This window comes from Triticum urartu, chromosome 4A (genome assembly GCF_056163025.1).
Source record: "Triticum urartu cultivar PI428250 chromosome 4A, HENAU_Tu73, whole genome shotgun sequence".
Lineage (NCBI taxonomy): Eukaryota > Viridiplantae > Streptophyta > Magnoliopsida > Poales > Poaceae > Triticum > Triticum urartu.
In genome coordinates this window covers 88,724,864-88,796,952 of record NC_141876.1, presented here as the reverse complement: position 1 = coordinate 88,796,952, position 72,089 = coordinate 88,724,864, and the positions used below count along the sequence as shown (strand labels likewise).

The 72,089-nt window shown below is 45.3% G+C and overlaps 1 protein-coding gene and 2 pseudogenes across 1 annotated transcript; all 3 read right to left on the bottom strand.

The window, feature by feature from the left end:
* Positions 1 to 32,309: 32,309 nt before the first annotated feature.
* On the bottom strand, positions 32,310 to 33,160 carry LOC147974911 (uncharacterized; annotated as a pseudogene).
* Positions 33,161 to 34,679: 1,519 nt separating this feature from the next.
* Positions 34,680 to 34,748, bottom strand: LOC147974910 (small nucleolar RNA SNORD36; annotated as a pseudogene).
* Positions 34,749 to 35,108: 360 nt separating this feature from the next.
* LOC147974909 (uncharacterized) lies at positions 35,109 to 36,250 on the bottom strand. The gene is made up of 3 exons (XM_087519574.1): positions 36,201 to 36,250; positions 36,016 to 36,106; positions 35,109 to 35,927 (listed from the first exon to the last, which is right to left on the bottom strand). Exons 1-3 carry the CDS (start codon positions 36,248 to 36,250, stop codon positions 35,109 to 35,111), a joined length of 960 nt encoding a protein of 319 aa, XP_087375700.1.
* Positions 36,251 to 72,089: the final 35,839 nt, after the last annotated feature.

The window sequence follows — 72,089 nt, the reverse complement described above, 5'->3', positions numbered from 1 at the left end:
GAAAAACGCATGTCTTTTGCATTCAAAAAATGAAAAACAGTTTTTTTTGTTAAACAAGCTGGAACCTAGCTTTGGCAACATTGTTTGCCATCACAAGACGGAGGCATGCGCCCAATTTGGGCATATTATCAGAAACTATTCAACGGATGCGGCCATTTCATTGCTAGTTTGGCTTGAAAGCCATGAATCTTCGTTCATGGTAGGTCGTTTTTTAGAACACTTTTTCAAGAAAACGCCGGTATTGCAAGTTTAGTATTTTTTCTAGTTGGTAGGCCACATTTGATGATGTGACGCGGAGGTCTCCCATTTTTTGATTTTTTTTTGAATTTTTTACGGTGTTTTCAAAAACCGGCCGATTTCGTCGCGGCGGCCGTCCGTGGCTAGGGTTTGAGCCGTGCAAATCTGTTGTCGATTCTGTGATGAAAAGCCTACCTATGAAGCTAAAAAGCATTTTTATTGAAAATAACGGGCAAGCTATGGAGGACCCGCAGTTCAAATTCCAGCCGGTTCCAGCTGAATCGGCCGAAGGTGGTCCGAATTGCCGGGAGTAGCTACGAGGGTCGAAAATGCATGCTTTTTGGCGACCATCCGTAAAATAGGGTCTACTTTGAGATAGACATGGAATGGCACCGTTTGGGGTGCCCCTCCTTGTAGCCGCTTCACGAAAAACGCATGTCTTTTGCATTCAAAAAATGAAAAACAGTTTTTTTTGTTAAACAAGCTGGAACCTAGCTTTGGCAACATTGTTTGCCATCACAAGACGGAGGCATGCGCCCAATTTGGGCATATTATCAGAAACTATTCAACGGATGCGGCCATTTCATTGCTAGTTTGGCTTGAAAGCCATGAATCTTCGTTCATGGTAGGTCGTTTTTGAGAACACTTTTTCAAGAAAACGCCGGTATTGCAAGTTTAGTATTTTTGCTAATTGGTAGGCCACATTTGATGATGTGACGCGGAGGTCTCCAATTGTTTTTGATTTTTTTTAATTTTTTACGGTGTTTTCAAAAACCGGCCGATTTCGTCGCGGCGGCCGTTCGTGGCTAGGGTTTGAGCCGTGCAAATCTGTTGTTGATTCTGTGATGAAAAGCCTACCTATGAAGCTAAAAAGCATTTTTATTGAAAATAACGGGCAAGCTATGGAGGACCCGCAGTTCAAATTCCAGCCGGTTCCAGCTGAATCGGCCAAAAGTGGTCCTAATTGCCGGGAGTAGCTACGAGGGTCGGAAATGCATGCTTTTTGGCGACCGTCCGTAAAATAGGGTCTACTTTGAGATAGACATGGAATGGCGCCGTTTGGGGTGCCCCTCCTTGTAGCCGCTTCACGAAAAACGCATGTCTTTTGCATTCAAAACATGAAAAACGGTTTTTTTTTGTTAAACAAGTTGGAACCTTGCTTTGGCAACATTGTTTGCCATCACAAGACGGAGGCATGCGCCCAATTTGGGCATATTATCAGAAACTATTCAACGGATGCGGCCATATCATTGCTAGTTTGACTTGAAAGCCATGAATCTTCGTTCATGGTAGGTCGTTTTTGAGAACACTTTTTCAAAAAAACGCCGGTATTACAAGTTTAGTATTTTTGCTAGTTGGTAGGCCACATATGATGATGTGACGCGGAGGTCTCCCATTTTTTTGATTTTTTTTGAATTTTTTACGGTGTTTTCAAAAACCGGCCGATTTCGTCGCGGCGGCCGCCCGTGGCTAGGGTTTGAGCCGTGCAAATCTGTTGTCGATTCTGTGATGAAATGCCTACCTGTGAAGCTAAAAAGCATTTTTAGTGAAAATAACGGGCAAGCTATGGAGGACCCGCAGTTCAAATTCCAGCCGGTTCCAGCTGAATCGGCCGAAGGTGGTCCGAATTGCCGGGAGTAGCTACGAGGGTCGGAAATGCATGCTTTTTGGTAACCGTCCGTAAAATAGGGTCTACTTTGAGATAGACATGGAATGGCACCGTTTGGGGTGCCCCTCCTTGTAGCCGCTTCAAGAAAAACGCATGCCTTTTGCATTCAAAAAATGAAAAACGGTTTTTTTTGTTAAACAAGTTGGAACCTTGCTTTGTCAACATTGTTTGCCATCACAAGACGGAGGCATGCCCCCAATTTGGGCATATTATCAGAAACTATTCAACGAATGCGGCCATATCATTGCTAGTTTGGCTTGAAAGCCATGAATCTTCGTTCATGGTAGGTCGTTTTTGAGAACACTTTTTCAAGAAAACGCCGGTATTGCAAGTTTAGTATTTTTGCTAGTTGGTAGGCCACATTTGATGATGTGACGCGGAGGTCTCCCATTTTTTGATTTTTTTTTGAATTTTTTACGGTGTTTTCAAAAACCGGCCGATTTCGTCGCGGCGGCCGTCCGTGGCTAGGGTTTGAGCCGTGCAAATCTGTTGTCGATTCTGTGATGAAAAGCCTACCTATGAAGCTAAAAAGCATTTTTATTGAAAATAACGGGCAAGCTATGGAGGACCCGCAGTTCAAATTCCAGCCGGTTCCAGCTGAATCGGCCGAAGGTGGTCCGAATTGCCGGGAGTAGCTACGAGGGTCGGAAGTGCATGCTTTTTGTCGACCGTCCGTAAAATAGGGTCTACTTTGAGATAGACATGGAATGGCACCGTTTGGGGTGCCCCTCCTTGTAGCCGCTTCACGAAAAACGCATGTCTTTTGCATTCAAAAAATGAAAAACGGTTTTTTTTGTTAAACAAGTTGGAACCTCGCTTTGGCAACATTGTTTGCCATCACAAGACGGAGGCATGCGCCCAATTTGGGCATATTATCAGAAATTATTCAATGGATGCGGCCATATCATTGCTAGTTTGGCTTGAAAGCCATGAATCTTCGTTCATGGTAGGTCGTTTTTGAGAACACTTTTTCAAGAAAACACCGGTATTGCAAGTTTAGTATTTTTGCTAGTTGTTAGGCCACATTTGATGATGTGACGCGGAGGTCTCCCATTTTTTTCATTTCTTTTGAATTTTTTACGGTGTTTTCAAAAACCGTCCGATTTCGTCGCGGCGGCCATCCGTGGCTAGGGTTTGAGCCGTGCAAATCTGTTGTCGATTCTGTGATGAAAAGCCTACCTGAAAAGCTAAAAAGCATTTTTATTGAAAATAACGGGCAAGCTATGGAGGACCCGCAGTTCAAATTCCAGCCGGTTCCAGCTGAATCGGCCAAAAGTGGTCCTAATTGCCGGGAGTAGCTACGAGGGTCGGAAATGCATGCTTTTTGGCGACCGTCCGTAAAATAGGGTCTACTTTGAGATAGACATGGAATGGCGCCGTTTGGGGTGCCCCTCCTTGTAGCCGCTTCACGAAAAACGCATGTCTTTTGCATTCAAAAAATGAAAAACGGTTTTTTTTTGTTAAACAAGTTGGAACCTTGCTTTGGCAACATTGTTTGCCATCACAAGACGGAGGCATGCGCCCAATTTGGGCATATTATCAGAAACTATTCAACGGATGCGGCCATATCATTGCTAGTTTGGCTTGAAAGCCATGAATCTTCGTTCATGGTAGGTTGTTTTTGAGAACACTTTTTCAAAAAAACGCCGGTATTACAAGTTTAGTATTTTTGCTAGTTGGTAGGCCACATATGATGATGTGACGCGGAGGTCTCCCATTTTTTTGATTTTTTTTGAATTTTTTACGGTGTTTTCAAAAACCGGCCGATTTCGTCGCGGCGGCCGCCCGTGGCTAGGGTTTGAGCCGTGCAAATCTGTTGTCGATTCTGTGATGAAATGCCTACCTGTGAAGCTAAAAAGCATTTTTAGTGAAAATAACGGGCAAGCTATGGAGGACCCGCAGTTCAAATTCCAGCCGGTTCCAGCTGAATCGGCCGAAGGTGGTCCGAATTGCCGGGAGTAGCTACGAGGGTCGGAAATGCATGCTTTTTGGTAACCGTCCGTAAAATAGGGTCTACTTTGAGATAGACATGGAATGGCACCGTTTGGGGTGCCCCTCCTTGTAGCCGCTTCAAGAAAAACGCATGCCTTTTGCATTCAAAAAATGAAAAACGGTTTTTTTTGTTAAACAAGTTGGAACCTTGCTTTGTCAACATTGTTTGCCATCACAAGACGGAGGCATGCCCCCAATTTGGGCATATTATCAGAAACTATTCAACGAATGCGGCCATATCATTGCTAGTTTGGCTTGAAAGCCATGAATCTTCGTTCATGGTAGGTCGTTTTTGAGAACACTTTTTCAAGAAAACGCCGGTATTGCAAGTTTAGTATTTTTGCTAGTTGGTAGGCCACATTTGATGATGTGACGCGGAGGTCTCCCATTTTTTGATTTTTTTTTGAATTTTTTACGGTGTTTTCAAAAACCGGCCGATTTCGTCGCGGCGGCCGTCCGTGGCTAGGGTTTGAGCCGTGCAAATCTGTTGTCGATTCTGTGATGAAAAGCCTACCTATGAAGCTAAAAAGCATTTTTATTGAAAATAACGGGCAAGCTATGGAGGACCCGCAGTTCAAATTCCAGCCGGTTCCAGCTGAATCGGCCGAAGGTGGTCCGAATTGCCGGGAGTAGCTACGAGGGTCGAAAATGCATGCTTTTTGGCGACCATCCGTAAAATAGGGTCTACTTTGAGATAGACATGGAATGGCACCGTTTGGGGTGCCCCTCCTTGTAGCCGCTTCACGAAAAACGCATGTCTTTTGCATTCAAAAAATGAAAAACAGTTTTTTTTGTTAAACAAGCTGGAACCTAGCTTTGGCAACATTGTTTGCCATCACAAGACGGAGGCATGCGCCCAATTTGGGCATATTATCAGAAACTATTCAACGGATGCGGCCATTTCATTGCTAGTTTGGCTTGAAAGCCATGAATCTTCGTTCATGGTAGGTCGTTTTTGAGAACACTTTTTCAAGAAAACGCCGGTATTGCAAGTTTAGTATTTTTTCTAGTTGGTAGGCCACATTTGATGATGTGACGCGGAGGTCTCCCATTTTTTGATTTTTTTTTGAATTTTTTACGGTGTTTTCAAAAACCGGCCGATTTCGTCGCGGCGGCCGTCCGTGGCTAGGGTTTGAGCCGTGCAAATCTGTTGTCGATTCTGTGATGAAAAGCCTACCTATGAAGCTAAAAAGCATTTTTATTGAAAATAACGGGCAAGCTATGGAGGACCCGCAGTTCAAATTCCAGCCGGTTCCAGCTGAATCGGCCGAAGGTGGTCCGAATTGCCGGGAGTAGCTACGAGGGTCGAAAATGCATGCTTTTTGGCGACCATCCGTAAAATAGGGTCTACTTTGAGATAGACATGGAATGGCACCGTTTGGGGTGCCCCTCCTTGTAGCCGCTTCACGAAAAACGCATGTCTTTTGCATTCAAAAAATGAAAAACAGTTTTTTTTGTTAAACAAGCTGGAACCTAGCTTTGGCAACATTGTTTGCCATCACAAGACGGAGGCATGCGCCCAATTTGGGCATATTATCAGAAACTATTCAACGGATGCGGCCATTTCATTGCTAGTTTGGCTTGAAAGCCATGAATCTTCGTTCATGGTAGGTCGTTTTTGAGAACACTTTTTCAAAAAAACGCCGGTATTACAAGTTTAGTATTTTTGCTAGTTGGTAGGCCACATATGATGATGTGACGCGGAGGTCTCCCATTTTTTTGATTTTTTTTGAATTTTTTACGGTGTTTTCAAAAACCGGCCGATTTCGTCGCGGCGGCCGCCCGTGGCTAGGGTTTGAGCCGTGCAAATCTGTTGTCGATTCTGTGATGAAATGCCTACCTGTGAAGCTAAAAAGCATTTTTAGTGAAAATAACGGGCAAGCTATGGAGGACCCGCAGTTCAAATTCCAGCCGGTTCCAGCTGAATCGGCCGAAGGTGGTCCGAATTGCCGGGAGTAGCTACGAGGGTCGGAAATGCATGCTTTTTGGTAACCGTCCGTAAAATAGGGTCTACTTTGAGATAGACATGGAATGGCACCGTTTGGGGTGCCCCTCCTTGTAGCCGCTTCAAGAAAAACGCATGCCTTTTGCATTCAAAAAATGAAAAACGGTTTTTTTTGTTAAACAAGTTGGAACCTTGCTTTGTCAACATTGTTTGCCATCACAAGACGGAGGCATGCCCCCAATTTGGGCATATTATCAGAAACTATTCAACGAATGCGGCCATATCATTGCTAGTTTGGCTTGAAAGCCATGAATCTTCGTTCATGGTAGGTCGTTTTTGAGAACACTTTTTCAAGAAAACGCCGGTATTGCAAGTTTAGTATTTTTGCTAGTTGGTAGGCCACATTTGATGATGTGACGCGGAGGTCTCCCATTTTTTGATTCTTTTTTGAATTTTTTACGGTGTTTTCAAAAACCGGCCGATTTCGTCGCGGCGGCCGTCCGTGGCTAGGGTTTGAGCCGTGCAAATCTGTTGTCGATTCTGTGATGAAAAGCCTACCTATGAAGCTAAAAAGCATTTTTATTGAAAATAACGGGCAAGCTATGGAGGACCCGCAGTTCAAATTCCAGCCGGTTCCAGCTGAATCGGCCGAAGGTGGTCCGAATTGCCGGGAGTAGCTACGAGGGTCGAAAATGCATGCTTTTTGGCGACCATCCGTAAAATAGGGTCTACTTTGAGATAGACATGGAATGGCACCGTTTGGGGTGCCCCTCCTTGTAGCCGCTTCACGAAAAACGCATGTCTTTTGCATTCAAAAAATGAAAAACAGTTTTTTTTGTTAAACAAGCTGGAACCTAGCTTTGGCAACAATGTTTGCCATCACAAGACGGAGGCATGCGCCCAATTTGGGCATATTATCAGAAACTATTCAACGGATGCGGCCATTTCATTGCTAGTTTGGCTTGAAAGCCATGAATCTTCGTTCATGGTAGGTCGTTTTTGAGAACACTTTTTCAAGAAAATGCCGGTATTGCAAGTTTAGTATTTTTTCTAGTTGGTAGGCCACATTTGATGATGTGACGCGGAGGTCTCCCATTTTTTGATTTTTTTTTGAATTTTTTACGGTTTTTTCAAAAACCGGCCGATTTCGTCGCGGCGGCCGTCCGTGGCTAGGGTTTGAGCCGTGCAAATCTGTTGTCGATTCTGTGATGAAAAGCCTACCTATGAAGCTAAAAAGCATTTTTATTGAAAATAACGGGCAAGCTATGGAGGACCCGCAGTTCAAATTCCAGCCGGTTCCAGCTGAATCGGCCGAAGGTGGTCCGAATTGCCGGGAGTAGCTACGAGGGTCGAAAATGCATGCTTTTTGGCGACCATCCGTAAAATAGGGTCTACTTTGAGATAGACATGGAATGGCACCGTTTGGGGTGCCCCTCCTTGTAGCCGCTTCACGAAAAACGCATGTCTTTTGCATTCAAAAAATGAAAAACAGTTTTTTTTGTTAAACAAGCTGGAACCTAGCTTTGGCAACATTGTTTTCCATCACAAGACGGAGGCATGCGCCCAATTTGGGCATATTATCAGAAACTATTCAACGGATGCGGCCATTTCATTGCTAGTTTGGCTTGAAAGCCATGAATCTTCGTTCATGGTAGGTCGTTTTTGAGAACACTTTTTCAAGAAAACGCCGGTATTGCAAGTTTAGTATTTTTGCTAATTGGTAGGCCACATTTGATGATGTGACGCGGAGGTCTCCAATTTTTTTGATTTTTTTTTAATTTTTTACGGTGTTTTCAAAAACCGGCCGATTTCGTCGCGGCGGCCGTTCGTGGCTAGGGTTTGAGCCGTGCAAATCTGTTGTTGATTCTGTGATGAAAAGCCTACCTATGAAGCTAAAAAGCATTTTTATTGAAAATAACGGGCAAGCTATGGAGGACCCGCAGTTCAAATTCCAGCCGGTTCCAGCTGAATCGGCCGAAGGTGGTCCGAATTGCCGGGAGTAGCTACGAGGGTCGGAAATGCATGCTTTTTGGTGACCGTCCGTAAAATAGGGTCTACTTTGAGATAGACATGGAATGGCACCGTTCGGGGTGCCCCTCCTTGTAGCCGCTTCAAGAAAAACGCATGTCTTTTGCATTCAAAAAATGAAAAACGGTTTTTTTTGTTAAACAAGTTGGAACCTTGCTTTGTCAACATTGTTTGCCATCACAAGACGGAGGCATGCGCCCAATTTGGGCATATTATCAGAAACTATTCAACGAATGCGGCCATATCATTGCTAGTTTGGCTTGAAAGCCGTGAATCTTCGTTCATCGTAGGTCGTTTTTGAGAACACTTTTTCAAGAAAACGCCGGTATTGCAAGTTTAGTATTTTTGCTAGTTGGTAGGCCACATTTGATGATGTGACGCGGAGGTCTCCCATTTTTTGATTTTTTTTTGAATTTTTTACGGTGTTTTCAAAAACCGGCCGATTTCGTCGCAGCGGCCGTCCGTGGCTAGGGTTTGAGCCGTGCAAATCTGTTGTCGAGTCTGTGATGAAAAGCCTACCTATGAAGCTAAAAAGCATTTTTATTGAAAATAACGGGCAAGCTATGGAGGACCCGCAGTTCAAATTCCAGCCGGTTCCAGCTGAATCGGCCGAAGGTGGTCCGAATTGCCGGGAGTAGCTACGAGGGTCAAAAATGCATGCTTTTTGGCGACCGTCCGTAAAATAGGGTCTACTTTGAGATAGACATGGAATGGCACCGTTTGGGGTGCCTCCATGTAGCCGCTTCCCGAAAAACGCATGTCTTTTGCATTCAAAAGATGAAAAACAGTTTTTTTTTGTTAAACAAGCTGGAACCTAGCTTTGGCAACATTGTTTGCCATCACAAGACGGAGGCATGCGCCCAATTTGGGCATATTATCAGAAACTATTCAACGGATGCGGCCATATCATTGCTAGTTTGCCTTGAAAGCCATGAATCTTCGTTCATGGTAGGTCGTTTTTGAGAACACTTTTTCAAGAAAACGCCGGTATTGCAAGTTTAGTATTTTTGCTAGTTGGTAGGCCACATTTGATGATGTGACGCGGAGGTCTCCAATTTTTTTGATTTTTTTTAATTTTTTACGGTGTTTTCAAAAACCGGCCGATTTCGTCGCTGCGGCCGTCCGTGGCTAGGGTTTGAGCCGTGCAAATCTGTTGTCGATTCTGTGATGAAAAGCCTACCTATGAAGCTAAAAAGCATTTTTATTGAAACTAACGGGCAAGCTATGGAGGACCCGCAGTTCAAATTCCAGCCGGTTCCAGCTGAATCGGCCGAAGGTGGTCCGAATTGCCGGGAGTAGCTACGAGGGTCGGAAATGCATGCTTTTTGGTGACCGTCCGTGAAATAGGGTCTACTTTGAGATAGACATGGAATGGCACCGTTTGGGGTGCCCCTCCTTGTAGCCGCTTCACGAAAAACGCATGTCTTTTGCATTCAGAAAATGAAAAACGGTTTTTTTTGTTAAACAAGTTGGAACCTTGCTTTGGCAACATTGTTTGCCATCACAAGACGGAGGCATGCGCCCAATTTGGGCATATTATCATAAACTATTCAACGGATGCGGCCATATCATTGCTAGTTTGGCTTGAAAGCCATGAATCTTCGCTCATGGTAGGTCGTTTTTGAGAACACTTTTTCAAGAAAATGCCGGTATTGCAAATTTAGTATTTTTGCTAGTTGGTAGGCCACATTTGATGATGTGACGCGGAGGTCTCCAATTTTTTGATTTTTTTTTAATTTTTTACGGTGTTTTCAAAAACCGGCCGATTTCGTCGCGGCGGCCGTTCGTGGCTAGGGTTTGAGCCGTGCAAATCTGTTGTCGATTCTGTGATGAAAAGCCTACCTATGAAGCTAAAAAGCATTTTTAGTGAAAATAACGGGCAAGCTATGGAGGACCCGCAGTTCAAATTCCAGCCGGTTCCAGCTGAATCGGCCGAAGGTGGTCCGAATTGCCGGGAGTAGCTACGAGGGTCGAAAATGCATGCTTTTTGGCGACCATCCGTAAAATAGGGTCTACTTTGAGATAGACATGGAATGGCACCGTTTGGGGTGCCCCTCCTTGTAGCCGCTTCACGAAAAACGCATGTCTTTTGCATTCAAAAAATGAAAAACGGTTTTTTTTGTTAAACAAGTTGGAACCTCGCTTTGGCAACATTGTTTGCCATCACAAGACCGAGGCATGCGCCCAATTTGGGCATATTATCAGAAACTATTCAACGAATGCGGCCATATCATTGCTAATTTGGCTTGAAAGCCATGAATCTTCGTTCATGGTAGGTCGTTTTTGAGAACACTTTTTCAAGAAAGTGCCGGTATTGCAAGTTTAGTATTTTTGCTAGTTGGTAGGCCACATTTGATGATGTGACGCGGAGGTCTCCCATTTTTTAATTTTTTTTTGAATTTTTTACGGTGTTTTCGAAAACCGGCCGATTTCGTCGCGGCGGCCGTCCGTGGCTAGGGTTTGAGCCGTGCAAATCTGTTGTCGATTCTGTGATGAAAAGCCTACCTATGAAGCTAAAAAGCATTTTTATTGAAAATAACGGGCAAGCTATGGAGGACCCGCAGTTCAAATTCCAGCCGGTTCCAACTGAATCGGCCGAAGGTGGTCCGAATTGCCGGGAGTAGCTACGAGGGTCGGAAATGCATGCTTTTTGGCGACCATCCGTAAAATAGGGTCTACTTTGAGATAGACATGGAATGGCACCGTTTGGGGTGCCCCTCCTTGTAGCCGCTTCACGAAAAACGCATGTCTTTTGCATTCAAAAAATGAAAAACGGTTTTTTTTGTTAAACAAGTTGGAACCTCGCTTTGGCAACATTGTTTACCATCACAAGACGGAGGCATGCGCCCAATTTGGGCATATTATCAGAAACTATTCAACGGATGCGGCCATATCATTGCTAGTTTGGCTTGAAAGCCATGAATCTTCATTCATGGTATGTCATTTTTGAGAACGCTTTTACAAGAAAACGCCGGTATTGCAAGTTTAGTATTTTTGCTAGTTGGTTGGCCACATTTGATGATGTGACGCGGAGGTCTCCCATTTTTTCATTTTTTTTTGAATTTTTTACGGTGATTTCAAAAAACCATCCGATTTCGTCGCGGCGGCCGTCCGTGGCTAGGGTTTGAGCCGTGCAAATCTGTTGTCGATTCTATGATGAAATGCCTACCTGTGAAGCTAAAAAGCATTTTTATTGAAAATAAGGGCAAGCTATGGAGGACCCGTAGTTCAAATTCCAGCCGGTTCCAGCTGAATCGGCCGAAAGTGGTCCGAATTGCCGGGAGTAGCTACGAGGGTCGGAAATGCATGCTTTTTGGCGACCGTCCATAAAATAGGGTCTACTTTGAGATAGACATGGAATGGCGCCGTTTGGGGTGCCCCTCCTTGTAGCTGCTTCACGAAAAACGCATGTCTTTTGCATTCAAAAAATGAAAAACGGTTTTTTTTGTTAAACAAGTTGGAACCTCGCTTTGGCAACATTGTTTGCCATCACAAGACGGAGGCATGCGCCCAATTTGGGCATATTATCAGAAACTATTCAACGGATGCGGCCATATCATTGCTAGTTTGGCCTGAAAGCCATGAATCTTCGTTCAAGGTAGGTCATCTTTGAGAACGCTTTTACAAGAAAACGCCGGTATTGCAAGTTTAGTATTTTTGCTAGTTGGTTGGCCACATTTGATGATGTGACGCGGAGGTCTCCCATTTTTTCATTTTTTTTTGAATTTTTTACGGTGATTTCAAAAAACCATCCGATTTCGTCGCGGCGGCCGTCCGTGGCTAGGGTTTGAGCCGTGCAAATCTGTTGTCGATTCTATGATGAAATGCCTACCTGTGAAGCTAAAAAGCATTTTTATTGAAAATAAGGGCAAGCTATGGAGGACCCGTAGTTCAAATTCCAGCCGGTTCCAGCTGAATCGGCCGAAAGTGGTCCGAATTGCCGGGAGTAGCTACGAGGGTCGGAAATGCATGCTTTTTGGCGACCGTCCATAAAATAGGGTCTACTTTGAGATAGACATGGAATGGCGCCGTTTGGGGTGCCCCTCCTTGTAGCTGCTTCACGAAAAACGCATGTCTTTTGCATTCAAAAAATGAAAAACGGTTTTTTTTGTTAAACAAGTTGGAACCTCGCTTTGGCAACATTGTTTGCCATCACAAGACGGAGGCATGCGCCCAATTTGGGCATATTATCAGAAACTATTCAACGGATGCGGCCATATCATTGCTAGTTTGGCCTGAAAGCCATGAATCTTCGTTCAAGGTAGGTCATCTTTGAGAACGCTTTTACAAGAAAACGCCGGTATTGCAAGTTTAGTATTTTTGCTAGTTGGTTGGCCACATTTGATGATGTGACGCGGAGGTCTCCCATTTTTTCATTTTTTTTTGAATTTTTTACGGTGATTTCAAAAAACCGTCCGATTTCGTCGCGGCGGCCGTCCGTGGCTAGGGTTTGAGCCGTGCAAATCTGTTGTCGATTCTATGATGAAATGCCTACCTGTGAAGCTAAAAAGCATTTTTATTGAAAATAAGGGCAAGCTATGGAGGACCCGCAGTTCAAATTCCAGCCGGTTCCAGCTGAATCGGCCGAAAGTGGTCCGAATTGCCGGGAGTAGCTACGAGGGTCGGAAATGCATGCTTTTTGGCGACCGTCCATAAAATAGGGTCTACTTTGAGATAGACATGGAATGCCGCCGTTTGGGGTGCCCCTCCTTGTAGCCGCTTCACGAAAAACGCATGTCTTTTGCATTCAAAAAATGAAAAACGGTTTTTTTTGTTAAACAAGTTAGAACCTCACTTTGGCAACATTGTTCCATCACAAGACGGAGGCATGCGCCCAATTTGGGCATATTATCAGAAACTATTCAACGAATGCGGCCATATCATTGCTAGTTTGGCTTGAAAGCCATGAATCTTCGTTCATGGTAGGTCGTTTTTGAGAACACTTTTTCAAGAAAGTGCCGGTGTTGCAAGTTTAGTATTTTTGCTAGTTGGTAGGCCACATTTGATGATGTGACGCGGAGGTCTCCCATTTTTTGATTTTTTTTTGAATTTTTTACGGTGTTTTCAAAAACCGGCAGATTTCGTCGCGGCGGCCGTCCGTGGCTAGGGTTTGAGCCGTGCAAATCTGTTGTCGATTCTGTGATGAAAAGCCTACCTATGAAGCTAAAAAGCATTTTTATTGAAAATAACGGGCAAGCTATGGAGGACCCGCAGTTCAAATTCCAGCCGGTTCCAACTGAATCGGCCGAAGGTGGTCCGAATTGCCGGGAGTAGCTACGAGGGTCGGAAATGCATGCTTTTTGGCGACCATCCGTAAAATAGGGTCTACTTTGAGATAGACATGGAATGGCACCGTTTGGGGTGCCCCTCCTTGTAGCCGCTTCACGAAAAACGCATGTCTTTCTCATTCAAAAAATGAAAAACGTTTTTTTTTGTTAAACAAGTTGGAACCTCGCTTTGGCAACATTGTTTGCCATCACAAGACGGAGGCATGCGCCCAATTTGGGCATATTATCAGAAACTATTCAACGGATGCGGCCATATCATTGCTAGTTTGGCTTGAAAGCCATGAATCTTCGTTCATGGTAGGTCATTTTTGAGAACACTTTTACAAGAAAACGCCGGTATTGCAAGTTTAGTATTTTTGCTAGTTGGTTGGCCACATTTGATGATGTGACGCGGAGGTATCCCATTTTTTGATTTTTTTTTTGAATTTTTTACGGTGATTTCAAAAAACCGTCCGATTTCATCACGGCGGCCGTCCGTGGCTAGGGTTTGAGCCGTGCAAATCTGTTGTCGATTCTATGATGAAATGCCTACCTGTGAAGCTAAAAAGCATTTTTATTGAAAATAAGGGCAAGCTATGGAGGACCCGCAGTTCAAATTCCAGCCGGTTCCAGCTGAATCGGCCGAAAGTGGTCCGAATTGCCGGGAGTAGCTACGAGGGTCGGAAATGCATGCTTTTTGGCGACCGTCCATAAAATAGGGTCTACTTTGAGATAGACATGGAATGGCGCCGTTTGGGGTGCCCCTCCTTGTAGCCGCTTCACGAAAAACGCATGTCTTTTGCATTCAAAAAATGAAAAACGGTTTTTTTTTGGTTAAACAAGTTGGAACCTCGCTTTGGCAACATTGTTTGCCATCACAAGACGGAGGCATGCGCCCAATTTGGGCATATTATCAGAAACTATTCAACGGATGCGGCCATATCATTTCTAGTTTGGCTTGAAAGCCATGAATCTTCATTCATGGTATGTCGTTTTTGAGAACACTTTTTCAAAAAAACGCCGGTATTGCAAGTTTAGTACTTTTGCTAGTTGGTAGGCCACATTTGATGATGTGACGCGGAGGTCTCCCATTTTTTTGATTTTTTTTGAATTTTTTACGGTGTTTTCAAAAACCGGCCGATTTCGTCGCGGCGGCCGTCCGTGGCTAGGGTTTGAGCCATGCAAATCTGTTGTCGATTCTGTGACGAAAAGCCTACCTATGAAGCTAAAAAGCATTTTTATTGAAAATAACGGGCAAGCTATGGAGGACCCGCAGTTCAAATTCCAGCCGGTTCCAACTGAATCGGCCGAAGGTAGTACGAATTGCCGGGAGTAGCTACGAGGGTCGGAAATGCAAGCTTTTTGGCGACCGTCCATAAAATAGGGTCTACTTTGAGATAGACATGGAATGGCGCCGTTTGGGGTGCCCCTCCTTGTAGCCGCTTCACGAAAAACGCATGTCTTTTGCATTCAAAAAATGAAAAACGGTTTTTTTTGTTAAACAAGTTGGAACCTCGCTTTGGCAACATTGTTTGCCATCACAAGACGGAGGCATGCGCCCAATTTGGGCATATTATCAGAAACTATTCAACGAATGCGGCCATATCATTGCTAGTTTGGTTTGAAAGCCATGAATCTTCGTTCATGGTAGGTCATTTTTGAGAACACTTTTTCAAGAAAACGCCGGTATTGCAAGTTTAGTATTTTTGCTAGTTGGTAGGCCACAGTTGATGATGTGACGCGGAGGTCTCCCATTTTTTGATTTTTTTTGAATTTTTTACGGTGTTTTCAAAAACCGGCCAATTTCATCGCGGCGGCCGTCCGTGGCTAGGGTTTGAGCCGTCAAATCTGTTGTCGATTCTGTGATGAAAAGCCTACCTATGAAGCTAAAAAGCATTTTTATTGAAAATAACAGGCAAGCTATGGAGGACCCGCAGTTCAAATTCCAGCCGGTTCCAGCTGAATCGGCCGAAGGTGGTCCGAATTGCCGGGAGTAGCTACGAGGGTCGGAAGTGCATGCTTTTTGTCGACCGTCCGTAAAATAGGGTCTACTTTGAGATAGACATGGAATGGCAGCGTTTGGGGTGCCCCTCCTTGTAGCCGCTTCACGAAAAACGCATGTCTTTTGCATTCAAAAAATGAAAAATGGTTTTTTTTGTTAAACAAGGTGGAACCTCGCTTTGGCAACATTGTTTGCCATCACAAGACGGAGGCATGCGCCCAATTTGGGCATATTATCAGAAACTATTCAACGGATGCGGCCATATCATTGCTAGTTTGGCTTGAAAGCCATGAATCTTCGTTCATGGTAGGTCGTTTTTGAGAACACTTTTTCAAGAAAACGCCGGTATTGCAAGTTTAGTATTTTTGCTAGTTGGTAGGCCACATTTGATGATGTGACGCGGAGGTCTCCCATTTTTTTCATTTCTTTTGAATTTTTTACGGTGTTTTCAAAAACCGTCCGATTTCGTCGCGGCGGCCGTCCGTGGCTAGGGTTTGAGCCGTGCAAATCTGTTGTCGATTCTGTGATGAAAAGCCTACCTGTGAAGCTAAAAAGCATTTTTATTGAAAATAACGGGCAAGCTATGGAGGACCCGCAGTTCAAATTCCAGCCGGTTCCAGCTGAATCGGCCAAAAGTGGTCCTAATTGCCGGGAGTAGCTACGAGGGTCGGAAATGCATGCTTTTTGGCGACCGTCCGTAAAATAGGGTCTACTTTGAGATAGACATGGAATGGCGCCGTTTGGGGTGCCCCTCCTTGTAGCCGCTTCACGAAAAACGCATGTCTTTTGCATTCAAAAAATGAAAAACGGTTTTTTTTGTTAAACAAGTTGGAACCTTGCTTTGGCAACATTGTTTGCCATCACAAGACGGAGGCATGCGCCCAATTTGGGCATATTATCAGAAACTATTCAACGGATGCGGCCATATCATTGCTAGTTTGGCTTGAAAGCCATGAATCTTCGTTCATGGTAGGTCGTTTTTGAGAACACTTTTTCAAAAAAACGTCGGTATTACAAGTTTAGTATTTTTTCTAGTTGGTAGGCCACATATGATGATGTGACGCGGAGGTCTTCCATTTTTTTGATTTTTTTTTGAATTTTTTACGGTGTTTTCAAAAACCGGCCGATTTCGTCGCGGCGGCCGTCCGTGGCTAGGGTTTGAGCCGTGCAAATCTGTTGTCGATTCTGTGATGAAATGCCTACCTGTGAAGCTAAAAAGCATTTTTAGTGAAAATAACGGGCAAGCTATGGAGGACCCGCAGTTCAAATTCCAGCCGGTTCCAGCTGAATCGGCCGAAGGTGGTCCGAATTGCCGGGACTAGCTACGAGGGTCGGAAATGCATGCTTTTTGGTGACCGTCCGTAAAATAGGGTCTACTTTGAGATAGACATGGAATGGCACCGTTTGGGGTGCCCCTCCTTGTAGCCGCTTCAAGAAAAACGCATGTCTTTTGCATTCAAAAAATGAAAAACGGTTTTTTTTGTTAAACAAGTTGGAACCTTGCTTTGTCAACATTGTTTGCCATCACAAGACGGAGGCATGCGCCCAATTTGGGCATATTATCAGAAACTATTCAACGGATGCGGCCATATCATTGCTAGTTTGGCTTGAAAGCCATGAATCTTCGTTCATGGTAGGTCGTTTTTGAGAACACTTTTTCAAGAAAACGCTAGTATTGCAAGTTTAGTATTTTTGCTAGTTGGTAGGCCACATTTGATGATGTGACGCGGAGGTCTCCAATTTTTTTGATTTTTTTTAATTTTTTACGGTGTTTTCAAAAACCGGCCGATTTCGTCGCGGCGGCCGTCCGTGGCTAGGGTTTGAGCCGTGCAAATCTGTTGTCGATTCTGTGATGAAAAGCCTACCTATGAAGCTAAAAAGCATTTTTATTGAAAATAACGGGCAAGCTATGGAGGACCCGCAGTTCAAATTCCAGCCGGTTCCAGCTGAATCGGCCGAAGGTGGTCCGAATTGCCGGGAGTAGCTACGAGGGTCGGAAATGCATGCTTTTTGGTGACCGTCCGTAAAATAGGGTCTACTTTGAGATAGACATGGAATGGCACCGTTTGGGGTGCCCCTCCTTGTAGCCGCTTCACGAAAAACGCATGTCTTTTGCATTCAGAAAATGAAAAACGGTTTTTTTTGTTAAACAAGTTCGAACCTTGCTTTGGCAACATTGTTTGCCATCACAAGACGGAGGCATGCGCCCAATTTGGGCATATTATCAGAAACTATTCAACGGATGCGGCCATATCATTGCTAGTGTGGCTTGAAAGCCATGAATCTTCGTTCATGGTAGGTCGTTTTTGAGAACACTTTTTCAAGAAAACGCCGGTATTGCAAGTTTAGTATTTTTGCTAGTTGGTAGGCCACATTTGATGATGTGACGCGGAGGTCTCCAATTTTTTTGATTTTTTTTTAATTTTTTACGGTGTTTTCAAAAACCGGCCGATTTCGTCGCGGCGGCCGTCCGTGGCTAGGGTTTGAGCCGTGCAAATCTGTTGTCGATTCTGTGATGAAAAGCCTACCTATGAAGCTAAAAAGCATTTTTATTGAAAATAACGGGCAAGCTATGGAGGACCCGCAGTTCAAATTCCAGCCGATTCCAGCTGAATCGGCCGAAGGTGGTCCGAATTGCCGGGAGTAGCTACGAGGGTCAGAAATGCATGCTTTTTGGCGACCGTCCGTAAAATAGGGTCTACTTTGAGATAGACATGGAATGGCACCGTTTGGGGTGCCCCTCCTTGTAGCCGCTTCACGAAAAACGCATGTCTTTTGCATTCAAAAAATGAAAAACGTTTTTTTGTTAAACAAGCTGGAACCTCGCTTTGGCAACATTGTTTGCCATCACAAGACGGAGGCATGCGCCCAATTTGGGCATATTATCAGAAACTATTCAACGGATGCGGCCATATCATTGCTAGTTTGGCTTGAAAGCCATGAATCTTCGTTCATGGTAGGTCGTTTTTGAGAACACTTTTTCAAGAAAACGCCGGTATTACAAGTTTAGTATTTTTGCTAGTTGGTAGGCCACATTTGATGATGTGACGCGGAGGTCTCCAATTTTTTTGATTTTTTTTGAATTTTTTACGGTGTTTTCAAAAACCGGCCGATTTCATCGCGGCGGCCGTCCGTGGCTAGGGTTTGAGCCGTGCAAATCTGTTGTCGATTCTGTGATGAAAAGCCTACCTATGAAGCTAAAAAGCATTTTTATTGAAAATAACGGGCAAGCTATGGAGGACCCGCAGTTCAAATTCCAGCCGGTTCCAGCTGAATCGGCCGAAGGTGGTCCGAATTGCCGGGAGTAGCTACGAGGGTCGGAAATGCATGCTTTTTGGTGACCGTCCGTGAAATAGGGTCTACTTTGAGATAGACATTGAATGGCACCGTTTGGGGTGCCCCTCCTTGTAGCCGCTTCACGAAAAACGCATGTCTTTTGCATTCAGAAAATGAAAAACGATTTTTTTGTTAAACAAGTTGGAACCTCGCTTTGGCAACATTGTTTGCCATCACAAGACGGAGGCATGCGCCCAATTTGGGCATATTATCAGAAACTATTCAACGGATGCGGCCATATCATTGCTAGTTTGGCTTGAAAGCCATGAATCTTCGCTCATGGTAGGTCGTTTTTGAGAACACTTTTTCAAGAAAACGCCGGTATTGCAAGTTTAGTATTTTTGCTAGTTGGTAGGCCACATTTGATGATGTGACGCGGAGGTCTCCAATTTTTTGATTTTTTTTTAATTTTTTACGGTGTTTTCAAAAACCGGCCGATTTCGTCGCGGCGGCCGTTCGTGGCTAGGGTTTGAGCCGTGCAAATCTGTTGTCGATTCTGTGATGAAAAGCCTACCTATGAAGCTAAAAAGCATTTTTAGTGAAAATAACGGGCAAGCTATGGAGGACCCGCAGTTCAAATTCCAGCCGGTTCCAGCTGAATCGGCCGAAGGTGGTCCGAATTGCCGGGAGTAGCTACGAGGGTCGAAAATGCATGCTTTTTGGTGACCGTCCGTAAAATAGGGTCTACTTTGAGATAGACATGGAATGGCACCATTTGGGGTGCCCCTCCTTGTAGCCGCTTCACGAAAAACGCATGTCTTTTGCATTCAGAAAATGAAAAACGGTTTTTTTTTGTTAAACAAGTTCGAACCTTGCTTTGGCAACATTGTTTGCCATCACAAGACGGAGGCATGCGCCCAATTTGGGCATATTATCAGAAACTATTCAACGGATGCGGCCATATCATTGCTAGTGTGGCTTGAAAGCCATGAATCTTCGTTCATGGTAGGTCGTTTTTGAGAACACTTTTTCAAGAAAACGCCGGTATTGCAAGTTTAGTATTTTTGCTAGTTGGTAGGCCACATTTGATGATGTGACGCGGAGGTCTCCAATTTTTTTGATTTTTTTTAATTTTTTACGGTGTTTTCAAAAACCGGCCGATTTCGTCGCGGCGGCCGTCCGTGGCTAGGGTTTGAGCCGTGCAAATCTGTTGTCGATTCTGTGATGAAAAGCCTACCTATGAAGCTAAAAAGCATTTTTATTGAAAATAACGGGCAAGCTATGGAGGACCCGCAGTTCAAATTCCAGCCGGTTCCAGCTGAATCGGCCGAAAGTGGTCCGAATTGCCGGGAGTAGCTACGAGGGTCGGAAATGCATGCTTTTTTGTGACCGTCCGTAAAATAGGGTCTACTTTGAGATAGACATGGAATGGCACCATTTGGGGTGCCCCTCCTTGTAGCCGCTTCACGAAAAACGCATGTCTTTTGCATTCAAAAAATGAAAAACGATTTTTTTGTTAAACAAGTTGGAACCTCGCTTTGGCAACATTGTTTGCCATCACAAGACGGAGGCATGCGCCCAATTTGGGCATATTATCAGAAACTATTCAACGAATGCGGTCATATCATTGCTAGTTTGGTTTGAAAGCCATGAATCTTCGTTCATGGTAGGTAGTTTTTTAGAACACTTTTTCAAGAAAACGCCGGTATTGCAAGTTTAATATTTTTGCTAGTTGGTAGGCCACATTTGATGATGTGACGCGGAGGTCTCCCATTTTTTGATTTTTTTTGAATTTTTTACGGTGTTTTCAAAAACCGGCCGATTTCCTCGCGGCGGCCGTCCGTGGCTAGGGTTTGAGCCGTCAAATCTGTTGTCGATTCTGTGATGAAAAGCCTACCTATGAAGCTAAAAAGCATTTTTATTGAAAATAACGGGCAAGCTATGGAGGACCCGCAGTTCAAATTCCAGCCGATTCCAGCTGAATCGGCCGAAGGTGGTCCGAATTGCCGGGAGTAGCTACGAGGGTCAGAAATGCATGCTTTTTGGCGACCGTCCGTAAAATAGGGTCTACTTTGAGATAGACATGGAATGGCACCGTTTGGGGTGCCCCTCCTTGTAGCCGCTTCACGAAAAACGCATGTCTTTTGCATTCAAAAAATGAAAAACGTTTTTTTTGTTAAACAAGCTGGAACCTCGCTTTGGCAACATTGTTTGCCATCACAAGACGGAGGCATGCGCCCAATTTGGGCATATTATCAGAAACTATTCAACGGATGCGGCCATATCATTGCTAGTTTGGCTTGAAAGCCATGAATCTTCGTTCATGGTAGGTCGTTTTTGAGAACACTTTTTCAAGAAAACGCCGGTATTACAAGTTTAGTATTTTTGCTAGTTGGTAGGCCACATTTGATGATGTGACGCGGAGGTCTCCAATTTTTTTGATTTTTTTTGAATTTTTTACGGTGTTTTCAAAAACCGGCCGATTTCATCGCGGCGGCCGTCCGTGGCTAGCGTTTGAGCCGTGCAAATCTGTTGTCGATTCTGTGATGAAAAGCCTACCTATGAAGCTAAAAAGCATTTTTATTGAAAATAACGGGCAAGCTATGGAGGACCCGCAGTTCAAATTCCAGCCGGTTCCAGCTGAATCGGCCGAAGGAGGTCCGAATTGCCGGGAGTAGCTACGAGGGTCGGAAATGCATGCTTTTTGGTGACCGTCCGTAAAATAGGGTCTACTTTGAGATAGACATTGAATGGCACCGTTTGGGGTGCCCCTCCTTGTAGCCGCTTCACGAAAAACGCATGTCTTTTGCATTCAAAAAATGAAAAACGATTTTTTTGTTAAACAAGTTGGAACCTCGCTTTGGCAACATTGTTTGCCATCACAAGACGGAGGCATGCGCCCAATTTGGGCATATTATCAGAAACTATTCAACGAATGCGGCCATATCATTGCTAGTTTGGTTTGAAAGCCATGAATCTTCGTTCATGGTAGGTCGTTTTTGAGAACACTTTTTCAAGAAAACGCCGGTATTGCAAGTTTAGTATTTTTGCTAGTTGGTAGGCCACATTTGATGATGTGACGCGGAGGTCTCCCATTTTTTTTGATTTTTTTTTGAATTTTTTACGGTGTTTTCAAAAACCGTCCGATTTCGTCGCGCCGGCCGTCCGTGGCTAGGGTTTGAGCCGTGCAAATCTGTTGTCGATTCTGTGATGAAAAGCCTACCTGTGAAGCTAAAAGGCATTTTTATTGAAAATAACGGGCAAGCTATGGAGGACCCGCAGTTCAAATTCCAGCCGGTTCCAGCTGAATCGGCCAAAAGTGGTCCTAATTGCAAGGAGTAGCAAAGAGGGTCGGAAATGCATGCTTTTTGGCGACCGTCCGTAAAATAGGGTCTACTTTGAGATAGACATGGAATGGCGCCATTTGGGTGCCCCTCCTTGTAGCCGCTTCACAAAAAACGCATGTCTTTTGCATTCAAAAAATGAAAAACGGTTTTTTTTGTTAAACAAGTTGGAACCTTGCTTTGGCAACATTGTTTGCCATCACAAGACGAAGGCATGCGCCCAATTTGGGCATATTATCAGAAACTATTCAATGGATGCGGCCATATCATTGCTAGTTTGGCTTGAAAGCCATGAATCTTCGTTCATGGTAGGTCGTTTTTGAGAACACTTTTTCAAAAAAACGCCGGTATTACAAGTTTAGTATTTTTGCTAGTTGGTAGGCCACATTTGATGATGTGACGCGGAGGTCTCCCATTTTTTTGACTTTTTTTGAATTTTTTACGGTGTTTTCAAAAAACGGCCGATTTCATCGCGGCGGCCGTCCGTGGCTAGGGTTTGAGCCGTGCAAATCTGTTGTCGATTCTGTGATGAAATGCCTACCTGTGAAGCTAAAAAGAATTTTTAGTGAAAATAACGGGCAAGCTATGGAGGACCCGCAGTTCAAATTCCAGCCGGTTCCAACTGAATCGGCCGAAGGTGGTCCGAATTGCCAGGAGTAGCTACGAGGGTCGGAAATGCATGCTTTTTGGTGACCGTCCGTAAAATAAGGTCTACTTTGAGATAGACATGGAATGGCACCGTTTGGGGTGCCCCTCCTTGTAGCCGCTTCACGAAAAACGCATGTCTTTTGCATTCAAAAAATGAAAAATGGTTTTTTTTGTTAAACAAGTTGGAACATTGCTTTGTCAACATTGTTTTCCATCACAAGACGGAGGCATGCGCCCAATTTGGGCATATTATCAGAAACTATTCAACGAATGCGGCCATAACATTGCTAGTTTGGCTTGAAAGCCATGAATCTTCGTTCATGGTAGGTCGTTTTTTAGAACACTTTTTCAACAAAACGCCGGTATTGCAAGTTTAGTATTTTTGCTAGTTGGTAGGCCACATTTGATGATGTGACGCGGAGGTCTCCCATTTTTTGATTTTTTTTGAATTTTTTACGGTGTTTTCAAAAACCGGCCGATTTCGTCACGGCGGCCGTCCGTGGCTAGGGTTTGAGCCGTGCAAATCTGTTGTCGATTCTGTGATGAAAAGCCTACCTATGAAGCTAAAAAGCATTTTTATTGAAACTAACGGGCAAGCTATGGAGGACCCGCAGTTCAAATTCCAGCCGGTTCCAGCTGAATCGGCCGAAGGTGGTCCGAATTGCCGGGAGTAGCTACGAGGGTCGGAAATGCATGCTTTTTGGCGACCGTCCATAAAATAGGGTCCACTTTGAGATAGACATGGAATGGCACCGTTTGGGGTGCCCCTCCTTGTAGCCGCTTCACGAAAAACGCATGTCTTTTGCATTGAAAAAATGAAAAACGGTTTTTTTTGTTAAACAAGTTGGAACCTCGCTTTGGCAACATTGTTTTCCATCACAAGACGGAGGCATGCGCCCAATTTGGGCATATTATCAGAAACTATTCAACGGATGCGGCCATATCATTGCTAGTTTGGCTTGAAAGCCATGAATCTTCGTTCATGGTAGGTCATTTTTGAGAACACTTTTTCAAGAAAACCCCGGTATTGAAAGTTTAGTATTTTTGCTAGTTGGTAGGCCACATTTGATGATGTGACGCGGAGGTCTCCAATTTTTTGATTTTTTTTTTAATTTTTTACGGTGTATTCAAACACCGGCCGATTTCGTCGCGGCGGCCGTCCGTGGCTAGGGTTTGAGCCGTGCAAATCTGTTGTCGATTCTGTGATGAAAAGCCTACCTATGAAGCTAAAAAGCATTTTTATTGAAAATAATGGGCAAGCTATGGACGACCCGCTGTTCAAATTCTAGCCGGTTCCAGCTGAATCGGCCGAAAGTGGTCCGAATTGCCGGGAGTAGCTACGAGGGTCGGAAATGCATGCTTTTTGCGACCGTCCGTAAAATAGGGTCTACTTTGAGATAGAGATGGAATGGCACCGTTTGGGGTGCCCCTCCATGTAGCCGCTTCACGAAAAACGCATGTCTTTTGCATTCAAAAAATGAAAAACAGTTTTTTTTTGTTAAACAAGTTGGAACCTCGCTTTGGCAACATTGTTTGCCATCACAAGACGGAGGCATGTGCCCAATTTGGGCATATTATCAGAAACTATTCAACGGATGCGGCCATATCATTGCTAGTTTGGCTTGAAAGCCATGAATCTTCGTTCATGGTAGGTCATTTTTGAGAACACTTTTTCAAGAAAACGCCGGTATTGCAATTTTAGTATTTTTGCTAGTTGGTAGGCCACATTTGATGATGTGACGCGGAGGTCTCCAATTTTTTTGATTTTTTTTGAATTTTTTACGGTGTTTTCAAAAACCGGCCGATTTCGTCGCGGCGGCCGTCCGTGGCTAGGTTTTGAGCCGTGCAAATCTGTTGTCGATTCTGTGATGAAAAGCCTACCTATGAAGCTAAAAAGCATTTTTATTGAAAATAACGGGCAAGCTATGGACGACCCGCAGTTCAAATTCCAGCCGGTTCCAGCTGAATCGGCCGAAGGTGGTCCGAATTGCCGGGAGTAGCTACGAGGGTCGGAAATGCATGCTTTTTAGCGACCGTCCGTAAAATAGGGTCTACTTTGAGATAGACATGGAATGGCACCGTTTGGGGTGCCCCTCCATGTAGCCGCTTCACAAAAAACGCATGTCTTTTGCATTCAAAAAATGAAAAACAGTTTTTTTTTGTTAAACAAGTTGGAACCTCGCTTTGGCAACATTGTTTGCCATCACAAGACGGAGGCATGCGCCCAATTTGGGCATATTATCAGAAACTATTCAATTGATGCGGCCATATCATTGCTAGTTTGGCTTGAAAGCCATGAATCTTCGTTCATGGTAGGTCGTTTTTGAGAACACTTTTTCAAAAAAACGCCGGTATTGAAAGTTTAGTATTTTTGCTAGTTGGTAGGCCACATTTGATGATGTGACGCGGAGGTCTCCCATTTTTTTGATTTTTTTTGAATTTTTTATGGTGTTTTCAAAAAACGGCCGATTTCGTCGCGGCGGCCGTCCGTGGCTAGGGTTTGAGCCATGCAAATCTGTTGTCGATTCTGTGATGAAATGCCTACCTCTGAAGCTAAAAAGCATTTTTAGTGAAAATAAAGGGCAAGCTATGGAGGACCCGCAGTTCAAATTCCAGCCGGTTCCAACTGAATCGGCCGAAGGTGGTCCGAATTGCCGGGAGTAGCTACGAGGGTCGGAAATGCATGGTTTTTGGCGACCGTCCGTAAAATAGGGTCTACTTTGAGATAGACATGGAATGGCACCGTTTGGGGTGCCCCTCCTTGTAGCCGCTTCACGAACAATGCATGTCTTTTGCATTCAAAAAATGAAAAACGGTTTTTTTTGTTGAACAAGTTGGAACCTCGCTTTGGCAACATTGTTTGCCATCACAAGACGGAGGCATGCGCCCAATTTGGGCATATTATCATAAACTATTCAACGAATGCGGCCATATCATTGCTAGTTTGGCTTGAAAGCCATGAATCTTCGTTCATGGTAGGTCGTTTTTGAGAACACTTTTTCAAGAAAATGCCGGTATTGCAAGTTTAGTATATTTGCTAGTTGGTAGGCCACAATTGATGATGTGACGCGGAGGTCTCCCATTTTTTGATTTTTTTTTGAATTTTTTACGGTGTTTTCAAAAACCGGCCGATTTCGTCGCGGCGGCCGTCCGTGGCTAGGGTTTGAGCCGTGCAAATCTGTTGTTGATTCTGTGATGAAAAGACTACCTATGAAGCTAAAAAGCATTTTTATTGAAAATAACGGGCAAGCTATGGAGGACCCGCAGTTCAAATTCCAGCCGGTTCCAGCTGAATCGGCTGAAGGTGGTCCGAATTGCCGGGAGTAGCTACGAGGGTCGGAAATGCATGCTTATTGGCGACCGTCCGTAAAATAGGGTCTACTTTGAGATAGACATGGAATGGCACCGTTTGGGGTGCCCCTCCTTGTAGCCGCTTCACGAAAAACGCATGTCTTTGGCATTCAAAAAATGAAAAACAGTTTTTTTTGTTAAACAAGTTGGAACCTCGCTTTGGTAACATTGTTTGCCATCACCAGACGGAGGCATGCGCCCAATTTGGGCATATTATCAGAAACTATTCAACGGATGCCGCCATATCATTGCTAGTTTGGCTTGAAAGTCATGAATCTTCGTTCATGGTAGGTCAATTTTGAGAACACTTTTTCAAGAAAACGCCGGTATTGCAAGTTTAGTATTTTTGCTAGTTGGTAGGCCACATTTGATGATGTGACGCGGAGGTCTCCCATTTTTTTGATTTTTTTTTGAATTTTTTACGGTGTTTTCAAAAACCGGCTGATTTCGTCGCGGCGGCCGTCCGTGGCTAGGGTTTGAGCCGTGCAAATCTGTTGTCGATTCTGTGATGAAAAGCCTACCTATGAAGCTAAAAAGCATTTTTATTGAAAATAACGGGCAAGCTATGGAGGACCCGCAGTTCAAATTCCAGCCGGTTCCAGCTGAATTGGCCGAAAGTGGTTCGAATTACCGGGAGTAGCTACGAGGGTCAGAAATGCATGCTTTTTGGCGACCGTCCGTAAAATAAGGTCTACTTTGAGATAGACATGGAATGGCGCCGTTTGGGGTGCCCCTCCTTGTAGCCGCTTCACGAAAAACGCATGTCTTTTGCATTCAAAAAATGAAAAACGGTTTTTTTTGTTAAACAAGTTGGAACCTCGCTTTGGTAACATTGTTTGCCATCACAAGACGGAGGCATGCGCCCTATTTGGGCATATTATCAGAAACTATTCAACGAATGTGGCCATATCATTGCTAGTTTGGTTTGAAAGCCATGAATCTTCGTTCATGGTAGGTCATTTTTGAGAACACTTTTTCAAGAAAACGCCGGTATTGCAAGTTTAGTATTTTTGCTAGTTGGTAGGCCACAGTTGATGATGTGACGCGGAGGTCTCCCATTTTTTGATTTTTTTTGAATTTTTTACGGTGTTTTCAAAAACCGGCCAATTTCATCGCGGCGGCCGTCCGTGGCTAGGGTTTGAGCCGTCAAATCTGTTGTCGATTCTGTGATGAAAAGCCTACCTATGAAGCTAAAAAGCATTTTTATTGAAAATAACAGGCAAGCTATGGAGGACCCGCAGTTCAAATTCCAGCCGGTTCCAGCTGAATCGGCCGAAGGTGGTCCGAATTGCCGGGAGTAGCTACGAGGGTCGGAAGTGCATTCTTTTTGTCGACCGTCCGTAAAATAGGGTCTACTTTGAGATAGACATGGAATGGCAGCGTTTGGGGTGCCCCTCCTTGTAGCCGCTTCACGAAAAATGCATGTCTTTTGCATTCAAAAAATGAAAAACGGTTTTTTTTGTTAAACAAGGTGGAACCTCGCTTTGGCAACATTGTTTGCCATCACAAGACGGAGGCATGCGCCCAATTTGGGCATATTATCAGAAACTATTCAACGGATGCGGCCATATCATTGCTAGTTTGGCTTGAAAGCCATGAATCTTCGTTCATGGTAGGTCGTTTTTGAGAACACTTTTTCAAGAAAACGCCGGTATTGCAAGTTTAGTATTTTTGCTAGTTGGTAGGCCATATTTGATGATGTGACGCGGAGGTCTCCCATTTTTTTCATTTCTTTTGAATTTTTGACGGTGTTTTCAAAAACCGTCCGATTTCGTCGCGGCGGCCGTCCGTGGCTAGGGTTTGAGCCGTGCAAATCTGTTGTCGATTCTATGATGAAAAGCCTACCTGTGAAGCTAAAAAGCATTTTTATTGAAAATAACGGGCAAGCTATGGAGGACCCGCAGTTCAAATTCCAGCCGGTTCCAGCTGAATCGGTCAAAAGTGGTCCTAATTGCCGGGAGTAGCTACGAGGGTCGGAAATGCATGCTTTTTGGCGACCGTCCGTAAAATAGGGTCTACTTTGAGATAGACATGGAATGGCGCCGTTTGGGGTGCCCCTCCTTGTAGCCGCTTCACGAAAAACGCATGTCTTTTGCATTCAAAAAATGAAAAACGGTTTTTTTTGTTAAACAAGTTGGAACCTTGCTTTGGCAACATTGTTTGCCATCACAAGATGGAGGCATGCGCCCAATTTGGGCATATTATCAGAAACTATTCAACGGATGCGGCCATATCATTGCTAGTTTGGCTTGAAAGCCATGAATCTTCCTTCATGGTAGGTCGTTTTTGAGAACACTTTTTCAAAAAAAACGTCGGTATTACAAGTTTAGTATTTTTGCTAGTTGGTAGGCCACATATGATGATGTGACGCGGAGGTCTTCCATTTTTTTGATTTTTTTTTGAATTTTTTACGGTGTTTTCAAAAACCGGCTGATTTCGTCGCGGCGGCCGTCCGTGGCTAGGGTTTGAGCCGTGCAAATCTGTTGTCGATTCTGTGATGAAATGCCTACCTGTGAAGCTAAAAAGCATTTTTAGTGAAAATAACGGGCAAGCTATGGAGGACCCGCAGTTCAAATTCCAGCCGGTTCCAGCTGAATCGGCCGAAGGTGGTCCGAATTGCCGGGACTAGCTACGAGCGTCGGAAATGCATGCTTTTTGGTGACCGTCCGTAAAATAGGGTCTACTTTGAGATAGACATGGAATGGCACCGTTTGGGGTGCCCCTCCTTGTAGCCGCTTCAAGAAAAACGCATGTCTTTTGCATTCAAAAAATGAAAAACGGTTTTTTTTGTTAAACAAGTTGGAACCTTGCTTTGTCAACATTGTTTGCCATCACAAGACGGAGGCATGCGCCCAATTTGGGCATATTATCAGAAACTATTCAACGGATGCGGCCATATCATTGCTAGTTTGGCTTGAAAGCCATGAATCTTCGTTCATGGTAGGTCGTTTTTGAGAACACTTTTTCAAGAAAACGCTAGTATTGCAAGTTTAGTATTTTTGCTAGTTGGTAGGCCACATTTGATGATGTGACGCGGAGGTCTCCAATTTTTTTGATTTTTTTTAATTTTTTACGGTGTTTTCAAAAACCGGCCGATTTCGTCGCGGCGGCCGTCCGTGGCTAGGGTTTGAGCCGTGCAAATCTGTTGTCGATTCTGTGATGAAAAGCCTACCTATGAAGCTAAAAAGCATTTTTATTGAAAATAACGGGCAAGCTATGGAGGACCCGCAGTTCAAATTCCAGCCGGTTCCAGCTGAATCGGCCGAAGGTGGTCCGAATTGCCGGGAGTAGCTACGAGGGTCGGAAATGCATGCTTTTTGGTGACCGTCCGTAAAATAGGGTCTACTTTGAGATAGACATGGAATGGCACCGTTTGGGGTGCCCCTCCTTGTAGCCGCTTCACGAAAAACGCATGTCTTTTGCATTCAGAAAATGAAAAACGGTTTTTTTTGTTAAACAAGTTGGAACCTTGCTTTGGCAACATTGTTTGCCATCACAAGACGGAGGCATGCGCCCAATTTGGGCATATTATCAGAAACTATTCAACGGATGCGGCCATATCACTGCTAGTGTGGATTGAAAGCCATGAATCTTCGTTCATGGTAGGTCGTTTTTGAGAACACTTTTTCAAAAAAAACGTCGGTATTACAAGTTTAGTATTTTTGCTAGTTGGTAGGCCACATATGATGATGTGACGCGGAGGTCTTCCATTTTTTTGATTTTTTTTTGAATTTTTTACGGTGTTTTCAAAAACCGGCTGATTTCGTCGCGGCGGCCGTCCGTGGCTAGGGTTTGAGCCGTGCAAATCTGTTGTCGATTCTGTGATGAAATGCCTACCTGTGAAGCTAAAAAGCATTTTTAGTGAAAATAACGGGCAAGCTATGGAGGACCCGCAGTTCAAATTCCAGCCGGTTCCAGCTGAATCGGCCGAAGGTGGTCCGAATTGCCGGGACTAGCTACGAGCGTCGGAAATGCATGCTTTTTGGTGACCGTCCGTAAAATAGGGTCTACTTTGAGATAGACATGGAATGGCACCGTTTGGGGTGCCCCTCCTTGTAGCCGCTTCAAGAAAAACGCATGTCTTTTGCATTCAAAAAATGAAAAACGGTTTTTTTTGTTAAACAAGTTGGAACCTTGCTTTGTCAACATTGTTTGCCATCACAAGACGGAGGCATGCGCCCAATTTGGGCATATTATCAGAAACTATTCAACGGATGCGGCCATATCATTGCTAGTTTGGCTTGAAAGCCATGAATCTTCGTTCATGGTAGGTCGTTTTTGAGAACACTTTTTCAAGAAAACGCTAGTATTGCAAGTTTAGTATTTTTGCTAGTTGGTAGGCCACATTTGATGATGTGACGCGGAGGTCTCCAATTTTTTTGATTTTTTTAAATTTTTTACGGTGTTTTCAAAAACCGGCCGATTTCGTCGCGGCGGCCGTCCGTGGCTAGGGTTTGAGCCGTGCAAATCTGTTGTCGATTCTGTGATGAAAAGCCTACCTATGAAGCTAAAAAGCATTTTTATTGAAAATAACGGGCAAGCTATGGAGGACCCGCAGTTCAAATTCCAGCCGGTTCCAGCTGAATCGGCCGAAGGTGGTCCGAATTGCCGGGAGTAGCTACGAGGGTCGGAAATGCATGCTTTTTGGTGACCGTCCGTAAAATAGGGTCTACTTTGAGATAGACATGGAATGGCACCGTTTGGGGTGCCCCTCCTTGTAGCCGCTTCACGAAAAACGCATGTCTTTTGCATTCAGAAAATGAAAAACGGTTTTTTTTGTTAAACAAGTTGGAACCTTGCTTTGGCAACATTGTTTGCCATCACAAGACGGAGGCATGCGCCCAATTTGGGCATATTATCAGAAACTATTCAACGGATGCGGCCATATCATTGCTAGTGTGGCTTGAAAGCCATGAATCTTCGTTCATGGTAGGTCGTTTTTGAGAACACTTTTTCAAGAAAACGCCGGTATTGCAAGTTTAGTATTTTTGCTAGTTGGTAGGCCACATTTGATGATGTGACGCGGAGGTCTCCAATTTTTTTGATTTTTTTTAATTTTTTACGGTGTTTTCAAAAACCGGCCGATTTCGTCGCGGCGGCCGTCCGTGGCTAGGGTTTGAGCCGTGCAAATCTGTTGTCGATTCTGTGATGAAAAGCCTACCTATGAAGCTAAAAAGCATTTTTATTGAAAATAACGGGCAAGCTATGGAGGACCCGCAGTTCAAATTCCAGCTGGTTCCAGCTGAATCGGCCGAAAGTGGTCCGAATTGCCGGGAGTAGCTACGAGGGTCGGAAATGCATGCTTTTTTGTGACCGTCCGTAAAATAGGGTCTACTTTGAGATAGACATGGAATGGCACCATTTGGGGTGCCCCTCCTTGTAGCCGCTTCACAAAAAACGCATGTCTTTTGCATTCAAAAAATGAAAAACGATTTTTTTTGTTAAACAAGTTGGAACCTCGCTTTGGCAACATTGTTTGCCATCACAAGACGGAGGCATGCGCCCAATTTGGGCATATTATCAGAAACTATTCAACGAATGCGGCCATATCATTGCTAGTGTGGCTTGAAAGCCATGAATCTTCGTTCATGGTAGGTCGTTTTTGAGAACACTTTTTCAAGAAAACGCCGGTATTGCAAGCTTAGTATTTTTGCTAGTTGGTAGGCCACATTTGATGATGTGACGCGGAGGTCTCCAATTTTTTTGATTTTTTTTTAATTTTTTACGGTGTTTTCAAAAACCGGCCGATTTCGTCGCGGCGGCCGTCCGTGGCTAGGGTTTGAGCCGTGCAAATCTGTTGTCGATTCTGTGATGAAAAGCCTACCTATGAAGCTAAAAAGCATTTTTATTGAAAATAACGGGCAAGCTATGGAGGACCCGCAGTTCAAATTCCAGCCGGTTCCAGCTGAATCGGCCAAAAGTGGTCCTAATTGCCGGGAGTAGCTACGAGGGTCGGAAATGCTTGCTTTTTTGGCGACCGTCCGTAAAATAGGGTCTACTTTGAGATAGACATGGAATGGCGCCGTTTGGGGTGCCCCTCCTTGTAGCTGCTTCACGAGAAACGCATGTCTTTTGCATTCAAAAAATGAAAAACGGTTTTTGAATTTTTACGGTGTTTTCAAAAACTGGCGGATTTAGTCACGGCGGTCGTCCGTGGCTAGGGTTTGAGTCATGTTTTTAGCATTCAAAAAATGAAACTTATATTGTTTCATACATGAGCATGCACAAAAACCCATAATTTTATCTTTCATCCATGAGCATGCATAAAAAATTTCAAATCCCATCAATTACCAAACTGAATATTCATTGTTAAAAACATGACTTGTTTAGATGACACTGTCATACAGCATCCATGAGCATGCACAAAATTAAACCTGACATACTTAACATTGACATGTTCATATTACACTAATAATCTTAAACCTAACATGCTGAACACCTTCTTAACATCTTCACTCCTTCTTCTCCTTCATCAACCTGATGCGCTCAGAGTGGCAAATCCCAACGCGGATGTACTCCTCTACCACATTGGCATGGTCCTGTCGCCAAGCTATGGGATTGCAGGCGCGACCACCATCGCGAGGTCGTCGTCCGCCACCACCATAGCAAGGTCGTCGTCCGCCACCACCATCGCGAGGTCGTCGTCCGCCACCACCATAGCAAGGTCGTCGTCTGCCACCACCATAGCAAGGTCGTCATCCGCCACCACCATAGCAGGGTCATCGTCAGCCACCACCATAGCATGTTCGTCGTCAGCCAGAATAGGCTACTCCTCGTCATCCCTGCTCTGCTCCTCGTCATCCCCGCTCTGCTTGTCATCCCCGCTCTGCTCCTCGTAGTCATCCCCGCTCTGCTCCTCGTCATCCCCGCTGCTGCTCCCATTGCCTGGCCAAATGCAACAAAGTGTTGTCATCGTGCAGGTAGAGGAAGCCAAAAGGACAGGAAGAAGAGAGGTAGAGTGCTTACTGGCATCATCGTCGTGCTGGTAGTACATGCGGCACATGGTGTTGTCGAACATCTTCACGGTGAACATGGCGTCGCCGTCGTAGCAGAAGACAAGGAAGTACCCGAGCTGTAGCTCATGGGCGTGGGCGAAATGCTCCCAGCCGGGCCCTAGGTACATGTGGCCTTCACCATCAAACACCACCAACACTTCCCACAGCCTGTGAAGCCCGCTGCCGGCCTCCCGTAGCTTCACTTTGTGGGGCTCACGGCTGGCGAGCATCTTCGCAAACTTGTCAGGCAGTCTCTGCAGCGAGGGTCAAGCAGTGGTTAATTGTGGCAATCAAGCACTAGACAGCAGAGTGATGATAAAGAAATGAGTGATGATAAATATACCTGCCTACTGCAAGATTTCTCAATTACGATCTCGAAGAACTCAAAACCTTCCAATCCATCCATCTCACTTCTACTCTAAACAAGCAATAGTAAATTAAACAACATGACTGGACAGAAATAGGAAACAAGCAGCATTGTAAATCAAAACAGTAGAATAATTATTACATGTGTTTGCCAGGGCCTCAATTTGGAATACTACTATAAATGGCAATGGCCTCAATTTGCTCCTACTCTATCTTGGCAAAGGGGAAATGAGTAGAAGAAGAATGTAATGTTTCCATACTTGAGCATGTTCAGTTTTAAAAGAATATAAACAAGCAAGAATGCATGCATGCATATCAAATGTTGGCATCTACTGCTGCTACTACTCTGCCCATATTCATGCAGGTCACTACACCTGCATATGCATGAATCCCACTGCAGCACAAGACTTGTCAACAAGAATAACCACAACAACATGTTCAACCACAGAATTCAACAGCAACAGAATTCAACAACATGTTCTGGCAACAGTAACAGCATGTTCACCATAGAATTCAACAGCAACAGAATTCAGTTAATTTAGTTAATTAACCATAGAATTCAACAGCAACAGAACAGCATGTCTACCACACTACCTACCACAGCAACAGTTAATTGCTATCAGTGACTACCAACAGCAACAACATAGTAATCAAACAGCAATTCAACCACACTAGATCCACCAACAGAGCATACTAAATCCACCAAGAACAATATGCCTAAATCCACCAATAGATGCCTAGTATGCATAACAAATCCTAGATTCTCAAACCCTAGAGCAGAAGAGAAATGAGAGAGGATATGAAGTGGATGGCTTACCGCAGCGAAGTCCGAGAAGAAGTGATCGCCGGCGGCGTAGGGCAAGCCGCGCGGGAGGTGTCAGACCAGCACAGGCACCGGGGAGGCGTCGTCGTCACCCTAAAAAACATCCTAATCAAACCCTAATCCGGCGGCAAGAACCCTAATCTATCATAACAGTAGATAGGAAGAGGAAGAGGAAGCGGATTCATACCCACGGCGACGGAGAGAAAGAAGCTGGCGGCGGCGGTGGGAGAGGAATAAGCCGGTGGCGGTGGAGAGGAGGAGCGGGTCGAGTGGATAGGAGGAATGGAGAGGGGGAGTGGGGAAAAGAGTGGATAGGAGGAGGAGCGGGCCCAATTATCAGCGAGTTGTTTGATATATTGAAAAGGTGCATAGAGTACAAAACCAACAACCTCTTCCTAGCCCAGTGGTAGAAACCAAGTGAACTAAGCGCACAGTCGTGGGTTCGAGCCCCCGCGCGCGCATATTTTTTGGCCACGCGCATATTTTTGGTAGCTTTGGTACAATAGCAAAATGGCCCACTTATCAGTGAGTGGGTCGAGTGGCCCACTTGTCAGTGAGGTGTGTGCTTGATACTTGACTAGTTTGATATAGTCAAAAGGGTTGGCATAGAGTACAAAACCAACAGCCTCTTCCTAGCCCAGTGGTAGAAACATAGTGAAACAAGCGTATGGTCGTGGGTTCGAGTCCCGGCTGGCGCATATCTTTTTGCTCACAATGAAATGGGTTCAGTTGAAGCAAAATTCAGTTAAAATAGTGCAAAATTCAGTTAAAATTCAGTTGAAGCAAAACAAGACATCATCCACTTCAGTCCAAAAGAACTACTACATGATCACAAAAACTACTAGACAACATTCTGTATGATCACCAAAACTTGAACTAAATGATCACCAATACCTAAATGATCATTTTGCAATCTTTTGCATTACAAGACAACATTTTGACAATATTCTGAGCACAACTTCATTTTGCCATCAGCTCCATGCTATAAGACCACACCACTACAGCCATCAGGATCACACCACTACAGCCATCAGGATCTTCAAGCATTTTGCTACCTGGAGATAATTGTAGTACATCAGGATCACCATGCATATGCACAAGAAGGAAAACTACAGAGAGTTAAAAGGATCACCAAGGAGACCAAATTTACCTTCATGTCCATTCGCTACTCATCGTCGTCGATACGAAAACAAGGAACTCTATGCCCACTCCTGTTTTCCTCATCATCCCTACAATATTGTAGCATAGTATGATCAGTCCGGTTTTCCTCATCCTCGCTTTCATGTCCATCCTCTACCACCTTTCTTCTTTTCTTGATGCCTTCAACTGTTGCAGCACCAACAATCACACGTTCCCGGTCCCTTCGCACTCTGCTTTGCACCGGAACTTCCATAGAGTCATCATCAGCTTGCAACGGAACTTCCGTAGAGTCATCATCTTGGTATGTTAGTCCACCATCACCGGGGCCCTTTGCCACTTCAGTTTCAGTCACACTCCACAAGTGTCTGTGCTGAAAGTTTTGCACAACTCGCCATTTTCCGTGCAAAAGAGTGTCTGGCAGATAAAACACCATTGTTGCTTGTGTTGTTAGAATAAAGGGATCACTCTTATACCAGCACCTTGAAGTGTTGATGCTTTTGAAGTGGCCATCATATTTGACAAAAGAGTCTCTCCTCTTCTTGCTACCAAGCTCAAACCAGTCATAGCGAAATAAGACAACCGAGCGATGGATGCCTCCACTAGAGTTGTACTGCAACTCTACGATGCTTCTCAACTGACCATAGAAGTCAATGATCTCACCATCATGTGAACCCTCAGTGACGATTCCACTATTCTGTGTCTTCCTTTTTTCCTTGCGATCAACGGTGTGGTACCGGACACCGTCAGCAATGCATGCTGAATACACTCTCACTCGCTTATCCGGTAAGCATGCCAAAGAAAATAGATCATCACTGACCTTCTTCTCCTCATGCAACTTTCCAATCTGCACAAATAAACCATTTAGCAAACAATGGTATTTAACAATGGGTGAATAACATAGAAAACATAAAACATGTGGCTAAAGATCTCACATGATTCTTAAACCACTTAGCAAACCCCTTGGCAACCCTTTTATCAACATTGATATTGCTTTCTTCCTGATTTAACTCTTCCTTGCATTTCCTGCAATGCCAACAAAACATGTGAATTAAAACATTAGGCTGGTGCCAAACCAAGCAAAACAATATATATAATGAGTGCACAAGATATAACGTACTCGATATATGGTAGAAAATCGGCGCAATTGCTTAGCACAAACAAAACCATCTTGTCATACTCATCACCAGCCTCCAAGTATTGTGAGGCTCCAAGAAAGTTCACACCATGGTTGAAAACAGAGACATCACCACTTTGCGAATTAGACCACTCTCTATTTCTGCCCGGCCGGTTCCATCCTGTTTCCACATCACCAAAGTATCTAGAGCAAAAAGTCAAGCACTCGTCAATGACATATGATTCAGCAATAGAACCTCCAGGTCTTGCCGTGTTTTGCACATAACGCTTACAAGTAAGCAGCTTGCTTTCGATTGGGTACATCCAACCATATTACACAGGGCCTCTAAGCATTGCCTCTTTGGGTAAGTGCACCGCCAAATGGACCATCACAGTGAAGAAAGCTGGAGGGAAAATCTTCTCGAGCTTGCAAAGAATAATTGGGATTTGTTTTTCAAGTCTTTCCAGGACAATTAACTTGAGGGTTTTGCAGCACAGTTCTCTAAAGAAATTTCCCAGCTCAGCAACCGCTTCAGATATATCCTTGTGCATGATTCCTCGAAGGACCGCCGGTAAAATCCTTTGGAGGAGGATATGACAATCATGGGTTTTCAGTACTGAAAGCTTGAATCCATCAGAAGTAACACACTTTGCTAGGTTAGCAGCATAACCATCTGGAAATTTCACCGCTCTTAGGAATTCACAGAATGCAAGCTTCTGTTCTTTATTCATTGTATACCATGCTCGTGGAATTTCAAATGAATCTTCATCTTCATTGTGCTGTAGATGCAAATCTTCTCTTATGCCCATGTCCTCCAAATCAAGCCTAGAACTAACCGTGTCCTTTGTCTTCCCTTCAATGTTCAGAAACGTCCCTAGCAGATTCTCGCATATGTTTTTCTCAATGTGCATTACATCGAGATTATGCCTTAATTTCAGATCATCCCAGTATGGCAGGTCCCACAAACAAGACCTCCGGTCCCAACATTGACCTTCCTCACGCTTTCTTTTGTTCGCTAGCTTTCCTGGTCTCACATCTTTCACCTTTTCAAGTTGCTGCTCTAGCTCTTCTTTAGTGAATTCAGCTGGATTGTCACGGGTTTCATTCTCACCATTAAAATCTTTGCTTCTTCACCAGCGATGGTTTCAGTGAAGAAAGCGGCGGTGCCCAATATAGCAGATCTTGGTCCTTATTCTCTTTGAGCAAGGGTCTTTGTCACAATGGACACAAGCCTGATAACCCGCTGTGATCCTAGATAGAGTGTGCAGAGCCGGGAAATCATGGATGGACCATATGATCACAGCACGTAGATTGAACTTTTCTTCCGGACTCAAGGCATCGTATGTAGGTACACCAGTCCAGAGCTGGAGCAGTTCTTCTATGAGGGGCTCTATATAGACATCAAAATCCTTTCCTGGAGAATCTGGACCCGGGATAAGCAATGACATCATGAAGTTGGACTGATCCATGCATGCCCATGGTGGCAGGTTGTATGGCACCACAAAAACTGGCCACATGCTATAAGACGTGCTCATGTTCCCAAACGGATTAAACCCATCTGTGGCAATGCCAAGTTTTATGTTCCTTGGATCTGCAGCAAAATCTAAATGTATCCGGTCAAACTCTTTCCATGCCTCTCCATCCGCTGGATGGCTCAGCTCATTGTCGATAGGTTGCCGCTTCAGCTTGTGCCACTGTACCTCACGTGATGATTTCTTCGAGATGAACATCCGCTGCAGCCTTGGTATCAAGGGAAAGTGCCTCAGTACCTTCTCCGGTATTGACTTCTTCCCATCAGCATCTTTCCACCAAGATGCATTGCATTTTGGACAGTTGTCATGCTTTGGTAAATCCTTCCGAAACAAGACACAGTTATTTGGGCACACATGTATTGACACATAACCTAACCCCAGCCTGCAGATTATGCTCAATGCTTCATCATAAGATCTGGGAACACAACTATTAGGGAATTGCAAGCTCAAAAGATGGAGTATTGCGTTGCATGCGGCATTGCTAATCCGGTAGAAAGACTTGATGTGGAGTAACTTCACGGTGAATGTAAATCTTGAAAATTTACCCCCTTCATGAGCTGCGCGCTTCGCCTCCTCTAACACCTCAGCAAACAACGATTTCTGTCCATCAGCACGATCTTCAGCATCGTACAAATTCTTCAATAGGTCAGGAATCATATCATCTTCATGCCCATCCTCTTCCTCCAAAACAGCATTATCTCACAAAACCTTTTCCATGAAATCAATGCCAGCATCACCACCACCCATCATATAAGGGGCCTCTGTATCAGCTTCAAAATGTTGAGGTTGTCTGTCTAAAGGTTCTCCATGATATATCCATCTATCATATGTGCTGGACATCCCATTAAGAAGCAGATGATCTTCCACTCTTCCTTGAGCCATTCTTGGACGGTTGAGGAATTCACAACATGGGCAAAGAATGTGAGCATCGTTGGCAAAATTTGCCCGAACAAATGCCATGAAATCACCAACTCCTTTCATATGTTCTTTCGAAAACTTTATAACTCCTTCTCTAATCCAGCTTCTGTCCATCTGCCAAAGACAACAAATTGTTGCAACTTAGCAAATCAATCTAAGTGCATCAACATTAATTAATGAAAATGGATGGAAGTAATGGAAGCTAAAATTCTAGAAAATTTTATATGAAATTGCCTAACCACAAGGCCTGAAGAATTCTTAACAAACAAGCTGAACAATTCCTAACAGTACATCAAGAAAATTCATCTATGCAATATCTACCAAACAAGCAAGCTATCTCCTAACTACTAACAGTGCATCAACAAAATTCATCTATGTTGAAGAACATCTGACTGAAATCCATCTCCCACTGCTCGGGTGGCGAGAGAGGAGAGGGGGGAAGAGGTGAGGGGTGCATACCGGGAGGTGTGCTTGCGGCGGCGGCGAGTCCCCCATGCTCGGCAAGCCCCCACCACCGTCGGTCGCCTACGCCCCTACTGGCCCCGCCTCCACGCCCTGCCTCGCCTCCGCCCCCTGCCAGCCCCGCCCCCGCCTCCGCTGCCGGCCCCGCCCCCGCCTCCGCCCCCTGCTAGTTGCTTCCGCCGTGAGGCCGTGGGCGAGGTCACCTGCGGCGAGGCCGTGGGCGAGGTCACCTGGTTGCTTCCGCCGCGCCCGCCGCCACCTGGTCGAAAGACCTAGAAAAACGCTAAGTGTTGCTCTGTTCGATGCCACCCGCCGCCACCTGGTCGGAAGGTCCCACTTGACACTGATACGTGAGAGCCGTGGTTTTATATACTATATGGAAAACTACCCACACATTAGCAACAATCTCTCTCTAGCCCAGCGGTAACGAACGAGCGAACCCAGCGCGAGGTCGTGGGTTCGAGTCCCCGCTAGCGCATATTTTTTAGGGAATTAAACGCTCGCTCACCCACCTGTCAAATAGGCCCTGCCTGTCAGTGTCGCAAATCTATTCTCTGTTCGATGCCACCTGGTCGGAAGGTCCCACTTGTCAATGATACGAGAGAGCCGTAGTTCTATATAATGTATAGATAAACTCCCAGATGTGAGCAACTGTCCCTCTCTAGCCCAGGGGTAGCATGCGAACAAACCAAGCGCGAGGTCGTGGGTTCGAGTCCCGCCTCGTGCATCTTTTTTGGGCGAATTAAGCGCTCGGCCCCACGTGTCAAATGGGTCCCGCCTGTCAGTGTGTGCCCCGTCTGTCTATTTAATATTAAAACTCAAGCAAAAATGACACCTAGACAGTGACACATAAGCGAGGTTGCTGAGGTGGCTGCCTAATCATCCTAATTCATTCAAACTCAAGTGTAGTGACCATTTTATATTGGTCCTTATCAGCTAGGCATGAGGCAGTGGACAGTGCTACTAGCTTTACGACCATTTCCTCTAATGAAATTATGACCTTTCTGACCAAAATGGTCATTATGGTTTAGGGTTTAGAGCCCCCCAGACAGCTTTTGACCAATTGGTCTAAAATGGTCATAAATTTATGACCAATTCTTCGAGGGTCACTGACAGAAGGTCATAAGTTGACATATTTATTGTCGTTGGTTCTGATTTGATTTGATGATAGCCCACACTCAAATCAAGGTTTGGACAAGATAATAGATTCAACAGCTGATCACGGGGATCAGTCGATGAAGATATCATATTTCTTCAACACACACACACAAGGATATCCCTTAGTGATGAACTAAGTCGGACAAGTTTTCATCTTCCAACTCTCCAAGTTGTTGTTTAGCTTAACTAACTAGCTCAAGGTATCCAACACAGATTCTTGGAGAATGGGTGGTTTGGAGGAAAACCAACATGATCACGAAGTCAACATAGCGGTCAGGTGACAATCGGGTAATACTTCCGAGAAGATATTCGGAAAATCATGAACCACCGATATGTTATTAAGCTCGAGAACAATCTTGCTTTTTAGGCAAGACGATATGATCAAAGAGTGAGGGATTGTCACAATCCTAACTCCTTGGTCGATGAGTACACCCGGAAATATGGACTAGGTAGCCTGATCAATCTTAGGATGATGATTCAATAACCAGCACACTAAGATTGAGAGTATTGTCCATTAACTACCAAGCAACGGAGTTGCTAGGAGTATTGATTTCTAACATCACTTTACACTTGTCGGCATTCCGGTTATAATAACACGGAACCGAGGAATGAACAATGATGGCAAGAAGTATTACTGCATCAAGAATTTATAGGAGGTGGTGCAATTCTCATGACACTCCTGACAGAAAGATGGTAACACTCCAAGGTAGAACGGACTAGAAGCTGGATTAGCATTCTTAATCTGCGGAATACAATTGCTTTGACCCAATCCTAGATATGGATGAGATGTTGGAGTTTGTTTCTCCTGGTCATTCTGTAGTAGAATAGCTTAACGGACCACACAAATGATAGGCATCGATGAACAAATGCATGCATACTCTTGACTATCAATTGATAGACGAAGGTCAGAAGACAACTAAAGAGGGACAACTCAAGGAACATAGAACTTTTCGAGTTGTGGATTCATGGATTAGCATGTCGAGCAAAGTTCAACAGGTTTCTTCCAGATAACCCATGCAGAAGGTAGAATTGGCAGAGTCACAATAAGAATGGAGAACTCATCAAGAGCACTTTGTTGTGATCTTTTGGTTTAAACAAACTTCTGCCATAAATGGGTCATAGTATTCGGAAGAAGGAAACACCACGGACCTTGAGGACTAATACAAAGGTTACTAATAACCTAAAGGAACTAGCAAACACTATCAACATGAAGTAAGTGGGGTAAATCTCGGGTTCAAGAACCCAGGAATAGAATACCTACTACTAAATGGCATCATGAGGTGCTTTCGAGAATGGTGGCCAGAATCATCACACTGGGAACACAAAACATGGCTACATTACTAGGTGACTCCCTAAAACACCTAGGGTCATAATAATAGCTCCAACATATATGTCGAGGCAACAGAGTACCTCAACTCACCGATTAGTGTGATTAATCTGGCCCAAATGGACAACAGGAACATGGAGGAATGATTGCAAGTGCATCAGACTATCTATAATCCTGGGATGACTCAAACAGCATAACGGTTGTAATTGCTAAAAAGATTTGAGACACCCTGCAAAAATGGTGGCATAACCATTCAAAATCACAATATCAAGGTTCTGAGGCCAGCTATGAACATATGGAAGTAGTAGGGACTGAACTGAGGCTTGAACTCAACAATCCTAGGCAACTACGGTTTAGTAACACGTCATCCTGAGAGATAGAAGAGAAACCTAGTTCTTAACCCCATAGAAAAAGATAAGATGACTCAGATCAGAAGGTCATGAGGATAAGGAGTAAAAAGAGCCTCACGTTCCCTTCCACAATCAATTCCCTTATATAACTAAAGCATTTCTAGACATAACTTCGACTAGTTTGGCTTGGTAAACCTATAGGCAGTCAGGCTCTGATACTAAAGCTGTCGGGACCCCGATTCCAAGTCACATTGATCTAGCCGGTAACACCTCATATCACTTTGCAGCCTCACGCACGGTATTCCCACGGGTGTCACCTTACCATGACCCGGGCCGACATGGCTAGTCATGAATCCAAAGAGGCACCAAACTATGGGGACAGGCATACATGAATCACATCGAGCATGTCGGTCAGCAGCATGTCAATCTGGGCTATAGCACTGGGCTAGCAGGACTCCGGGAACCCGGGCTATAGCAGGCTAGGCAGGACTCCGGATGTCACCGCGTGACATTTCCCCGAAGGGACAGACACAGGAACGAAGTGAATCACATGCCGGCCAGTCAGTTGTCCTGAGCAGTAGTGTTGGGCTAGCAGGACTCCAGTGAAACGGGCTGTAGCGGACTACTATGGCTCATGGAAGCACTAGACTACATTTCCCCATAAGAGAGGCTGCCAAGGATAAACAACTAGATTGTCGGATCCCACACATACCAAGCATTTCAATCATACACACAATATGCTCGATATGTGTAAATACAACATGGCATCACAACATAACTCTACGACTCACGTATTTATCCATTAGGCTCCGAAGAGCGAGATATTACAAACATGGGTCTCATGTCCCAACATCCAGAGCATACAAGCAACAAGCACATGTGGAAGCTTAACTTGTCTAAGTACAGACCACTACAAATGAAGAAGGCTCAGAAGCCTGACTATCTACAAGACCCTCCCAAGGTACAAGATCGTAGTTGAGGTAACAAGCTAAACGTCGAAGTCCACGCGGAACTACTAGCGAAACTGTCTCTCTGCAAAACATAAATTAAGCAAATGTGAGTACAAATGTACCCAGCAAGACTTACATCAGAACTATCTACATATGCATCGGTATCAATAAAGGGGGTGGTGGAGTTTAACTGCAGCAAGCCAGCTTTGACTCGGTGGCTATCCTGAACTACGACTGCAAGTAACTCTTTTGAGGTGGCGCACACGAGTCCACATATTCACCATATCAATACACCACTACGGATCCGCTCCCGTCTCCCTACGAGAACGCCATCCATAGCACTCACGATTATCTTGCGCATTTTAGAGTATCCACTTTCACTTGTCTATGAACTATGCAAGGGGTCCAAGTTTCCATATCCGAGGAATCCGACTATTCGAATAGATAATGATAACCCTGCAGGGGTGTACTTCTTCACACACGCTCTCGCCACTTATCGCCCTGTACACGTCATGTACCTCGGCAACCTTCAATGGAAGGCATGCGAGGGAGTCGGCCACGACCTGACTAACCAACAAGTCTCTAGTCCAGGTTTATCGCCTATTCGGGTTCCATCCGCAAGGAGATCCGGCCGGGGTGTCGCTCACGGCCCCAAACGATGTGTGCAGGGTTCCCAAGCCCACCATCCGGGTGCCACTTGGTACACCATGCCACTGTGCCTAGTCTGTCCCAAGCCCACCTGTACCGGGTGCCACTTGGTAGACTACTAACACTACCTACAAACACCAGAAACTAGTTGCAACTCCTGGACAGAGATCGGGTTGATTAATAAGTCGAGAGGGGCACTTAAGCATTCCAATGTGTGGTAGTAACTGTTCATGGATCACCAAACACAGAACTCAGTTCCTGAGGATGGCTGCAATGAGACAACCCACCATGTACTCCTACATGGCCTCTCACCGCTACCTTTACCAAATCATGTTCACACACTTAGCTCACACACAGTAGGACATGTTCAACACCATTCCAATTCATCCCCGATGAATCAGACCTGACTCAACTCTAAGCAGTAGCAGGCATGACAAATGATCATGAATGAGTAGGCACATCAGGGCTCAAACAACTCCTACTCATGATAGTGGGTTTCATCTATTTACTGTGGCAATGACAGGTCATGCAGAGGAAAAAGGGTTCAGCTACTGCAGCATGTAACAGTTCAAACGTTGTTGTCCTAATGCAGTAAAAGGGAGCAGGAGCGAGAGAGTGGGATTGTATCGAAATGAACAAGGGGGGTTCTGCTTGCCTGGCACTTCTGAAGATAGAATAGCTCTTCATCGGTGTCATCGAATTCATCGCTGGATCAATGTCTACTGAGGAGGGACAAACACCGGCAACTGAGAAAGAACACAATCAACACATGGCGATATGCAACAATATGATGCATGCTATGACATGGCAATATGAATGTGTTTTGGGCTAATCCAACAGAAAGTCATTTAAATTGAAGTGGAATTCAAAACTATATCAAATTCCAACTCCAAACCTATTATGAAATTTGCCCTAATCATGTTCCATCCTAAACAGTGAGGTTAACTTGCTCAAACATGTATGAAAATGGTACAGATGGATTTCTTGAATTTTTCTGATTTTATATGATTTTTAGAAGTTTAAAACATTTTCTGGAATTTCCTGGATTAAATTAAACCCATAAAATAGCTTATTGCATCGGCACTGCGTCATTATGACGGCAGCAGGTCAACAGGGCCGGTCTAGGTCAAACCTGACCAGTGGGGCCCACTGGTCAGTGACTAACTAACTAACCTAAGTTAACTAGAGCCTGGGCCCGCATGTTAGTGTCTAATCTAATTAACTAAGTTAATTAGTGCTAACTAAATCTAACACTAGTTAAAAAAAGGGGCTTGGCCCACACGTCAGTCAGCCAGGGGAGGTCAAACCCCTGGTCAGCGGTTCAAACCTACCGGACTTGGTCCACGGCTCGACGCCGGCGTCGATGGACGCGGCGAAGGGCATCGGGTTTTGCCATCCGGTGACCAAACAAGCGGCAGAGAGGCTCTATGCGTAGCTAGCGCTCTTCCGCATCCAATGGGACCGAAGTCAGCGGCTGCGGTGGCCGGAAACGGCGGCGGCGACCTCAACAGCAGCGACCGGAGCTCGGGCGCCGACCGACTCGACGCTACGGTGCACTAGGGGAGGAACTGATGGGTGCTACGTGCTCCTGGGGAAGTACTGAACACGGGGACACGCTCAGGCACGAGCTATGGCGTCAGTAGCCGCGGTGGCGCCATGGCCGGCGGCAGTGAGGTCTCGGGCTAGACAAAAGCGACAGCCAGAGGGGGAAAACGAGCACGGGGAGAGAGGGTTTCGGTGTAGTGGCTCACGGCAGTTGTAGGGGCCGTCGAAGTGGGCTCGGGGAAGCACGGACGGCGTCGTGGAATTACCAGCGATCTCGGCAGCCGGAGGGAGAAGAAGGCGATATAGGCGGCGTTGCAGGGGCTCCCACGGTCGCATTCTTTAGCGTGCGGCTCCACGGCATCGAGGCGGAGCTAGGGGACCGAACGGCGACGCGAGGCGTGCGAGGTGGCTACGCTGGAGCTCGTCGGCGCGCTGCGAGGCGCTCGGTGGTTGTGCGCACGAGGAACAGAGAAGGGGAGGTGACCAGAGAAAGGGGAAGATGGAAGAGGGGAAGGTGGGCGTCTCCGTGGCACGTCTAGATGGGTCGGGGTTGCGCGGCTGAAGCAGGAGGTGGCAAGGCGTCGTCGGCGCGCACGCCACGCACCTGTCTGTCCTCCTGGCAGGAGGAAGAAGACCACTCAGCCCCTGGTGGGCTGGGCCTCTTCTGCCAGGTAAGGCCCAGGTGAGGTTTCTGTCTTTTCTTAGTTTCTATTTTCTATTTTCATTTCTGTTGTTTTTGGTTTAGTAAAAATACTAATCCACTTGGTAAAATCCTGGAAATAATTTTAGGCACCTTTGAAATATTTCCCAACAGCCCTCAAGTACTTTCAGGATTATTTGGACAATTAAAAAGATTTACAAGATTTAAATGTCCAAATGCAAATACTTATGGATTAATTCAAAAATCCAAAGTGTCCCACAAAAATGTGCGCCATTTTTATCAGAGGTTCTAGACCAATTCAAAAATGATGAACTTTTCTAAAGAGCATTCTGGGTTCTTGAAAATGTTTTTAAGTTGAACCTATTTGACTTAATTTTGGTGCTAGGGTTTGTCATCCCCATTTCAAATTTAAAAGCAATTTAAACATGATGCAACAAATGACTAGCTAGCCCAGAGCAAACCAGAACTAGGGATGTGATAGAATTATTCTGGTTAGTCGTGTTCTATATGATGTTAGTGTAATCTAGAAACATTTTTAGCAACTAAATACCATTTTTAAATAGGAAAGTCGCTCGTCGGCAGATTTTGCTCTCGGGTCGTGATGAAATTGTGTTTTTGTAATTTTACTGCCTGAGTTGTTCGACCTGAGCTTCTCCCAGTGCTAGGTGGAACTTCCGCCAACATTGCCCAAATGGGGATTGCGACTACCGTCGAAAAGCTATGGACACCAGTATCATGACCCAAGTTAAATTTTTGGCAAAATGTAAGCGGTTTAAGAGCAGTTTTGAAAACCGTTTTTTCTTCATACAAAAAATGTGAATCGTATTTTCGACTGCATTTCTAAACCATTTATCGAAATGAGGCAAATAATATGGCGTTGGAAAGCTGCTGCAAGACCGCTCCTTCCACATGTTGAAAGTTTTCCCTAATTCCCTACATTTAAAGAGTAATTTGGAAAATCATAAAATTTCGCAAACTGAACAACCGAGTTCGTATTTTTGATGTCATTTCTAAACGGCTAATCCAATTGAGTCAAATGATGTGGCGTTGGAAAGCTTATGAAAATGCGCTACTTTCTCATGTAATTTTTTTTTCCAATTTTGAATGGTTTAAGAGTAATTTAGAAAACGGTACAAGTTCCACCGAGTTCGTATTTTCGATATAATTTTTTACTTTACGTCCGAATGCAGCAAATGATGTGGCGTTGAAGAGCTTGAGGAAATGCAGAACGTTTTGGTACATATTGTTTCTGCCAATTCCTCACTATTTTAAGTCAATTTTGAAAATGGCTAAAAACGTATTTTTGCCGTAATTTCTACAAACTTTATTGGAATAGGTCAAATAATATACCGTTGTAAAGTTAGGGAAAATGCGAAACTTTTTCATGTTGATGATTTTTTGTGGGTCCTAGCCGTTTTCAAGTAATTTCAAAAATGGTGAGATCATTCATTTTTCCTTTATCGCGAAACAGATTCTTCGAAAATGCACCGCGTGAAGAACCTGAACTTCTCGGCATGTCTACTTGAACTTCACTCTGTTTCGCATGTGCTTCTTTTTTTGCACGTTGCTCTCCATCCACTCACCGGAATTGAGCCAGTAATATACCGGTGGAAAGCTGATGTAAACATGCAACTTTACCGTGTTGATCATTTTTTCATACTCGCGACGGTTTTAAAAGTTTTTCATCTCAAATTCATTCACTATAGTAGTCAAACTTCCTGCTGTTTTCATGTTGAACTTCTGTGACATATTTTCGTTTGTAATTTTCTCATCCATCTCGTCAGTGTTACACAAATATTATTCTTTTTGTACAAACCTCTCTCGTAATATTTTTTTAACTTTCTCCAACCAAGGACTTGAACTTACACAAATGATATTCCCATCGTTTTAAAGTAAATTAGAGAAATGACAAGATCATGATTTCTTCCTTCGTTCCGAATGGAAACGCAGTGCGTGAAGTAGTTGAATTTCTCGGGCATGTCTATTTGAAATTCACTTTGTTTTCGACGTGCTATTTTTTGCACTACGTGAAGTCGTTGAACTTCTGGGGCATGTCTATTTGAACTTCGCTCTGTTTTTGACGTGCTCTTTTTTGCCCGTAACTCCCCAACCACTTACCGGAATTGAGCAAATGGTATACCGATGGAAAGCTATTGAAAACACACAACTTTTTCATGTTGATCATTTTTTCATACTTGTGACGGTTCAAAATATTTTTTGAATGCGTAAAAATGTGTTTTTAATGGTGTACATAAAACTTTTAAACCATTTATCAGAATGTATCATATAACAGTTGGAAAACTTATGAATATGAGCAACTTTTTCATCTACACAATCGTTAGAAATTCGTTGCCTTTTGAGAGCAGTATTAAAAATGGCAAAACAACATCATTTTTGTTTGTTTTTAACAGGTAATTGAAGGTCGGACATCTCACACTAGAGATCTCGAACTGCACCGGGAGGAGCACGTGAACTTCTTGCAACAAACCTGTTAGGTTTTTAGTTTTTTTTATTCATTTCATCTCATTCGAAATACATTCCGTGTAGTAGTTGAACTTCTCGTTGTTTTCACTTTGAACTTCTACCATGTATTTTTGTTTGTAATTTCTCACTCGTTCATCGGAGTTGCACAAATGATATACCTTGCCGATTACCTCTCTCACAAAAAGCTCTAAACTTTCCCGTGTCGAGCACCTGAACTTCTTTGCAACTAATTTTTTATACTTTAGCTTTTTTATTCTATTTTCTCATATGAAAACACACACCATGTAGTATGTGAACTTCTGGTTGTTATCACTTTGAACTTCTCTCTGTTTCGCTTTAGTAACAGAGAAAAATCTAAATTTTGTATAGACATCGAACCGCTCTAACTTTTTTTATTTGAACTTCTTTGTGTGTTTTTCCAAAATGTGAAAATTGGAGTTTTGTTAGAAATATCAAACTTCTTTTTTATTTTGAATAGAACTTATTGGTCATATTCTTTAGTAACCGAAAAAATTGAGTTTTCAAATAAATATCAAATTGTTCTGCTTTTAAAAATTAAACTTCTTGGTTTTATTCTGAGCAACCTTTTCATGTAGACACTTGTTACAAATTCCTTGCCATTTGAGAGCAGTTTTAAAAATAACGAAAACAACATTGGTTTTCCTTTTTACATGTCATGGAAGGTCGGATGTCTCACACTTTCGTTTTTGAACTGTGCAGGGAGAAGCACGTGAACTTCTCGCTACAAACTTTTTAGGATTTTAGTTTTGTATTCTTTTTATTCTAAACTGAAAACACATTCTATATAATCATTGAACTTCTTGCTGTTTTCACATTGAACTTTGGTCACGTATTTTTTGTTCATAATTCCTCACCTATTCGTCGGAGTTGCACAATGTTTTGTGTGTGTTTTTGCACAAGTAAATAGACGGCGAACCTCCTTTACAAGAATATTGGAACTTCTTGGGAACTTCTAGCTAAAGTATTTTTAGACCTTGTCTTTTATTTTATTTTCTTATATGAAACACATTCCATGTAGTAGTTAACCCGTTGGTTGCTATCACTTTGAACTTATCTCTACTTTTTGTTTTCAAATTTTTAGTGGATCCTTACCATATTTGGCGCCCTGAGGTGCAAGGTGGCGCCGCGGTGTAGCCGAGATGGGAGCCACAACCGGTGGCGCACGGTCCGATGTCCAGGGTATGATAATACCACTTGGAAAAGCATATGTATGGAAAACCAAGTTATTTGAATTTTGAAGCAATCCGTTATTATAAATTGAACTTCTTTGTTTATTCTTTAGTAACAGGAGAAATCCGAGTATTGTAAAAAAACATCAAACCACTCTACTATTATAAATTGAACTTCTTGGGTTTATTGTTTTAGTAATGAGAAAAATCCGAGTTTTATATACATTAAACTACTCCGTTATTTTAGTTTAACTTCTTGGTTTTATTCTTTTAATAACGAGAAAAATCCAAGGTTTTAATATACATCAAACTATTCTATTATTTAAAATTGAACTTCCTAGTTTTTATTTTGCTAGGAGTATTTTAATGAACATCCAACTATTGTGGTATTTAAACCTGAACCTTTTATTTTACTTTTTAGAAACGAATAAATTTTGTTCTTTTTTTAATAAACTCCAGACTTCTCTTTTTTGAAAATGTGAACTTCACGGATTTTTTTGTATGTTCGCCTCTTTATTTTTGGATACCCAATGTGTGTGTTTTCCCGTAAGCGAACATATTAAACTATCCGCGGAAGAGAAGATGGACTTCACATCAACCTTTTTTTGTCTTCAACAAATGTGTGCTTGTTTTTTTCTTTTAATATTCAACTTCTATGCTCTATTTTTAACTTCTATGCTCTACTTTTTTTGTAACAGTTTCATGAAGGGGTAGGAAAACAGCAACATAATGTGCGTCAAAGATTAACTAGTTTGGTAAACCAACCAATACATGATACATTTTTTACTATAAAGAACAGAGAACAACTTTTCCATTATTTTAACTTGAACTTCTCCATTTTATTCACACACACACACAAATGCCACGGATGCCACCTGCAACGCCAGTATACTTTTAATAAATAATTACTAAAGTAGCTTTCATAAACAATGAACCTCTATTTTATTTATATAATGAACCTCTATTTTATTTAAATTTGAACTTCTATACAAATGAATAATGGATCTCTCTATCCATCACCGTTTATTACGTGATGGAACCTGTCGGGAACTAACACAAACACATACTGTGCAGACGCCATGGGCATCTAGTGATAATTTATGCATCAAATGGCACATCAAAAAAGAAGAAAATGCATCAGGTCATAAAATTGATGCTCCAGGAGACATCCCGACCAACTACACAACGTGATAGATCTCCACGGGTTATGGGCGCAACTTTCTTCTGGATTGCTAGTCGTTCAGTGCTAATTATCCAGCGCCGGTGGCCATGGGCATCCAGTGATAATTATGCAGTGTCGCTGGCAGGAGTCAACTCGGCTGGATCGCAAGGCGTTCTCCTTCTCTGTAATGAGACCGTCACTTCTTTGATTGTTGCCTATTTCCTTCTTCAAATTTCATCTTTGAACTTCTGCTTTTTGTTTTTCCGCTGCAACCTGAAACAAAGGGAAAAATTTGAATGTTTTTAGCACTGCCTTCTATGAACTTATATATGTTTCTGGCTCTGAATTTCTGTAACTCCATAATGCAAATTTATAGGTTCTTTTTTACTCTGCTGGTGGGTTCATTTAACTATTGTTTTTATTGTCCAAACATACATCTTATGGAGTCAGAACTTATATATTTTATATCATTGAACTTCTAGATTTTTCAAATGAATTGAGAACACAAGTTAGGGAAAATATAGTGGGAAATCATAGACCAGAATTTCTCTTTTTTCTTGTTTGGTAATATCTTACTTTAACATAGTCCAACCTTGCTGATATTACATCTTTGCATATCCGAAAAAATTACAGTACCAAACTTTTGAACATCTTTATATCATTGCTGGACGTGGTTGCACGCATCGGCAATAGACAATGGTGGCGGGTGGTTGCCACAGCGTCGGTTGTATGTGGTGGACCTCGGCGGCAGCGGCAGACGCGACAAGCTGCAAGTCAATAACTCCAGGTGAAGTGTTTGTGGAAATCACTGAATAATAACTTGTGTTAGCTAGCACAATGATGCAATAATTCGAACATATATTTTCTCTGACAGAACTAATGTACACTGTATGTAACCCAGACTCTCTCTCTCTCACCTTTTTCCTATTGATTAACGTGGTTGGGTCATTCAGTCAGGGCGATCGATCCATGGAGACGGTGCTCAAAGCCTAGCTAGCTAACGCGCTTGAGCTCATATCAATCTTTTAGTAAGATCGTCCCCTGAAATAAGACACCACCATTGATGACAATTTGTGACTACATGTATTCTTCTAATCCCAACTGTTTGTAGAAGACCAAGTATCCACAGTAAGGTTCAAGCTTTTCATGCATACGTACCTGCAGGTCGAGACCTCCTCCAACTGAAGTTCGACACCTCACCCAGCTGAAGGTCGGCCGAAGGGATGGGGAGGCACTGGTTGGTTAGGAGGCGAGCAGGACTGGCCCCGACACCGCTGCCATCACTGGTAGTTTAAGGGGGAGAAAGATTTTTTGCGATGCAAGAGATGATGCAAGGGCGCCAGTGGAGATTGACCTTCCGCGGGAGTCGCAGTTGACCTGCAGGAGCATGGGATCTTCTCTGCTTCTGGAGGTCCAACCGTGGGAGGCTCGTCTGGGCCAGGGGGAGGGACGGCTGCAGGGGATGCGTCTGGGTCCAGGTGGGAGCGACAGCGAGGCTAAGGGGGGTCGCTGCAGGAGGTGCTTCGGGTCTAGGAAGCTGCAGGGGATGCGCGCGTCCTACCTAGGTGCCCCAAACATTTTACCTATATATATATATATATGAATTTATGTCCTCTACAACATTCACTTATAACTATTTCTTCAAGTTGACCTTTCTGCTAAGTGAATGTGATCGGACCCTTCCCTCTCTATGCACAAATTCTTCATGTGCGTTCACAAATTATTCATGTGCATTCTATTTGAAACCCATTCAAAATCTTCACTATGTCCTTGTCAGCTGAAGAATCTGCGAACGAAACTTTAAAATATTCTAATCTGGATTTCGGGTATTGCCGCCTAAACTATTCCACATCCCATGATAATACTTATCTATTCACTCACGATCTCCACCTCTCTGTACGTGGGTGACACATGTCACAAGGATGATAAGGGTCAGGGGCATGTTCTTCCATTTTCTTCAGACGAGCGGTTTTCACCTCGGCTATAAATACCTCTCACCCTCCTCATACTACTTTTACACCGCTCGACCTCACTCCCTCGCTCGAGCTCTCAAAACCTAGCGCCGCCGCTACTTCCATCGCCGCCGGTGAGGAAAAGCTTCACTGCCTCGACCTCGTCGCCGTCGTACTCGCACCGGCCGCGGATTTCTTCACTCCGCCGCCACCGTAACTGACTTCCTGAGCCAGGTTAGGGCGTGGAAAATCTGAACCGACGAGCTTCCAATCTACATTCCCAGTTCGTCGTGCTCTTCGTCAAGGGTAATTAAAAGTTACTTTTACTGCCCTTATCGATTCGAGTGATTTCTTCAAAATCTTCAAAAGGTGTTTATTCTTCAATCTTCACACTCTGAACACCTCATACAAACATCTGTTCTTGATTTGTTTCCCTAAGCAACATTTTTCTTCAAGATTCCTCAATTGTGTGGATTTTCAATCTATACAACTCTGGAACCTAAGTCAAAGAACGCTGAGTGAAATTCCTGAAGACACATCTGGTCAAATTCCTCAAACTTGTTCTTTTTGCAAAAACTTCTAAGAACACATATGACCTCTCCAAATTCTTCGTAACTATACTCTATTCACAGGTACTCATGTCCACTGCTAAATCACTAGGTTTACACCAACTTAACTCATTTGCAGTGTTCCTCGAAGAAAAGTTGCATACTTCCTCAGAGAATTCTGTTGCTCAGATCTCTCAGCTGAAGAAAATAGCTGACGGCAAGAAACCTCATAAAGGAGGGAAAAAATTGGAAGCCAACACTGCATTTGAGATTCCTGACGACATCTATGCAAGGTACTGCACTCCTCCTTGTGAAACGAAGAATGAACACAAAGTGCGCATTCAGAAGATAGAGAGGAGATGGGCCAGAGAATGAAGGGAGTACAGATATGTGACTCCCAAGTACATGAAGAAATTCGCTGTACACCCTCCATGCCCAAGACCTCCATTGGCACCAGGCCAAGTTGCTGATCCCTCTAGCATCAGAAGAGGTGAGGAATTTCCTGCTGAATGGGCAAAGCATCAAGCTAAACTGGGCAAACTGGCAAACGACAGTGAGGAAATTCAGTGAAGACTCTACTGTGGTTGCTGCCACTACTAAGGCCTCTGCTAGCAAGCCCAAGAAGGCTATGCCTAATGTCGGATTTCGTTTTCTGGCAAAACCCTTGAGGTTCAAACACTGGGGTGCGCACGAAGATCACTCCTCCCTCTAGCTCACGCCCTCAGCGCAATCTCAAGGCTTGGCGCATCGAACTCGTAGAACAAAGGGACACAAGATTTATACTAGTTCGGGCCACCAATGTGGTGTAATACCCTACTCCAGTGTGGTGTGGCTGGGATGAACAGTTACAAGGGAAGAACAACCTCCTGAGGAGAGGTGCTCTTGTGCTTGGTGAGTTGATGCGGTCGAGGATCCTCCTATCTTCTAAGGTCATGGCTAGCCCTATTTATAGAGGCCCGGGTCCTCTTCCCAAATATTAGGCGGGAAGGGATCCCACAACGGCTAGTTTGAAGGGGACAACTATTACAGGCTATCCTAACAAAAGATGGTCTTCGCCTGTCAAAGGCTCTGGTATGGAAACCTTTTCTTGAGGCCTAGGGACTCCGCACCTATGCTTGCTTCTTTAGCACCAAAGAGGAAGCGAGGACACTGCGCACGCTGGCGCCCACCTGGTGCCCGCCTGGCCTTGGTCATCATGGCTTGCGTCACAGGAACCTCGCGAGGTGCCCCTTGCCTTGATCTCTCTGCCCCTCACAAGCTAGCCTGGTGAGGCCGCCTCGAGGAGGTCTTGCATCGTCTGCCTCGCGAGGCTTGGCCCCTCACGAGGGTCTTGAGTGTTTACTGGTGAAGATGGGCCGTATAGGGACGCTGGTGGAGCCACGCTGTGGGACGCAAGCAGGCAAGTCTGGGGGCCCCCGTTCCAAGGACGCCGACAGTAGCCCCCGGGCCCAAGGCGTGCTCGGACTTGGCTTCGGGGCGAAGCCAAAGGACAAGTGCGGAGCGCCACGAGCCCCAACAGCCTGCGGCCTCGTTTGACGTGTGGCGGTTGATTGGACGTGTGCATCTCCGCTTCCCCACGCTGCCTTGACAACTGCCCGACTTGATGAGTCCCTGCCGCATGCAGAAAGAGGTCATTATTACCTTAGATCATGGAGGCCGGCGGTTGGCCTCCTCTTGGCTATAAAGGGGAAGGGGGAGCGGAGCCCCGTCACCCATCTCTTCCTTCGCTCCTCCTGCTCCTTCTTCTTCCTTGCTTCAGCGATACTCATGGCGCAGGTGAAGAGGTTCTCGGCCGCGGAGAAGGGGAAGGCCCGCCAGGAGGGGCCAGCGAGGAGGCTCTTAGTCGCAAAGAAGGGCAAGGCCCGCCAGGAGGGGCTCGGCTCACCGCCACCCAAGAGGGGGCGTGGTCGCCCACGCAAGCACACCGCGACCCCCGCCGTGGCCCCTCACAACAGCGGCGGCGCCTCCCCGCACGGCGGGAGTCGCCCAGGTCATGTCAGTTCCATCGATGAAGCGAGGCGCACCATGTTGTGCGGCCTCCTCGGCTGCGCTTCCATTAGGTGGAGGTGATGCCAGAGTTCATCGTGTGGTCGGAGAACCCGGCTGGCACCTGGCTTCAGCTCCCGCGCTTCTTCGCCGGTGAACTACCAGCCACGGGTCTAGGCAGTCTCTGGCTGTAGGCGGATGGCTGCTGCAGTAGGGCTTCGTGGGTCGTGGGGGAACTCTCCGCCGCGGGCAACGCAGCCCTGGCCCGTGGCTGGCAGACGTTTGCCCGAGCACGCGGCTTGGGCAGGCGGTGTGCCCTCCACTTCAAGTTTGACAGCGACGCGACCCTCTACGTGAGGGTATTTGGGGAAGATGGTCACCGCGTTCTACCTCTTGAGCACTGCGTTGGTTTTCCCTTGAAGTGGAAAGGGTGATGCAGCAAAGTTGCGTAAGTATTTCCCCCAGTTTTTGAGAACCAAGGTATCAATCCAGCAGGAGACTACACGCAAGTCACCTTGCACCTACACAAACAAATAAGAACCTCGCAACCAACGCGATAAAGGGGTTGTCAATCCCTTCATGGTCACTTACGAGAGTGAGATCTGATAGAGATAATAAGATAAATATTTTTGGTATTTTTATGATATAAATTGGAAAATAATGGTTGCAGAATAAAATAGATTGGAAACGTATATGATGGAAAATAGACCCCGGGGCCATAGGTTTCACTACTAGCTTCTCTCAAGATAGCATAAGTGTTACGGTGGGTAAACAAATTACTATCGAGCAATTGATAGAAAAATGCATAATTATGAGAATATCTAGGCATGATCATGTATATAGGGATCACGTCCGTGACAAGTAGACCGAAACGATTCTGCATCTACTACTATTACTCCACACATCGACTGCTATCCATCATACATCTAGAGTATTAAGTTCATAAGAACAGAGCAACATATTAGGCAAGATGACATGATGTAGAGGGATAAATGTTGGAGCTCATAGCAGAAATTTCAAATTTTCTACACATCACCAAGATCAATCTATGGAGTCATCTAGCAACGAGAGAGAGAGGAGTGCATCTACATACCCTTGTAGATCGCGAGCGGAAGCGTTCAAGAGAATGGGGTTGATGGAGTCGTACTTGTCGTGATCCAAATCACCGATGATCCTAGCGCCGAACGGACGGCACCTCCGCGTTCAACATACATATGGAGTGGAGACGTCTCCTCCTTCTTGATCCAGCAAGGGGGGGGAGGAGAAGTTTATGGAGATCCAGCAGCACGATGGCATGGTGGTGGAAGCAGCGGGTTTCCAGCAGGGCTTCGCCAAGCGCTACTAGAGGAGGAAGGGGTGTCACAGGAGGGAGAGGGAGGTGCCAGGGCATAGGGTGCGGCTGTCCTCCCTCCCCTCCACTATATATAGGGGCTAGGGGGGCGCATGCTCCCTTGGAGATCCCATCTATAGGGGGGGGCCTCGGGGGGCAACGACCCCCTTAGGGTTTCCAACCAGGGGGCGCATGCCCCCTCGGGGGGCAACGGCCCCCTAGGGTTTCCAACCCTAGGTGCCTTGGGCCCTTGGGTGGGCCGCACCAGCCCAGCAGGGTCTGGTTCCCACACCACTTCAGCCCATGGGGCCCTCCGGGATAGGTGCCCCCACCCGATGGACCCCCGGGACCCTTCCGGTGGTCCCGGTACAATACAGGTGACCCCCGAAGCTCTCCCGCTGGCCGAAACTGGACTTCTATATATAAATCTTTACCTCCGGACCATTCCGGAACTCCTCGTGACGTCCTGGATCTCATCCGGGACTCCAAAAATCTTTCGGTTAACCGCATACTAATATCTCTACAACTCTAGCGTCACCGAACCATAAGTGTGTAGTCCCTACGGGTTCGGGAGACACGTAGACATGACCGAGACAACTCTCCGGTCAATAACCAACAGCAGGATCTGGATACCCATGTTGGCTCCCACATGCTCCAGGATAATCTCATCGGATCAACCACGATATCGAGGATTCAATCAATCCTGTATACAATTCCCTTTGTCTATCGGTACGATACTTGCCCGAGATTCGATCGTCGGTATACCGATACCTTGTTCAATCTCGTTACGACAAGTCTATTTACTCGTTCCCGTAACACATCATCCCGTGAACAACTCCTTGGTCACATTGAGCTCATTATGATGATGTCCTACCGAGTGGGCCCAGAGATACCTCTCCGTCATACGGAGTGACAAATCCTAGTCTCGATTCGTGCCAACCCAACAGATACTTTCGGGGATACCTGTAGTGTACCTTTATAGCCACCCAGTTACGTTGTGACATTTGGCACACCCAAAGTACCCTTACGGTATCCGGGAGTTGCACAATCTCATGGTCTAAGGAAAGGATACTCGACATTAGAAAAGCTTTAGCAGACGAACTACACGATCTTGTGCTATGCTTAGGATTGGGTCTTGTCCATCACATCATGATCTTAATGATGTGATCCCGTTATCAATGACATCCTATGTCCATGGTTAGGAAACCGTAACCATCTATTGATCAACAAGCTAGTCAACTAGATGCTCACTAGGGACATGTTGTGGTCTATGTATTCACACATGTATTACGATTTCCGGATAACACAATAATAGCATGAACAATAGACAATTATCATGAACAAGGAAATATAATAATAAGCATTTTATTATTGCCTCTAGGGCATATTTCCAATAGTCTCCCACTTTACAACCTAGTTACATTGTGATGAATCGAACACCCATAGAGTTCTGGTGTTGATCATGCTTTGCACGTGGAAGAGGTTTAGTCAACGGATCTGCGACATTCAAGTCCGTATGCACTTTACAAATCTCTATGTCTCCATCTCGAACATGTTCACGAATGGATTTGAAGCGACGCTTCATATGCCTGGTCTTCTTGTGAAACCTAGGCTCCTTGGCAAGGGCAATAGCTCTAGTGTTGTCACAGAAGAGAGTCATCGGGCCCGACGCATTGGGAATAACTCCTAGGTCGGTAATGAACTCCTTCATCCAGATTGCTTCATGTGCTTCCTCCGAGGCTGCCATGTACTCCGCTTCACATATAGATCCCGGCACGACGCTTTGCTTGCAACTGCACCAGCTGACTGCCCCACCATTCAAAATATACACATATCCGGTTTGTGACTTGGAGTCATCCAGATCTGTGTCGAAGCTAGCATAACGTAAACCTTTACAACGAGCTCTTCTTCACCTCCATAAACGAGAAACATATCCTTAGTCCTTTTCAGGTACTTCATGATATTCTTGACCGCTGTCCAGTGTTCCATGCCGGGATTACTTTGCTACCTTCCCACCAAACTTACGGCAAGGTTTACATCAGGTCTAGTACACAGCATGGCATACATAATAGACCCTATGGCCGAGGCATAGGGGATGACATTCATCTTTTCTCTATCTTTTGCCGTGGTCGGGCATTGAGCTGTGCTCAATTTCGCACCTTGCAATACAGGCAAGAACCCCTTGTTGGACTGATCCATATTGAACTTCTTCAATATCTTGTCAAGGTACGTGCTTTGTGAAAGACCAATGAGGCGTCTCGATCTATCTCTACAGATCTTGATGCCTAATGTATAAGAAGCTTCTCCAAGGTCCTTCATTGAAAAACACTTATTCAAGTAGGCCTTTATGCTTTCCAAGAGTTCTATATCATTTCCCATCAATAGTATGTCATCCACATATAATATGAGAAATGCTACAGAGCTCCCACTCACTTTCTTGTAAACACAGGCTTTTCCATAAATCTGCTAAACCCAAACGCTTTAATCATCTCATCAAAATGAATGTTCCAACTCCGAGATGATTGCACCAGCCCATAGATCGAGCGTTGGAGCTTGCATACCTTGTCAGCATTCTTAGGATCGAAAAAACCTTCCGACTGCATCATATACAATTCTTCCATAAGGAAACCATTAAGGAATGCCGTTTTGACATCCATTTGCCATATCTCATAATCATAGAATGCGGCAATTGCTAACATGATTCAGACAGACTTCAGCTTCGTTATGGGTGAGAAGGTCTCATCGTAGTCAACCCCTTGAACTTGTCGAGAACCCTTAGCGACAAGCTGAGCCTTATAGATGGTTACATTACCATCCGCGTCTGTCTTCTTCTTAAAGATCCATTTATTTTCTATGGCTCACCGATCATGGGGCAAGTCTGTCAAAGTCCATACTTTGTTTTCATACATGGATCCTATCTCGGATTTCATGGCTTCAAGCCATTTGTTGGAATCTGGGCCCGCCATTGCTTCTTCATAGTTCGAAGGTTCACCATTGTCTAAATACATGATTTCTAGGACAGGGTTGCCATACCATTCTGGTGTGGAACGTGTCCTTGTGGACCTACGAAGTTCAGTAGTAACTTGATCCGAAGTTCCTTGATCATCATCATTAACTTCCTCCCTAGTCGGTGCAGCCACCACATAAACATTTTCTTGAGTTGTGCTACTTTCCAGTTCAAGAGGTAGTACATCATCAAGTTCTACTTTCCTCCCATTTACTTCTTTCGAGAGAAACTCTTTCTCTAGAAAGGATCCATTCTTGGCAAGAAAGGTATTGCCTTCGGATCTAAGGTAGAAGGTATACCCAATAGTTTCCTTAGGGTATCCTATGAAGACACATTTTTTCGACTTGGGTTCGAGCTTTTTAGGTTGAAGTTTCTTGACATAAGCATCGCATCCCCAAACTTTTAGAAACGACAGCTTAGGTTTCTTTCCAAACAATAATTCATACGGTGTCGTCTCAATGGATTTTGACGGAGCCCTATTTAAAGTGAATGCGGCAGTCTCTAAAGCATAACCCCAAAATGATAGCAGTAGATCAGTAAGAGACATCATAGATCGCACCATATCCAATAGAGTGCGATTACGACGTTCGGACACACCATTATGCTAAGGTGTTCCAGGCGGCGTGAGTTGTGAAACAATTCCACAATTTTTTTCTGTCATACATATGACTCTTCTATGATGATAATTGTGACAAAACCCGGTATCATCATAGATGTGGTGGGTCCTACTTCTATGACAAAAAATCACGACAAAAAATGGGCTTTTCGTCCTGGGCGGGCCGGAGACGCAGCTGCATGACATTCTTTGGGCCGTCCATGATGGAAAAACCATGGTAGAAGCGAGGGGGAGGAAAATTTCGGAGAGTTCCCAGTTACGGTGGGAGGTCGGGGCCGAGCGATGCGCGTTTCTCTCGTACACGTACGCGCGTGTGTGCGAGGCGTTGGCTCTAATTGAACCCGAGCGAGGTGTTGGGCTCTAACTGAAACCAAGCGATTGCACTTCAGGCTACGCGTTACTGAACCTGAGCGATCAATCGATGGCTGTTAACTAAACCCGATCGAGCGATTCCTTCGCTACTACTGCTAACTAAAGTCGATCAATTAGATGAACAGTGAGCGTTGCAGAGGGGGGGGTTGGATGAACAGTAAGCGGTGGTGTTGCCTCTGGATGAACAGGACCCTGTGGTGTGGAGGGCTGGATGAACAGTAGACGGTGGAGGGGTGGTTGAACAGGACCCCGTGGTGTGGAGGGCTGGATGAATAGTAGACGGTGGAGGGGTGCCCGTGGAGGGGTGGTTGAACAGTAGCTGGTGGAGTAGCGCGCGGTGGAGGCTGGATGAACAGGAGCCCGTGGAGGCTGGAGGAGGTTGACGGTAGCCCGTGGAGGCTGGAGGAGGTCGACGGTGGAGATGAACAATATCCCGTGGAGTCCCGTTTTGCGGTATGCCACACCCCTCCCGATGAACAGGACCCCCGTTTCGACCATAGGAGGTCCGTTTCGTCCGTTTTGCGGTACGCCACACCCCTTCCCGATCAACAGGACCCCCGTTTCGACCGTAGGAGGTCCGTTTCGTCCGTTTTGTGGTACGCCACACCCCTTCCCGATCAACAGGACCCCCGTTTCGACCGTAGGAGGTCCGTTTCGTCCGTTTTGCGGTACACCACACCCCTCCCGATCAACAGGACCCCCGTTTCGACCGTAGGAGGTCTGTTTCCTCCATTTTGCGGTACGCCACACCCCTCCCGATCAACAGGACCCCGTTCCGAACGTAGGAGGTCCATTTCCTCTGTTTTGCGGTACGCCAGGCCTCATTTCCATCGCCTGTTCCGTCCAAGGCCTCCAGATGAACATGACCACGCATTCCGTTTCGACCCAGCCGGTTGGCTCCCACACGTTCCGTTGCCTCCTGATGAACACGACGCATTCCGTCGCCTCCCCATGAACACGACGGATTCCGTTGCCTCCCCATGAAGACGACACATTCCGTTGCCTCCCCATGAACACGACGACGATGCTGTTTCTCCGTTCCAACCCAGCCATGTACACGAGCCCTGGCCGTACGTATGCGCGAGTAGGCGTTCGAGACCCCGCCTGTGTGTACACATACGTGGCCGTATTTTCTTTCTTGCACCGTGGCCACTATACGTACGTGTATATGCTATGTGCGCGCCTCTACTACGACACGTGCGCGCCTCTACATCCACCAGTATATATGTACGTACACGTTCGCGACCAGAGTGACAACGGTACGTACGCTTCGACCAGGTGGGTCGCGACTGTTAGGCACTTCCTTGCATGCGAAGATGTAGCTGGCGGGTCCCAGCAGTCAGGGGGGAACATTTTTTCGCAAAATATGGTGGCCCATCCGGTGGTTCCCAGCTGTCAGGTGGAGGAATAATTATTTTGCACGTAATAAGGAGGCACTTCCTTGCTGCGGCCATGGACCGAGCTGTCAGCCTCTCCACGTATAGTCCACGTCCGATGGAAGCCGTTCCTTGACCACATTGACCATGCCGTGCCGAGAGCACCAGGGCGGTGGACGACGACGAGGCCTAGGAAGGGGACGACGTGGAGCCGGGGAAGACGCGGGAGTGGATGCCCACGCATAGAGAAGTATGAGGGTTCACTGGTTCGCTATAGTGTGAGGTTGCCGTCGCCGCAGAATAACAGGGGGTGTGGGTGAGTAGAGGGATGGCCTGGCCAGCGGTGGGAGTAGTAGGGGGCGGTGAGGCCTCCGTCGCATCGCAGCCGACCACGGGAGGCAGGAGCACAAGGCACGACCGACGCTGGTTGGGGCGGCTGGAGCAAGAAGACCAGAGGTTGAAGAAGCACTACGGACGTTGGATGGACATCGTACGGTCACTGGAGCTAGAATCGTGCATATTGACTAAGTTGAGAAAGTGCTCCGTCCCGGTCAACTTAGTAGGCCCACAAGTCAGCCTGCCACTATGCTGGGTCCCAGCTAACAGGGGGAGTATTCATTTTTTTTGTGCGTAATAAGGAGGCACTTCCTTGCGTGCGAAGATATAGCTGGTGGGTTCGAGCTGTCAGCGGCGGTAACGTTTTTTTCGCGAAATACAGAGGCCCTTTTGGTGGGTCCCTGATGTCAGGTGGAGGAATCATTATTTTGCGCGTAATAAGGAGGCATTTCCTTGCATGCGGCCGTGGACCCAGCTGTCGGCCTCTCCACGTACAGTCCACTTCAGATGCATGTCGGTCGTTGACCACGTTGACCAGGCCGCGCCGAGAGCACCAGGGCGGTGGACAACGGCGAGGCCTAGGAAGGGAACGACACGGAGGCAGGGAAGACTCGGCAGTTGTTTCCCAAGCGGAGGGGAGTATGACTGTATGAGGGTTTACTGGTTCGTCTGCCGTCGCCGGAGAATAACAACAGGTGTGGGTGAGTAGAGGGATGGCTAGGCTAGCGATGGGAGTATGATGGGGCGGTGAGGCCTGCGTGGCAGCAGAGCCGACCGCGGGGAGGAGGGAGCAGGCAGTCCCGCCGGCGCTTGTTTGAGCGGCTGGAGCAGGAAGAAAAGAGATTGAAGAAGCACGACGGCCGTTGGATGGCCATCCAATGGTCACTGCTTGTGCGTCAACCTTCTTTTAGGAAAGCCTCAAATCTGTGGAAAACAGCATACAGCCCATCTGCCATTATTTCCAATAATTTACAGCCCATTTGCTAATTATTAAGGTTTTTTTGGAGCCCATATTCTTTTTGTTAGCATTAAAGCCCATATTGTGGCCACGGTTAAAAAATTATACGAAATTTTGCATATTTCGGTGTGGTTCGAACTGTTTTTAATCCCGAAATTTCGACTCACATTCAAACTGATTTTAAAACTAAATGCATATCAATATAAAATCCAACAAATTCTCCATGCATAAAATTAATGTAATTTAAAATCTCGAAATGAAAAAAAGGTATTTGAAACTAATTGTCGGTTTGATGCGTTCTAAAAATGTACAGCCCATTTCTCATTACTGATGGGCCATTTTCTCGGCCAGCCGAATGAAAGCTCTCCTCGTCTTGGAAGATTTGCAGCACAACAGGCCTGACAAAGCGACTTACTTGGCAAATCACAAAAAAACTGGGTTGTGGCCATGGACCCAGCTGTCAGCCTCTTCACGTACAGTACTCTTCCGATGGAATGTCGTTAACCACGTTGACCACGCCGCGCCGAGAGCACCAAGGTGGTGGACGACAGCGAGGCCTAGGAAGGGGACGACGTGGAGCCGGGGAAGACGCGAAAGTGGATGCCCATGCGGAGAGGAGTATGAGGGTTCACTGGTTCGACTGCGGTGTGAGGCTGCCGTTGCCGCAGGGCCTAGCTAGCAGTGGGAGTAGTATGGGGCGATGAGGCCTCAACGGCAGCATAGCCGGCCACTGGAGGCAGGAGCAGGCGGTCTCCCCGGTGCTGGTTTGGGCAGCTGGTGCAAGAAGAGCAGCGATTGAAGAAGCAGCAGGACCATTCGATTCAAATCCAACGGTTACTGCTGCTAGAATCGTTTGTTGACTAAGTTGACAAGCCCTGCATACGCGTCAACTTAGTAGGCCCACAGGTCAGCCTCCCAACCGGTGCGCCCCAGATGTCAGTGGGAGGAATCATTTTTTTCGCGTAATAAGGAGGCAGTTGATTGCGTGCGGCCAGGCCAGCGGAGGGAATAGGGTGGGCCGGGGATGCCTGTGCGGCATCACAGCGGGCCACAAGAGGAGGGAGCAGGCAGTCCCGCTGGTGCTAGTTTAGGCGGCTGGAGTAGGAAGATCAGAGATTGAAGAAGCACGTCAGCCGTTGGATGGATATCCAACAGTCACTGCTGCTAGAATCATGTGTTCACTGACAAAGCCTTGCGTAAACAAGTCAGCCTCGAAATCTGTGGCATGTACAACCCATTTGCTATTATTTTTATAATTTTTACTCATTTTCCAATTCATATGGATTTTATTGCAGCCCATTTTCCATTTTTAGAATTGCTGGCCATTTTTTGGTCAGTACCAGGGTCAAAAAATTAACTAAATATGTGGGAAATTTTGAAAAAATTCACAAATTTTTGCTGGGGAACGAAATATTCTTAATCCAAAAATTAATAGCCATACTAAAACAAATTTAAAAATTAATTAGTACTATGTCATGTTAAATCCAATGAAATACGTATAAGATATCAGTGAAGAACAAAAACAGAAAAGAAACTTATATCCCATTTGCTAATTTTTTTGGAATTTTCAACCCCTTTTGATATTACTTTTAACAGACATGTATCATACTCTTAAGCCAGGCCGGAATGCATCCCTCCTTGTCTTGAAAGATTTGCAGACCAGTAATTCGGAGAAAACAAATAGGCCTAGCTTGGGTATTCTTCAAAAAGAAATACTGGGCTACCTATTTTCCCAAAGAACTGGTGCATGAGCATTTAGCTTTATTTATTTATTTATTTACTTACTTATTTATGTTTAGGGGACCATGAGCATGTACCTAGGCCGGATTCATGTGGAGCCTCCCTTCCAGTTAATTATGGACTTCTCTATTGGGCCTTCATTAGTGGGCTGCATGTTATCAACAAGTGGAAAATGTGTTCCGTACAAAAAGATAGTATGCGCTATGTACGGTACGGGGCACTAAAGGATCGAACCGTGCAACGACTTCCAAAACATTGTGTTTTTCGTTCTAACAACACATTTATTCAACCAACAGATGAAATATACTACTGATTGTACATTGAAAACAGCAGCAGCAGCAACCAGGGCTGGGGGTGCAACAGAAGCAGTAAGCAAGCCAGAAGAGTGAAGACCTCCACGAGTATCCAGCTGCCGCGACCGTCGACAAGCACCATCCAAGACGTGTTCATGTCGACCCAGTACATACCGTTAATGTAGTTGAGGCTGACGAGGATTGGATAGCAGTCAAGGGGGTTTATGCTTGCCACCCTACGATCGTTATGCTATGTGACACGCCGTTTCTGAAGATCAGGCGGCATCAGCAAGCAAGGAGCTGACTTAAAAAGCTCCAGCCTGAGGGCTTTGAGTAAACGGTACAGCCCCGACGAGCACGCAGTGAGCGGCATGGTACTGAGATTGTCTCCACGCGAAACAATGAGCTTGATTACCTCTATGGGGAGCGAATTCCAACCACTCTTTCGGCAGACGCTGCTCGATTCTGCCATTGTTAGTGCTTGGGTTTCAGACGAGGGGGAGGCACCTTAGCGGGGATGGAAGATTGGAAGAGATTATGTGCGGACAAAGATGGAGAAGCGAATATGTGATGCGGGAAGTGGAAAGGTGATGATGACTACAGCACGCCGCTTGACTTACGAGACACATACCAGCAGCGTAGGGTCATGTCGATGCCAGACAACTTTCTTGAGTGATCACAGTACTGGTACTCCCTACAATGCTATGCCCTAACTTGCTTGAGTAGAGTAGTAGAGTAGGACTCTGCTCTACTACTAGCACCAGAGGAGTAGTATATTCTAATCTAAAATAGTTACAAACTTCAATGCCCGAGCATGGAACGACTACGAACCATGCTCAAAGACCGTGTCTACATGGTGTTTGGACATGGGTGACAACCTCAACGCCAACGGTGCTGCTCCCGTTGCACCGTATGTGTTTCTATCCTTCCTATTCGAAATCATGGTAGAATTCATGATTTATTTTGTGCTTATTCAGATTAAATCTCGTAGTAATTTGCTCATATATTCAACTGGCGCAACGTCCCCTACAGCCACTCCCGTTTCATGGACGTCCTGGTCGATGCCTCCAAGGAGCCCTTTGTCCACTGCTATGAGTGCCCGATGCCGTTTTGTGGCTCGCCGGCGGACATGGTGCATCACCTCACGGATGCGTGCAGCGGTCACTGCTGGCCCTTGGCGGAGAACATCAAGTACGAGACATGCTACCCGTTCACCATGCCGGAGTCGCTGGAGGATCACCACCGCCTGCTAGTCTCGGAGGAGGACGGCAGCGTCTTCCTCTTGATCATGGGCACCGGCGAGGCCCGCGCAAGCCGCCGCCCTGTCTCTGTAATGTGCGTAAGGGGCGACGCCACTGACGCTGACACTAACACGAGGCCGATGTACGGGTGCGTGGTCAATGTTACTACCCCTCCGGGTCGCGTGGGCGGCGACACCGACCTCATCGACCGGACTTGGACTCCGGGGAGCTGGGACTATCCCGCCAATGTGGACTTGGAAAACCCATGGCATCCTTTACCCACCGACGCGGTGCACGGGGACTCCAAGCAGGTTCACCTGGACATACGCATTATCAAGTTAAATGTTGATCATTAGTCTTCGCTCAATGTAATCCGCTGTCTAAGCATGTGGAGACTTCCATGCAAGATCTTGCTCTATTGGAGTATCGCGCATGCATAAAAGTGTATCCATTTATGGTTTAGTCTAGAATCTTCCATGTATGAATTTTTACTACAGTACTGGTGAAAGACTTACGATGAACCATTTCTTACATCTCCTCTGCCCGCTTGCAAGTCATCCTGATTTAATCCCTCCGTCTAGGTGTATAAGGGCATGGTTGATATTACTTAATAGTATAGCCAACTGTTGATTATATGAAAGTGCCATGTCATCTGTAGCCAACATGTATAACAATCGATACTCAAAAACTAATTCTTAAAGATCATTTCTTGCAAAGAACAATAAGTGTTATTTCTTCACAAGTTTTGGATGCAGGTTGAACAGTTGAACGCTTTTGTTTGCAAAAGATACCTTTTTATCTATTTCACCCGGATGTTCGTGAGCTCTAGAGATGAAATAATATCTGAAGAAACATATCGATACCCGTTACACATGAGATGACCCACACATCCTTTGTCAAAATAAACAACTCCCCGATTAATGCATTTCACTCTTCGGTGCAACACACGGGCACCTTACTACTATAGATTAGTACGACCAAAAATTGAACTAACATTATATATAGTAGGATAAATGCTGATGCATGTCACCTAAAATTATATCATTCAAAACTATGTTCAAATACGAATCCAACGATATAGTTTTTGTTGACATGCACTAACATTATGTTAGTTAAATCTTCAGTCAAATTCAATGGGGGACTAATAAACCACGACACATCTAGTACAAGTGTAGTGGGCGGCGCTGCACGGGAGTCTCACCTCTCACCCCACTCATGGCACGGCAGTAAAGCCGTCATATCACAAAACCCAACCACTCCCAGTAATAAGTGGCTTGGTAAAATAAACGGACAAGCAACCATCACATCCCTCCATCTTTTTTGCATTTCATCTCTCTGCATTTACTTTCTCCGGTTCATCTCGCAAACTCGATCCCTAGCTACTACTCCTAGGGCTAGTTCTTTTGGCGGCTTCCCCAGCTTTTCCCACAAGACTAGTCAAAGTGGAGAGTAACAATAAGGCGCCTCACTCATTTATTTGGGCTTCTAAACTACTACTCGGTCCTAGTTTATTCCTCACCATTGTAATTTGTGCTGAATTTTGACCAAAGATTTAACTGGTTTATTCCTCACCATTGTAATCCCTCTGTCTAGGTGTGTAAGTCATCTTACGAAAACCAAATAATCCCAAAACACTTAACGCGGTGCATTAACTTCTACCTCGTTTCTTGTTTCTTGACATATCAACCAATAAGAGATAAAGAGTGTGCATGCTTTTAATGACTTGAGATATCAAACACGACATGTAGTGGTTAGTTCATTGCATGCAATACTATTAATTAGCAAATAAACGTTAACGTTTCTCATTTTCTCCTCCTCCTTGGTCACGGTGCACAGCCTAAGATGACTTACTCACCTAGACGGATGGAGTAGTGCATGTGTGTAATGCCCCGAGACCGATGTGCCACGTGTCCTCCAGTTATTCGTTGTTGTTGCCGTGTCCTTGCTTGCGTGTCATGCATTGCATATCATGTCATCATGTGCATTTCATCTGCATACTTGTTCATCTTATGCATCCGAGCATTTTCCCCGTTGTCCGTTTTGCAATCCGGCGCTCCGTTCTCCTCCGGTGCTCTTTTCTACCTTTCTTTCGTGTGTGGGGGTTAAACATTTCCGGATTGGACCGAGACTTGCCAAGCGGCCTTGGTTTACTACCGGTAGACCGCCTGTCAATTTTCGTGCCATTTGGACTTCGTTTGATACTCCAACAGTTAACCGAGGGGCCGAAAAGACCTCGTGTGTGTTGCAGCCCAACACCCTTCCAAAGTGGCCCAAAACCCACCAAAACCTCCTCCATCATCTCGGTCGTTCGATCACGATCGCGTGGCCAAAAACCGCACCTCATTTGGACTCTCCTAGCTCCCTCTACCTATAAATATGTGTCTCCCCCGAAATTTTCGGATTTTTCCTACCCTAAACACTAGATCCAACTCCCTCCGCGCCGTTGGACACATCCTCGCCGGACGGACATGTCCGCTTGTCACCCCGCCACCGCCGCCAGCCTACTGCGCGCCGCCACCTGGCCTGCCCCGCCGCCACTCCCGCGCGGGCCCGGGAGGCCTAGATCCGCCCCCCGGGCCCGGTACACCGCGCCGCCGCCTGGCGCCCGAGCCGCCGCCCGCGCCCGCGTGCCTTCGCCGTCGGCCGTCGCGTGCGACCGCGCCTCACCCTCGCCGGAACTACCGCGCGCCGCCCGCATCATCTCCGGCCAGCTCCGCCCCCCGCCGCCAAGCTTCCTCATGGCCGGCGTGGCGCCCCGCGCCGCCCGTAGCCCGCGGGCATCGCCGGACCTCCTCCTCGACTTCGTTCACTCGCCGGAGCCCGAGTCGCCCCTCGTCGGAGCTCGCGGAGTTCGCCGGAGTAGACTCCGGCCAGAGCCACTCGGAGTGGATCAGATCCACCCCTCCCCTCAACCAAACGCCCCGTCCAGATCCGGATCCCTCCGTCCTGCACGACTCCGTCCCGGGTTGACTTTCTCGGAGAAGTCCAATTTCTACTAAGTCCTCGAAATTCCCAGTTTCATCGCATCGTAACTTTGCATCCGTAGCTACGATTCATGCATATAGCATATCAAAATGTTCGTCTCAGAGAGCACATCATTTCGTCTCATTGAATCATTTTCATTTGAGTTCATCTTGATGCCCTAAATGCTGTTAGAAGAGTGCTACTTGAGACAATTGCCAGATCTGCTACTCCATTTAGATATTTGTCATTTTTGCCATGATTATCGTGTGCATGATATGCCCCTGAGCTCTACATATGTTTTGTTAAGGGTTTTGCCATCTTTCCAGAGGTGCAACCCATGTATTTTTGTGATGTGTGTGGTGACTAGCACAAGCTTGCAAACTGGTGCACTTGGTAATGCTGATTTCAGGGACTTAGCATTTCCACTAAGTCCTTGACCTGTTTATCTCATGATGCCATATGTTCATGTTGTTTCCTAGTGATCCGTGCCTCTTTTGAGGATGATCAGTAAGGATGTTTTGTTGATCTTGTAGTGCTCTATGCATCCATGTCTTTGTTTGCAATTATCGAGCAACCTAGCTTGAGTCAATCGAGCTCTACTTTTGTCATTTCGTGAATCTCGGCAGATTGTCTACTTGTTAGCGATTTTGTCGAGGATGTTGTAGTTGATCCGTGCATGCTATGCTATTGTTCTTGCCATGTCTAGCTTGCATTTTGTGTATTCTTGATGGGTGTAAGCTTAGTTTATCATGACTTGCTCTGTAGTGAGTGCATCGGGCTCGTAAACATGCCTACTTGATATCTGTTTCAGCATGCTCCAGTTTTCACAAAGTCTGTGATCTGATTATGTTTTTGCCATGTTCACATGCTTGCAATTGTATTTTCTGATCCCTTTTGGCTCAAGGTCACTAAGGGACTTTTGTTAAGCTCTTTGAGTAGTTCCATGCCATGCTTTACATTGCCATGTTCAGGTCCTGTAGCATGTAGTTTTGTTGCTTCAAAGTGTGCTACCTGATCTGAAATTCCAGACAAGTGTTAATTTCACTAAGTCTGAGATCTGTTTACCATATGCATTTTTTCCATGCTTGTTTGAACCTGTTGATGGATGAATTGGCCGTAGCTCAGTGTTCATCTTTTGTTAAGCATCATGAATGCATCCCTGCCATGTATTTTGTTGTCTTGTTTGGGTACCGTAGCATGTTCATCTTGTTGCATTTAGATGACTACTTGCTGTAAGTCGAAGAACGTGGTCATATTTGAATCGCTTGCCTTTTCCAAACCGTAACTCCGATTCCGACGTTCTCTATATCGTTTTCAAGCGATTTCATCTCATCTTTCCAGTGGCACACTTGGATTTCCAAGTTGAGGCCAGGTTCATGCATTCCTTGTCCAATCATGCATATGCATCGCATCCCGCATCCCGCATATCATACCATATTCATGTGTTGGTTGTTTACTATGTTGTGTGCTTCTTTCTGGTGTTTGCTTCTTCGGGTTGGTTCCGGTTACATCGCGTTTGTGAGGACCCGTTCGTCTACGTCCTTTTGTCTTCTTCATGGACTCGTTCTTCTTCCTTGCGGGTTTTCAGGCAAGATGACCATACCCTCGAAATCACTACTATCTTTGCTTTGCTAGATGCTCGCTCTTTTGCTATGCCTATGCTGCGATACCTACCACTTGCTTATCATGCCTCCCATATTGTTGAACCAAGCCTCTAACCCACCTTGTCCTAGAAAACCGTTGTTTGGCTATGTTATCGCTTTGCTCAGCCCCTCTTATAGCGTTGTTAGTTGCAGGTGAAGATTGAAGTTTGTTCCTTGTTGGAACATGGAGATGTCGTTCCTTTATGGAACATGCTTACTTGTTGGGATACCACTATATATCTTATTAACTTAATGCATCTATATACTTGGTAAAGAGTGGAAGGCTCGGCCTTATGCCTGGTGTTTTGTTCCATTCTTGCCGCCCTAGTTTCCGTCATATCGGTGTTATGTTCCCGGATTTTGCGTTCCTTATGCGGTTGGGTAATAATGGGAACCCCTTGATAGTTCGCCTTAAGTAAAGCTCCTCCAGCAATGACCAACATTGGTTTTACCATTTGCCACCTAGCCTTTTCCTTTCCCTTGGGAGTCGCACTCCTGAGGGTCATCATTATTTTACCTCCCCCCCCCCCGGGACAGTGCTCCTATGAGTGTTGGCCCAACTTGTCAGCCGCCGGTGGCCACCAGGGGCAACTCTGGGCTGGCCTACCGGAAGTTTGGACGATCCGGTGTGCCCTGAGAAATAGATATGTGCATCTCCTATCGGGATTTGTCAGCACATTTGGGCGGTGTTGCTGGTTTAGTTTTACCCTGTCGAAATGTCTTGTAGAACCGGGATACCGAGCCTGATCGGAATGTGTCGGGAGGAGGTATATTCCTTCGTTGACCATGAGAGCTTGTCATGGGCTAAGTTGGGACACCCCTGCAGGGATTTGAACTTTCGAAAGCCGTGCCCGCGGTTATGGGCAGATGGGAATTTGTTAACATCCGGTTGTAGAAAACCTGAATTTGACCTTAATTAAAATGAATCAACAGCGTGTGTTACCGTGATGGTATCTTTTCGGCGGAGTCCGGGAAGTGAACACGGTGTTGGAGTTATGCTTGACGTAGGTTGTTTTAGGATCACTTCTTGATCACAGTTTATCGATCGTGCTTTGCCTTTTCTTCTCGCTCTCATTTGCGTATGTTAGCCACCATATATGCTAGTCGCTTGCTGCAGCTCCACCTCATACCTTACCTTACCCA

Coding starts and splice junctions, on each gene's coding strand:
- LOC147974909 (XM_087519574.1), bottom strand. CDS start 36,250: ATGGTTTTGTTTGTGCTAAGCAATTGCGCCGATTTTCTACCATATATC. Junction 36,107..36,200: donor GATTTTCTACCATATATCGA/GTACGTTATATC, acceptor TTGGCATTGCAG/GAAATGCAAGGAAGAGTTAA. Junction 35,928..36,015: donor CTAAGTGGTTTAAGAATCAT/GTGAGATCTTTA, acceptor TTATTTGTGCAG/ATTGGAAAGTTGCATGAGGA.